The sequence below is a fragment of the Cucumis sativus genome, chromosome 7 (assembly GCF_000004075.3).
Source record: "Cucumis sativus cultivar 9930 chromosome 7, Cucumber_9930_V3, whole genome shotgun sequence".
Classification (NCBI taxonomy): Eukaryota; Viridiplantae; Streptophyta; class Magnoliopsida; order Cucurbitales; family Cucurbitaceae; genus Cucumis; species Cucumis sativus.
In genome coordinates, this window is record NC_026661.2 from 2368478 (window position 1) to 2438831 (window position 70354).

At 31.6% G+C, this 70354-nt stretch overlaps 9 protein-coding genes across 15 annotated transcripts in view; 2 read left to right on the top strand and 7 right to left on the bottom strand.

The window, feature by feature from the left end:
• Positions 1-5876: 5876 nt before the first annotated feature.
• On the bottom strand, positions 5877-9687 carry LOC101213147 (trans-resveratrol di-O-methyltransferase). Of its 3 annotated transcripts, XM_031888371.1 has the most exons (3): positions 8748-9687; positions 7702-7777; positions 5877-6251 (listed from the first exon to the last, which is right to left on the bottom strand). In XM_031888371.1, the coding sequence occupies exons 1-3, from the start codon at positions 9519-9521 to the stop codon at positions 6133-6135; spliced, it is 969 nt and encodes a 322-aa protein (XP_031744231.1). In that variant the 5' UTR covers positions 9522-9687; the 3' UTR covers positions 5877-6132. The 3 variants fall into 3 exon arrangements, with proteins under 3 accessions (XP_031744231.1, XP_011658687.1, XP_031744232.1); XM_011660385.2 differs by lacking the exon at positions 7702-7777 and having other exon boundaries at positions 8748-9681; XM_031888372.1 differs by lacking the exons at positions 5877-6251; positions 7702-7777 and adding an exon at positions 6258-6672 and having other exon boundaries at positions 8748-9684.
• Positions 9688-23291: 13604 nt separating this feature from the next.
• Positions 23292-24968, bottom strand: LOC101216522 (probable O-methyltransferase 3). Its single transcript, XM_004151687.3, has 2 exons — positions 24148-24968; positions 23292-23836 (listed from the first exon to the last, which is right to left on the bottom strand). Exons 1-2 carry the CDS (start codon positions 24913-24915, stop codon positions 23531-23533), a joined length of 1074 nt encoding a protein of 357 aa, XP_004151735.2. The 5' UTR covers positions 24916-24968; the 3' UTR covers positions 23292-23530.
• Positions 24969-33688: 8720 nt separating this feature from the next.
• LOC101205978 (OPA3-like protein) lies at positions 33689-35989 on the top strand. The gene is made up of 4 exons (XM_004144469.3): positions 33689-34084; positions 34528-34662; positions 35075-35161; positions 35442-35989. The coding sequence occupies exons 1-4, from the start codon at positions 33956-33958 to the stop codon at positions 35598-35600; spliced, it is 510 nt and encodes a 169-aa protein (XP_004144517.1). The 5' UTR covers positions 33689-33955; the 3' UTR covers positions 35601-35989.
• Positions 35990-36731: 742 nt separating this feature from the next.
• Positions 36732-38939, bottom strand: LOC101207255 (cyanidin 3-O-galactoside 2''-O-xylosyltransferase FGGT1). Of its 2 annotated transcripts, none has more exons than XM_004144554.3 (2): positions 38636-38939; positions 36732-38260 (listed from the first exon to the last, which is right to left on the bottom strand). In XM_004144554.3, the coding sequence occupies exon 2, from the start codon at positions 38233-38235 to the stop codon at positions 36853-36855; it is 1383 nt and encodes a 460-aa protein (XP_004144602.1). In that variant the 5' UTR covers positions 38236-38260; positions 38636-38939; the 3' UTR covers positions 36732-36852. The 2 variants fall into 2 exon arrangements, with proteins under 2 accessions (XP_004144602.1, XP_011658688.1); XM_011660386.2 differs by having other exon boundaries at positions 36732-38264.
• A 1324-nt stretch (positions 38940-40263) lies between these two features.
• On the bottom strand, positions 40264-41628 carry LOC101205747 (pentatricopeptide repeat-containing protein At3g46790, chloroplastic). The gene has a single exon (XM_004144468.3). The coding sequence runs from the start codon at positions 41508-41510 to the stop codon at positions 40584-40586; it is 927 nt and encodes a 308-aa protein (XP_004144516.1). The 5' UTR covers positions 41511-41628; the 3' UTR covers positions 40264-40583.
• Positions 41629-46135: 4507 nt separating this feature from the next.
• On the bottom strand, positions 46136-48609 carry LOC101207016 (cyanidin 3-O-galactoside 2''-O-xylosyltransferase FGGT1). 2 transcript variants are annotated; one of them, XM_004144553.3, is made up of 3 exons: positions 48456-48609; positions 46419-47963; positions 46136-46301 (listed from the first exon to the last, which is right to left on the bottom strand). In XM_004144553.3, the coding sequence occupies exon 2, from the start codon at positions 47868-47870 to the stop codon at positions 46449-46451; it is 1422 nt and encodes a 473-aa protein (XP_004144601.2). In that variant the 5' UTR covers positions 47871-47963; positions 48456-48609; the 3' UTR covers positions 46136-46301; positions 46419-46448. The 2 variants fall into 2 exon arrangements, with proteins under 2 accessions (XP_004144601.2, XP_011658689.1); XM_011660387.2 differs by having other exon boundaries at positions 48451-48609.
• A 2019-nt stretch (positions 48610-50628) lies between these two features.
• LOC101206779 (cyanidin 3-O-galactoside 2''-O-xylosyltransferase FGGT1) lies at positions 50629-52777 on the bottom strand. 2 transcript variants are annotated; one of them, XM_031889378.1, is made up of 3 exons: positions 52658-52777; positions 52532-52570; positions 50629-52416 (listed from the first exon to the last, which is right to left on the bottom strand). In XM_031889378.1, exon 3 carries the CDS (start codon positions 52316-52318, stop codon positions 50933-50935), a length of 1386 nt encoding a protein of 461 aa, XP_031745238.1. In that variant the 5' UTR covers positions 52319-52416; positions 52532-52570; positions 52658-52777; the 3' UTR covers positions 50629-50932. The 2 variants fall into 2 exon arrangements, with proteins under 2 accessions (XP_031745238.1, XP_004144600.1); XM_004144552.3 differs by having other exon boundaries at positions 52532-52670.
• A 6537-nt stretch (positions 52778-59314) lies between these two features.
• LOC101206534 (GTP-binding protein TypA/BipA homolog) lies at positions 59315-67083 on the bottom strand. Its single transcript, XM_011660388.2, has 19 exons — positions 66627-67083; positions 66389-66463; positions 65835-65985; positions 65438-65506; positions 64847-65019; positions 64620-64757; positions 64247-64372; positions 64061-64159; positions 63634-63754; positions 63291-63354; positions 63081-63135; positions 62883-63007; positions 62351-62424; positions 61440-61489; positions 60721-60807; positions 60545-60595; positions 60372-60455; positions 60145-60195; positions 59315-59792 (listed from the first exon to the last, which is right to left on the bottom strand). The coding sequence occupies exons 1-19, from the start codon at positions 66978-66980 to the stop codon at positions 59709-59711; spliced, it is 2031 nt and encodes a 676-aa protein (XP_011658690.1). The 5' UTR covers positions 66981-67083; the 3' UTR covers positions 59315-59708.
• Positions 67084-68391: 1308 nt separating this feature from the next.
• LOC101205514 (glucosidase 2 subunit beta) overlaps positions 68392-70354 on the top strand; it is a 3032-nt gene continuing 1069 nt past the window's right edge. The window contains exons 1-3 of one of the 2 annotated variants that reach the window (XM_031888397.1): positions 68392-68656; positions 68866-68979; positions 69953-70048. In XM_031888397.1, coding sequence (XP_031744257.1) covers positions 68548-68656; positions 68866-68979; positions 69953-70048 — 319 coding nt within the window. In that variant the 5' untranslated portion in view covers positions 68392-68547. The remainder of the gene's footprint in view (positions 68657-68865; positions 68980-69952; positions 70049-70354) is intronic. The other variant, XM_004144467.3, reaches the window with a different exon arrangement.

Below are 70354 nucleotides of genomic sequence, written 5' to 3' on the forward strand. Positions count from 1 at the left end.
AATATCTATCAGAATCACTGCTACTTTTCTTCCATTGAAGATGATGATCTTATTATTATTATTTTATAATAAGATCTCTCCACTAAAATTTTGAATTAATAATCTGTAATAATGTATATGTAACTGAATACTACTAAATATATAAATTAATAAAAGTAATATTGAAGCATGAAAGCTATGTAGAAGTAAATGAAACATGAAAACTAAAAATACATACCCTTTGCCAAAGTAAATTAATCTCAAATTGCTTGGCAACTATTTGATGTGAGATATGAAAAATTAACGTATATGAATTAAAAGAAGTTTGTGTTAGATTCAAAATAGGAAAATTATATCGAATGATAAAAACATTTAGAAAAAAAATAGCTTATGACATATATGTTTTTTTTTGCATATTGTGAATATGTCAAAATTAGTGATTTCAGATGACTATCAGACAGCAATCATAGGCTTATCAGCTTTTAAATTTGCTACTTTTGCAACTTAGAAAATGTAATGACACGAGTCATGTTATCATAGTTTTTTTTCTATGTTTGCAAGATATCCTTCAAAACATATACTAGTTGCTACATAAGTGGTGGAAAACAAGTATTTTCACATAATTAATAAAGGTGTGTGGATTTTCTATTATGACATGCATGTTTGAATCATGGATATTGTTTAACTGGGTATGAATATTAAATATAGGTTAATTTTCACAAATATAAAAAAACACTAAAATATTTATGGTTCGTTTAACAAAATCAAATTAAAGTCGATGATATTTTCATAAATTCCAAGTTTGTCATTGAATAATGCATATGATTTTTCTCTTTCTCTCTTTTTTTTTTTTCTTTTTCTTTCTTCTTTGCAATTCATTCATCTCATCTTCACATTATTACTTATTCAATTTACAATATTATGATTATTTATGTAAATATTTACCAATTTATTCATGTCCTCTTCAAGAATTTTTTCCTTCTTCAATTCTCATCTTCTTTTTTCTTCTTGGTACAAGATCGAGTTAAATGATATTGGTACATGATCTAAACGATCGTGTACCAATATATCTAAACGATCAGTTGTCTATCCCAGATAAACAAAGATAGACCACACGTTTGTTTAGATTTGATATAAGGTTGTTTAGATTGGGTGGGAGATCATTTATACTAGGTTGAGTAGAAGATCGTTTAGACTTGATATGAGATAGTTTAAACTTGTTACGAGATCGTTTAGATTGAATACAAGATTCTTTAGATTAGATACAATGATACAAGATTGTTTAGACTAGCTACGAGTTCGAGATCATTTAGACTAAGTACAAAACCATTTTTTCATGCATGTGTGATCGATTAATTGCGGGGTAGTTTTGTTATTTCACGTTGTGGATTTGTGAGCTTTTTCCCTTTTTTAAAATTGTTCCTATACGATGTAAATATTTTTGCGATTTGTTGACTATATGAAATAATTAATGTTTGTGATTGGAAATGTAAAATAATTAATATTTACAAGTTAAATATTTATGTTTTTTTTTTGTATATATATAGAAACCAAAACTACATAAATGTTTAATTATATTAAAGAAAATTGTTCTAAATTACAAATATGGTGAAAATGTTTACAAATATAACAAAAAAAAGTTTATAGTTATCAGTTATAGACAATGATAGATGCTTATAGACATTGATCTATCAGTGTTTGTCAGCATATATCGATGATAGATGATAGGGTAATCTATCAATGTCTATTAACTCTAGCTAGCAACGTTATTTTTATATGTTTATAGAATTAAATAATTTATTCATTTTGCTATATTTAAATTTTCTTTTAAGTAAATGTTAATGTCACTGAGTGATTTTTTAAGTATTATGGATTGAAGATGTATGGACAAAATGGTCCTAGTCATATATTTAAGGTTGCCAACTAGTATAACAGGAGGAGGGATGTCCTACCACTTTGTATCAACCAAAATTTATAAGTGTGTCTCATAGTACTAGTCTCTTTCTTGAACTGATCTCATTCTCCAAATTTCCTTGCACCTCAAAAATTTCATTCCAACATGTAGCTAGGTGTGTGGGTACAGTACCAATAAATGTCTACCCTCACAATTTTTTTTTTTAAAGAAAAACCATGAAGGTAGGAGCATCACCCATACTAACTTGTATGAAATAGTTTGTGTGGCTGATTGCTTCTATACACGTTAACACACATCCTCCTTAAATATAGGGGCCCTACTCTTTCATGTTTCACTACTACAAAAACAGGCTCTCTTGACGTTTGCAGTTTGCCTTTCTTGACGTTTTTTCGAAAAACGTCAAGAAAGATTTCATTTTTAATAAAAAACGTCAAGAATTTTTCTGAAACATCATTCTTGATGTTTATTAAACGTCAAGTAAAATAAATTTTTCCTTGACGTTTTTAAAACATCAAGAAATATCTATTAATTTTTTGACGTTCTTAAAACGTCAAGAAGCGTATGAATTCGACATGCTTGAATTTAAAATTTTACTCGACGTTTTAAAAACGTCAAGAAATTTATAAAAAAATCCTTGACGTTTTTAAAAACATCAAGAATATTTTTAAAATTTCTTGACGTTTTTCAAAAACGTCAAGAATTTAATCGTAAAACGACGTCGTTTCATTTAAGTACATTTTCTCTTCTGTAAAACCTAATTTATTGCGCGTGCGAAGGGAAGCTTCTCCCCTTTTGCATTCGTCGTTCGTCATTCTCCCCTTTCACCGTTCTCAAGCTTTCACCATTCTCAAGCTTCCACCGTTCATCGTTCATTCACCGTTCAGTTCATCGTTCACCGTTCACCGTTCACCATTCGAAACTCGTACAGAAGTGTGAGCCATCGATGATAATGCCTTTGCCAAAGACTTAGGAATAGACACAGAGGAGAGAGACCCTTTCTTTCTATTAGAGAGATCATTCACGAGATAAAGCCTACGGTCCCTGTTCATCGTTCTTGCACGGCTCCCTCTATTCACCTTCTTTGTTCGAAAACGCGCAACACATTCACCTCTGTTCTACCGGAAAACCTCCATTTGTCTCCAATTTCTGTGTAAAAGGGAAGCTCCTGTTATTGCTTACACTGAGAAGGTATTGAATTTTAATTTTCGGCTCTAACATTTTTCCTAATCTACTTCTTTCTTCTTCTTTTCAATTTTACTTACTTGTAATCAAACTGTGTTACAGATAATCGAAGAATGGAGTTTTCAATTGAGAAAGTACGAATCTTATCTTTACCCTCTCAGATCTAGTTTCACACACATTTTATACCTTGCTGTCTTATGTGTTTCTTTTGCTTTCAATTTGATTATCACTTGTTTTTCTATCTTACCTGTTGAAGGAAATTGAAGTCTGGGGCGTTACCCTTGTGTACATTCTTTAGATGTTAACGAATATTGGTTTAGTAACTGTTTATTTATAATGCAAATTGCTCTAATATTCAATTAATGGTACTGGAGGAAATCGTAATGAAACCATCCCGGCTTAGTTGGTTTAATAACTGTTTATTTATAATGCAAGTTTGAGCCTTCAATTTATGGAGAGGAACCTCCCTGCCTATCTTCTGAGCTAATAGGATCAGTCTTTATCTTCTGAGCTAATAGGACATGGTAGCTGTTCGAAGCCAAATATCTTAGAAGAGAGTGACTCGATGAAAATAATCAAAGGGAAGAGTAAGTTGATGGATACAATCGAAGGGAAAGAGGTGGAGGAGATAAATGTAAATGACGACAAAGTAGAGTTGGACATCTTTAAGGTATGCATCGATCCTCTAATAAACTCAAATTCTTAATATTCATATCGTATTGAAAGTGAATGTTTTTCTTGAATTAGGAGAGAGCCTTAATAAAAATGCTAAGGAAAGAGAGGTTGTCTGTGAATCGACGTCAGTTTTGCCAATGGGAATGAAGTTGATTCTCAGATACGCTGAGAAGATAATGGAGAAAGATTTAGTATCACTATTCCACTACCTGTTGGCATTTTTGGTATTAGTCGAAAGACTTCTGTTCTCCGAGAGGACATCATTGATCTTTGTAACATGAATGAGGTCAAAACATTTACATTGGTGGCCTATATGACGTAAGTCAATTTCATTTCTTTAGATCTAAATTTATGTATCTCGTTTACAAGTTTATAATATTTTGTAGGTACTTGTATTCATCTGTTCTTGGTTCGAAGGAAAATATACAGTACGTCTTTGTAGATCCATCCCTCACCTCTGTCGGACACTCGCAAGAATCTCGAGTTCGAACTTATGCAGTAGATTGATGGTCTCAAAGATTAACGAAATAGTTCTTGCTCCTTTTAATCCTGGTAAGTCAAGTTATTTTATTACTTGCATTGCAAAAAACTAGTACTAATATTTTGTATAATTAGGGGTCATTGGGCACTGCTGGCCATAAATGCGTATGATGATACATATATTTTACCTCGACTCACTAAGGACAACATCGAAGTCAACTATAAGATACGTCACTGACACGTAAGTTAATCTAGTATTTCATTTAGTGTTGATTCTTATATGCATGTACACAATATTTAAATTATTTGTTCAATCTTATCTTGTCAAAACAGAGCAATAGAGATGTTTCAGTCACAAAAGAACATTAAAAAAAGTAGAAAACAAACTTTATGGCGAACAGTAAAGGCAAGTATCAAATTTTTAAGTCATTATATTTTTGTAGACTACTAGCAATTAGGATTACTTTGTTAGTCAATTTTGTTGCTTTTATATAGTGTCCACTGCAAGTCGGGAGTACTGAGTGTGGATACTACGTGATGAGGTATTTGAGAGAAATTGTGATTAGGGAAGCATTGTCATATCCGATGCGGTATGTTATATATCAAACTATTGGTTTTGTGAGTTAATTGGTTTATTTGTATAGTCAGTTAATTCATTTAATTTATTTTGCATGTTTATAGATTGATACACGAAGATCATACTCACAGGCAGAACTAGACGAGGTGCAAGTTGAGTTAGCTGACTTTTTGGGTTCTTAATATGATTATGACCAATATTTTGTGATTCTGAAGTAGGAAATTTTTTGTTGTGGCTTCTTTATGCCTTAAACTTTATGTATAGAATCTTTAGCCGATAATTCTTTTGAATTGTTCATATGGAGAAGGGGGGGGGGGTTCATTTGTATATTCTTTTGATTATTGTTATAGCTAGCATGTTTTGTGACTTTGTAAGTTGATTTATTCATGGCAATGTAATGCCATATGAAATCTAATGTAAAGCCTATTTCATTATGCATATGTAAAAGTCTTGGAATTGAATATATATGGTGAATGGTTTTATTTATATATGTTTGAGATTTGAAACTATATTTGATGAATATCAAATATCTATGAAACTGTTGCTGGACAATTACAGGACAATCATCTTTCCATTACAGCATAATTCAATTACAATTTCTTTTTTAAAAAACAAAATTAAAAAATGCTTGACGGTTTTAAAATGTCATGAACAATTGCAAGCTTGACGGTTTTAAACTATCATGAACAATTGCATTTTTGACGGTTGACAAATGTCAAGAACAATTACATTCTTGACAGTTTTAAAATGTCATGAATATTAAAATTCTTGACGGGTTTAAAATGTCATAAATCAGTTCATCCTTGACGGTTTTAAAATGTCATAAACAATACCAGTCTTGACGGTTCTAAAACGTCATGAACATAAGTATATTTGACGTTTTAAATAACGTCAACTTTATTCTTGACGTTTAATACATCAAGAACTTTGCCTTTTGACGCTGGGTTCAACGACATTTTTAAAACCGTCAAGAGAGCATGTTTTTGTAGTAGTGTTTTGTTCTTTTTTTCTTTCTTTTTCTTTTTCTTTTTTTGTTTTATTTGTATCCATGGTAATGGAGGATATGCATTTATATATAAGTGGAAGAAATCCATATCACAATTGGCTGGACACACACCACCAACAGAAAATCTAGAAAGTGGAGGGTTTTGAATGTCTTTTTTCTAACTAAATTATTTAGATATAATGCATTTCCTTTTATATTGGAAAACGTAGAGTAGATGAGAGAAACAAATGTATGACAACTAAACTAAAAATGAAATAAGTAAACTATTTAATAACATTTTTCAAATTAAACTGTTTAATAACAGTTTTATGGGTTTTCTTAGTGAGTAGCCTTAATATCCCCCTCAAGCCAAAGTCTGCAGCATGTGTAACACCTAGTTTCACTCGAAGTGGAATGAAAGAATGTGCAGATAGTGGCTTGGTCAGTATATTTGCAACCTGAGGTGTTGATGGAAGATGCAAGGAGTTATGAAGTATGAAGAGTTACAAATTTTTAATATAGTATTAAAGTAATAAGCTCTTATGTTTAGATCTCTAACGGTTAAATATATTTTTTAATATTAAATTGCACCTTATAAAGTATAATATTCTTTTTGCAACATGTGAATACATATATGTGTGTGTGAGAGGTCAGGGTGGTTGACATGCATGCATAACGAAAGTGAATATTACATGATTGGAGTGACAAAGTATGTTAGAAGATTCTAAAGAACTGAAAGAACCAACTACGGTACAAACAATATTGGAAAGAATTCCAATAGAAAAAGTGAATGGTAATTGTTATGGTGGTTGGGGAAGGGCAAATCAAGAGAGATAATGACTCTGTTCAAACTCAATTGTTGTTGAGTTGACTGATGCCCTGAAATTAATAATCCAAAATAAAAGAAGAGTTCAAATTGAGTTCAAAGTCTGATAAAATAGCTTTTCCAAAATCATTTTGTATAAAACTATATGGGAGCGTTTAGCGCGGAGGTTTGAAATCAAATGCCTGAGAATTAAATGACTGTGGGCTTGTTTGATGGGGTTATGATGCCTAGAAATTACAGATGTCTGTGTTTGGGTACAAAAATTGTGTGCAAGAACTGATAATTATAATTTCTAATGTTTGTGTTTCGGGTGTTGGTTTTGAATTCCTAGGTTTAGTTAATTTTTTTTTTCAATTGATTTTTTAAATATTTTGTACATATAATTCAATTTTTTGATTTATTGATTTTCATGACAATAATATAAAAACAAAAAAGTTTAACATTCAATAACAATAATTTTGAGCATTAATATGAATGGTCTAGTTAGGAATATTACAAACTATTCACAAAATAATTTCGCTGTGTTGCAAATGCAACCATTGAACTTGTATGGTTAGCCTCACTCTTCAAAGAACTGAAGATCTTTCTATGAAAACCACCAATACTAGTGGTATGACAATCTTGGAGTTGTTCACCTAAGGGCAAATCCAATACTTCACTCGAAAACAAAACATATAGAGCTAGACATCTATTTTGTGATAGACCTTGTTCTACAACGAAAGATTAATTTTCATGAGGTGATGCATCCATTCATGAAGAGATGCAAAACAATTACCATTTTTTTCAATAACTATTTATTCCAATAATTTTAATCTCAACCACACCCAATATAATATATCTTTAATTTTTTTACTCTTAAGAATCCACAAACACACTTAAATATTAACACAAATACTTTATTCAAACACAATAAAATTAAAATGTTTAAGTTCAACTCATGTGTGTTGTTGTATGGGAACTTATTAAAAAAGAGGAGAGTTGGTTATGTCATGGGTAAATTTCTATAAGAGACCTTAAGATTTCTATAAGATTTTTGGTATTGAATAACACCAAATCAATTACCATCACTTTTCCTTTCTTACCATTGCTTCCGATTGCTTCTTTGCACTTCTTCAAAATCTTTACACATTCTTCATCACTCCAATCATGTAATATCCACTATTTTGTTACCACCCACCAAATTAAATATCATACTATACATAAATATTACATTTTATATATAAAAAAGAAAGAAAAAAGAAAGTCCTTTTAGGAAGATTTAAAAAAGTATCAATGTGAATCATGATATTAGAGTTGCGTTAATAATGGGAGAATTTTTGTAAGCTATATTTCTGCAACTTTTTTCTTTTTATTAGAACCCTTTTCTAAAGATATTTAGCCACACCTTGCAAAAAAAAAAAAACAGTTAAAATATCATTTTGTTGTGTTTAAATATTTTAGAGTTTGTTCAATTTTAGTCTATCTACTTTCAAATGTTCAATTTTAGTTCTTGAACTTTCAATAAATGTTCAATTTTAGTTCTTGAACTTTCAATAAATCTTAAATTAAATTTAGTCTCTATTGCTACTTCATTTTAGTTTTCATCGCTTTTTATTAACATTTTCACTGTAATTTTTTTTCCTAAGTGAGTATTTGATCAATTTGAATAAAAATTAACGTTTGAGTGACTTGTTAAACTTAGGAGGCATTTGGAGGAAGAGTGATTTATAGAGTTAGTGTTATGATAATTCTAGTATTATAATAGTCTTAGTGTTGTGATGACATGCGTTTGAAGAAACGGTTATAATAGATAGTGTTATGATAGTATGTATCTGGAAGAAGGATTATGATAGATAGTATTATGATAGTAAGCGTTTTTGGGGCGATTATGATAGAAAGAGTTATGATAGTATGCATTTGGAGAAATGATTACATAGTAGTGTTATGATAATATGTGTTTAGAGGAAGAGTGAGAATAGTAAAAAAGAGAGAATGGAAGGATTATGTTTTGTGGAGTGGGTTCACTCCCCCATAGTCGTAAAGCTTAATGCCTCCTAAAACTATAAGAATTAAAATTGAACAAATTTGAAAAGGGCACGGACTGAAATAGTATTTTAATGGAAGAAATATATTATAGAGTAGATTTTACCTTCAATAGAAGGGCATCAGCCGGAGGAATAGCATCAAACATATCCCCTTCAACGTATTTAAAATTTGGTATATCCGGTTTCAATTCAGCCACAACTTGGGGAAGATCAAGCACAGTGCATTCAATTTGTGGAAAAGCCTTTGCAATGGCTTTGGCCATAGTTCCAGTCCCACCACCAACATCAACCAACGATTCAACTCCTTCAAAGACACTGGTATGTTTTCCCATTAACACACTCATCACCAACCTCGCATCACTAGCCATTCCTGCATTAAAAGTATCACCATCTTTCCGCTTATTCCCCACGAACTCCCAGAACGATTTCCCGTGAGCAGTCTCAAATGGTGTCTGGTCGTCAGTTCGGAACCAGGCTGAGAGAAAGTGCGATGGCTCTACAAAGACGGGTTGGAGCATGGAAAGTAGGAAAGGCGATAGGGTGCAAGAATTGTCTTTAAGAAGAAGGTGAGATGAAGTGGTCAGAACATATCCTTCTTCTTGTAGAACAAAGAAGCCAGAGTGAGTCAATAAACGCATCAAACGATATATGAATTGGGTTTTATTAGGATGAAGTTGGAGAGATGAAACAAGACGAGAGAGGGGCAAAGGGCTGGGGCCATGGCTATGGATGGCGTCTGGAATTCCAAGTTGAATTGCACATTTGAGAGACATGGAATTTATGAAGTTGAAGATGTGTTTACATATTTGACCATGAGCTTCCATCAACTCATCCCCTTCCATTTCCACCATATTTCCACCCTCCAACTCCATATTCATAACAACAGAGAAAATTTCCAAAACACTTAATATATGTGGTGTGTCCAAACTGTGATTTGGTTCCTTTCATTTATAATATTTTCATGAAAATATATATAGTTGCACTGTATCAATCCAACCCAACCAATTTGCAAATATTAAATATAAACGACTCTTGGTGAATACACGAACATCCAATTAGCTTCAATTTTTCGTAGTGATTTCGAAACATATAATAAATAAAATTAGAAGTTAGATAGTTTGAGAATTTTTATTTTAATGTTTTCATATAATCATTTTTAAAAATTCTTATATCTAGTTTAAAGAAATAAAATTTGTTCTACTAATTACATTATTAAATTTAATTACGTTGATATTCCAATATTTAAACTTGAGATGGTGCTTCGTATTAATTATTACTTTTTCTTTTTCTTTTTATGTTTTCTCTAAATTTTGGATCTCACTCAATTGCTTTGTTTTTATTATTGACAAATCATATATCATATATCACCAATAAAAGTTGCACATCTCAAAGTGATTTTTTTTATTAATTTCAGATATACCATGATCATTCTAAAAAGAATTAATCAATCTTAAATTTAAAAAATTGTCAAAATTAAAAAATATTTACAATTTTGTGTGCTTGTTTACGAAAAAAACGTTGTGGGACAGAAAAAATTAGAAAAAAAAGGTTAATTTTGTCACGAAAAATTATTTTAAAAACATTATATATTTACTTTTGTCACAATTGTACAAAAAGTCATCAAACCGTGAGAGTGAATAATAAAATTCTATTTGTCCATTTTCATTTTACTTATCAATTAACGTTCTAAATTTTACTTTTTAAATTATCCTCGAAATTAACAATTTGATAACATGAATACATATCATCATGTTTTTTTCGTACTTTTTTAAAAAATTAAACAACATATGTTATAGAAAAATTAAAAGCCATTTATTAAACTAAATTTGGCTAAAAAGATAGGGATAGAAAAATTTTCAAGAATAGCCAAACAATTTAGTAATAAATTTTAATGAATTATAGAGAATTTGATAGTTTTTTTTTCTAAGAATAACAAACTTTTATGGATGTTTAACTTTTTTTTGGAATACAAAAAATTGAAATAACAACTTAAAAAAGAAATAGAATTAATAATGTTGAAGGATGTAAGATCACTTTTAACTATATGATAAATCTTAATTTCATCTTTCCATTATTGTCATTGAAGTGAGAAATCACACGACGTTTTTCTTTTATTTTTGTTTGTATAAGCTCGGAGTCAAGTTGGTACATTCTAACAATGAATTTTAAATTGATTGTGAAAAAAATGGGTGAAGAAATTATTTCCATTTGATATATAAAATTATGACTAATGGTAGAAGATGAAAAATCATAGATTTTAGTAAGAAATTTATTTGTTTTTTCTTCGAATAGTAACTGAAAATTACATTTCTTTCTGCCTCACTCATAATGTCAATAAAAAATGGCATAAAATTTTAACCTATAAAAATTTATAAGAAATATAATTAAAGTTAATGGTTTTTAAAAAGAAACAAAAAAATGTCATTATAGAAATAATATATTAAAGAATTATACATTTGACTTTTGAAGATAGTTTTTTAAAATCATTAATTGATCTTTATAAATTTTGTAGATTTTATATTAGTCCTGTTGAATGGATGCAATATATATATAAGGGAAATTGGAATGGGTAACCATTTCAACAATAATAATTAATGATATAGCAAAATTTTAAAAAAATTACAAATATAGCAAAACTATCAATGATAGACTTGTATCGCTGATACACTTCGTATAGTTTATCAATGATAGACTAATATTTGCAACATGATCTATCATTGATAGAATTTGACAAATTTTGCTATATTTGCAAATTTTTTAAAATGTTGTTATATACTTAATTATTTTGAATTCAATTGCTAAATTTACGACTACTCCTATATATAATTGGTTTAAAAACGAAAGGTAAATGTGTCTAAATATAATATATGTAAATGTTTTAAAAACATAGGGCAAATGTGTCCAAATATATATTTAATTGTTTTAGAAAACGAAATAGATCATATGTTCAAAAATGATTTTTTCTACACTATGGCATTCTATATATTATAGATTATAGATAAATATAAGTATTTATTTTGTTAACCTTTTACACACTCATCTCTCATATTTTTTTTTTGGAAGAATTAATGCATTTATGTAACCATGTCTATTGCATCCTATTTTGAAGAGTGGTCTCATTAACATTAAATGCATTAATTAAGTTATCTAAAACTACTTAATAAGAAATTTTATATGAAAATGAAGTCATCTAAAACTTTACTTAATAAGAAATTTTATATGAAAATGTAGAGAAAAAAGAGGTATGACAAATTTTAGATTAAGTTGTCAAATCTATATATAAATAATAAATCATATGTAACTAGTTAAAGATTATCACTAATAAATTTTGTTATTAATAAATGTTGATATATAACTTCAATAATCTCCAATTTAGTAAAGAAAAGAAATTGATGTCCAATTGAAATTGCTCCAAATATATTAGACATCAGATGTCATCTGATATTTTGTAAATTAATGATATATAAAATCTGGGAAAAATGCTCCTTTATTTTTTGGAATTTAACTTTGATTTTTAAAAGATTAAGGTCTTTTAAATGTTACCAAAAAGTTTTGTTTTAGTGTTAGGTTAGGCCAGTAAATGTAGCACGTTTAAGTGTTGGTTCTAAAACTGTAATTTGACTTAATTGTATAATAGAGTTCATTTGTCAAAAGCCACATTTATTGAAGTTACACAATTGAAGTCACATTTACGAAGGCTACCTGGTTATTTTTTTAACTTTTAAGTTTATAGTTAATGATTTTATATTTGTAACCATTTATTCACTCTAACTTTATTTCTATCTATAATATTAGTACTATTTTTTTTGAAAAAGAAATGATGCATCAAATGTACCAAAACATCTCCACTAGGTAGACACTCCTTAATATCACAATTGCAACCTTTCAAATTCGGGATGAGCGATTGCGGCAATTGTTCGACTCGGTCAACAAGTCAGTCGATCGAAATTCGAAAACTGCGGACAAACTCGTGGTATGAATCAACCTTCCATCACGTTCTTGAGAAAATGTTTTAAAAAACGTGAGAGAGAAATAAATTCATTGAAATCATCGTTACAATATATATACAATGAAGATTGTCAATTGCAAGTGAAAAATATTTGCTTGCAAGACAATACTTAGACGAGAATTAACTACTATGTCTTTTTCCTAAACTACACTTTGGACTTTCAGTTTCTGATACGCTTGCATATGAAAAAGCTAAAATGTCACGTTATAGATTTATTAGATAAAAAGAAAAGCAACTCGTTAAATTAAACATGCTCCTCGTATTAAACTCAATCTTACAACTAAGAGTGTATATTTAGACAATGAAATGTGTCCGATTAGATGCCTGATGTGGAGGTATACATAATAGTATATTGATCATAAAGGAGAAGGAGAAGTAGATGAGATTAAATTCACTTTTATCTTGTATTTAATTATCTTCTTTTATATCTTTGATGACTTTTGGCCTATTTAATTTTGCCAGGTCCAAATTCACCCACAACCCTACAAATTAACAGAAAAAATTGCAAACTCGTGCGACAATAAAATTAAGTGGACCAATGCCAAGAGACGTTTTAAACAACGTTTTGTTTCCCTATTTTATTTATTTTACAATAAAATTAAAATTAATAATTCAATTTTTATGTGGATTGTCAAACCACCCATAAACATTTAAAAAAATATTAATAAAAATATAGAAACATATCAACTAAAATTTAATAACTTATATTAGAGAGTGATCAAATTGGAGTGCATCTTAATTATTTGTAAATAAAGATAATTTTGTGATACTAATTAATTGATAGAGTTAAGAATGTAGCCAAAGAGTTCCAAGGTTTTCCTGAAATTTCATTGAATAACTTTCCATACACATAAAAATCCTCTTGTTATTGTTTCAAGTCAATTTGTAACTTTAAATGTTCTATTATTTGAGATAATCCAGCTTTAAAAAGATTTAAAGAAAGAGACATTGTATTGGATGACAATTCTAGTTTAGGAATTTGTAAATGAAGGTCACACATTATCCCATGACAAATTTTCATCTCCAATTCCTTCTTAGCCTTTTTCTCTCACACAAATTGGGTTTGTGTTGGGTAGTAATCGAAATGAGAATGGAGTAAGTGGAGTTTCCACACTTTCCTCTTTGGGAATTATCTTATATAATTTGATCTCAATAACCTAAAATTTAAAACGTTATATAACTAAGCAAATCAAATGTTTTAACTTTTCACGTAAAGAACCATACAAACAAAGTCGGTAGGAGTCTTTGTTGAATAAAAAAGAGAAAAGTTTGACCCATGCTGCCATGCATAGAATTCATTTTTGCTAGTTATAGTTGTCATCCTCCACTAGAACGAGACTAGCTTCTTGTCATTAATTAGTAGTTGGTTTGGGATTGTCACTTACGGATAAGAACATATACTACACTTGATCCTAGTCAGAAGATCGAGAAAGGTATTGGAATTGTCGACTTTCACTTTCTTCCTTTTTAGACTCTTTTTCTATTTTTATTTTTGATGCAATGGGATTCGACTCTAATTTGGTATGGGACAATGAGCCCACTTCCTCACTTTCAAACTATTTACTTTTTCACTTACCTGGTTTTTGGGTTGTTCTCCTCTCTTCTCCTCGTTGTTTTTTTTTTTTTTTGTAAAAAAAAAGATACTATAGGTTAGTAAATGCACCAGAACATCTTTGCAAGATGGACATTTTCTTAGCACCAGAACATCTCTGCAAGATGAACATTTTCTTAGCACCCTCTTCTCTTCCTTTCCTCTCTTCTCCTCATTTTCTTTTTTTTTTTAAAAAAGATACTATAGGTTAGTAAATGCACCAAAACATCTCCGCAAGATGGACATTTTCTTAGCACCCTCATCTCTTCCTTGTTGAGTAATGTTTTGTATTTTTTTTATCATTTTGTGTTGGATATGTTGGCTTTTTGGCCCTTAATCTCAAATTAATTTATTTTAATTATTCAATTAATTTATGTTTTGATGATAACAAATCTGATTTTTTTATTGACAATTTTATTAATTTGAATAGACCATATCGTAGAGCTTGGAAAAATGATTCTAACGCCTCTTGAATCACCCAAATCGAAGTTCAAATGAAGAAAATATTGCTAAAAGAAGCTTAACGAAAAAATACCCGAGATGGTGACGTGGCGACCAAGCATTCAATTTGAACCAATTAGAGAAAGCCACTTGGAGCAATGAAGGAGTAACAAATGTGGCTTTTTGTTATGTTTTATTGGCTTTTATAAAGAAAATGAATTTAAAAGAAAATGATTTTAATATTATTATTTTTCTTGTGTCTAACGGCTAGTTTTTTTAAAAGAGGGTGAAGTTGCTTTATTGATTTCTTTTTAAACAAAATATTTTGAAAAGACATATTATTATATTATTATTTGTATTGTGTCTAACGGCTAATTAAGTTTAAATCTCAACCATTCATTTTTCTTTTACTTATATCTAATGACCCAAATGATTTTGAATTTATCTTTCCTCTCTTTTTAAATACTTCACATTTACACAAGATCACAACACTTTACAATCCTCAAGCAAAAAGCCAACATTGTTATTCTCTCTAAAGCTTCCAATTTTTATTCTTTTCATCTTATTCTTGAGAGCTTCTTATTGTATTGTGAGGATTAAATTTGTGAGCTTCAAATTGTATACTCACTCTTTTAGAGAGTTTTCTTTTGTGTGATTTAAAAATTTCAACATATTGTAACGGTTGGATCCTAACCCGTGGAAAGGATCGGGTTTGCTCTTGAACCCGAAAAAGGAGCAAGAATCGGTTCGGCTCAAATCCGTGGAAAGAGTCCAAAGAAGATTTTCAATCAAAATCCCAAGGGTGCTTGGGAAAGTGGATGTAGGTTGAGTTTAACCGAACCACTATAAAATTACGGTGTCTTCTTCTCTAACTCTTTTCTAATTATTTTTTAATTTAATTTTAGTTACATATTCTTATTGGTTGAGTTTGATTGCATACTTCCATTCATATCTTTTTATCAATCTTGTTATTTAACAAAGTTTACAAAGTTCTTTATTTAAATTTTAGAAAATATCTAATTAGTTGATTTTACTTTTTATTTGTCAAAAAGTTTATTTAAACCCTATTCACCCCCTCTAGGGTTGCCATACCGATCCAACAATTGGTATCAGAGCAAGGTTGCTCATCTTGAAATTTTAATTTCTTGATAAACTTTATTGTTAGAGCATTATGGCAAACCTATTGGCAAATGGTATTGTTGAAGGTCAATCTACTTCTAGACCTCCTTATTTTGATGGTTCAAATTATGCATATTGGAAAGCTAGAATGAAAATTTATTTGCAATCTATTGACTATAATTTGTGGTTAATTGTTGCTAAAGGTCCTTATGTACCCATGAAAAATGTTGATAATGTTGATACGCCTAAATTAGAAGAAGAGTATGATGAAAATGAAATGAAAAAGTGTTCATTTAATGCTAAGGCTATTAACTGTTTGTATTGTGCCTTGAGTAAAGATGAATTTAATAGAATATCCATGTGTTCTTCCGCTCAAGAAATTTGGAATACTCTTGAAATTACTCATGAAGGAACAAATCAAGTTAAAGAGTCTAAAATTAGCATGTTTGTTCATAATTATGAATTGTTTAAGATGGATGCTAATGAGACTATCACCGATATGTTTACTAGATTTACTAACATCATAAATGCTTTGAAGGGTCTTGGTAAAGTTTATACAACTTCCGAAAATGTTAGAAAAATTCTAAGGTCTCTACCTAAGACTTGGGAAGCTAAGGTAACGGCGATTCAAGAAGCAAAGGATCTCACCAAACTTCCACTAGAGGAGCTTATTGGCTCACTCATGACTCATGAGATCATCATGAAGGAGCACTTGGAGGATGAGTCCAAAAAGAAGAAGAGCATTGCATTAAAGACTATCTCCTTGGAAGTTGATCCCGAAGATGAGGATGGCCTTGATGAAGATGACATTGCTTATTTCTCACGTAAGTACAAAAATTTCATAAAAAGAAAGAAATATTTCAAGAAACACCTATCAACCCAAAAAGAGTCAAAAGGTGAGAAAAGCAAAAAGGATGAGGTGATTTGTTATGAATGCAAAAGATCGGGTCATATAAGAACGGATTGTCCTCTCCTCAAATCATCTAAGAAATCCAAGAAGAAGGCAATGAAGGCTACATGGGATGATAGTAGTGAAAGTGAAAGTGAAGTTGAAGAAATGGCAAATCTTGGTCTCATGGCTCATAGTGACAAAGATGATGAACATGATGATAAGGTAACTCTAGAACCTCTTTCTATTGATGAATTATTTGAAAATTTTGAAAGCATGCAAAATGACCTAGAAAAACTTAGTTCTAAGTATGTTGTGCTTAAGAAGAAATACAATGTTTTAATTAGTGAAAATAAGTCTTTACTTGATACAATTGCTTGCTTTAAAGAGAATGAAAATTTTGAGCAAATTGAAGAATTGAATGTCTCTAGTGATAAGCATGTTTGTATTGAGAAAGATGCTTTGCTTGATAAAGTTAGATTTCTTGAGCATGATAGTTGTGAAAAAGATAACTTGATTAAAGTGCTTAAAGAAAATGAACTAAGTGTTTTACAAGAACTTGATAAAGCTAAAGAAACTATTAAAAAGTTGACAATAGGTGCTCAAAGATTGGACAAAATTATTGAAGTAGGAAAATCTTATGGTGATAAGAGAGGTTTAGGCTATATTGATGAATCATCTACTCCTTCAAGTTCTAAAACTACATTCGTTAAAGCATCACCTATTGTGCCTAAGTTTAACATGTCTAATCATGTGTCTAATCATGTTAAATCTAGTTTTGTACCCATATGTCATAATTGTGGTGTTGAAGGTCACATTAGACCTAAATGCTTTAAATTGAAGTATGCTCAAAATACTTATTCAAGAAGAAATTTTTCGCAAAGAGCAAAGTTTTACATTGCTCCAAGGAAGAATTTCTCCAATAAAAGTAGAGTACATAAATTTGTTATGAAAAATAAATCTTTGCATAATGTTGTTTGTTTTTCTTGTGGCAAGTATGGACATAAAGCTTATTCTTGTTACCTATCTAGATCTAGTGCTTGTAATGTCTATGAAAAAATGAAATGGATCCCTAAATATGTAAATGCTAACATTCTAGGACCCAAACAAGTATGGGTACCAAAGGATCAAACTTGAAATTAGTTGTTTTTAGGTTTGTTTGAAAGCCTCCAAGAAAAACAAATGGTACTTGGATAGTGGTTGCTCAAGACACATGACGGGAGACCGATCCAAGCTTATCTCTTTCTCCAAAAAGAATGGAGGCATGGTAACCTTTGGTGACAACAAGAAAGGTAAAATAATTGGTAAGGGTAATATAGGAAATGATTCATCTACTTTGATTGAAAATGTTCATTTGGTTGATGGTTTAAAGCATGATTTGCTTAGTATTAGTCAATTGTGTGATAAAGGATTTAGAGTAATATTTGATAAAAAAAATTGCATAATTGAAAATGTTAGTGATAGAAAAGTTTTGTTTGTTGGAAATAGGGATGAAAATGTGTACACTCTTGATTTGAATGATTATCCTATTATTGATAAATGTCTTTCGGTTTTGCATAATGATTCTTGGTTATGGCATAGAAGACTAGGACATGCTAGCATGCACTTAATTTCAAATATTTCTAAAAATTGTTTGGTTAGAGGTCTTCCTAGTTTTAAATTTGAAAAAGACAAAGTTTGTGATGCTTGTCAAATGGGTAAGCAAACTAAGTCCTCTTTCAAATCTAAAAATGTGATCTCTACTACTAGACCCTTACAACTATTACACATGGACTTATTTGGCCCTTCTAGAATTGCTAGCTATGGAGGAAATTATTATGCTTTTGTGATAGTTGATGATTTTTCTAGATTTACTTGGGTTTTGATGATAAAACATAAGGATGATGCTTTGAAAAGTTTTATTAGTTTTGCAAAAAGAGTACAAAATGAAAAAGGATTTTTTATTTCCAAAATTAGGAGTGATCACGGAGGAGAATTTGATAATGATGCTTTTAAAGCTTTTTGTGAAGAAAATGGTTTTTCCCATAATTTTTCCTCTCCAAGAACTCCTCAACAAAATGGTGTAGTTGAAAGGAAAAATCGTACTTTGCAAGAATTTGCTAGATCAATGTTGAATGAGTATGGTTTACCTAAATATTTTTGGGCGGAAGCCGTTAACACCGCTCTTGCTATGTTTCAAATAGAGTTTTAGTTAGACCATCTTTAGATAAAACTCCTTATGAACTTTGGCATGGAAAAATTCCAAATATTGGGTATTTCAAAGTTTTCGGTTGTAAATGTTTTATTTTGAATAACAAAGAAAAACTTGGAAAATTTGATTCTAAGACGGATGTTGGTATTTTTCTAGGATATTCCTCTACTAGTAAAGCTTATAGAGTTTTCAATAAGAAAACTTTAGTTATTGAGGAATCTATTCATGTTGTATTTGATGAATCTTGGAATAATGTTTCTAATGAGTCTATTTGTAGTGATGATTTAGAAAAAGATTTTGGAGATTTACTTGTTAATGACAAAGGCAAAGAAATTGTTCCAAGTATGCAAGATGTGAACATCATAGAGAAGAAAGAAGAGGGTTCTTCATCCTTGCCTAAAGAGTGGAGATATGCTCTATCCCATCCCAAGGATCTAATTCTTGGCAATCCCGAACAAGGTGTCAAAACTCGTTCTTCTCTTAATTTATTTAGTAATCTTGCTTTTGTGTCTCAAATTGAACCTAGAAGTTTTAAAGATGCCGAATGTGATGAGTTTTGGATTTTAGCTATGCAAGAAGAATTAAATCAATTTGAAAGAAACAAAGTTTGGAAATTAGTCCCTAGGCCTTCTAATGCATCTATAATCGGAACTAAATGGGTTTTTAGAAATAAGATGGATGAAAATGGAAATATCATTAGAAATAAAGCTAGACTTGTAGCTCAAGGTTATTGTCAAGAAGAAGGTATAGATTATGAAGAAACTTTTGCACCGGTTGCTAGATTAGAAGCTATTAGAATGTTGCTTGCTTTTGCTTCTTATAAAAATTTCATTTTGTATCAAATGGATGTAAAAAGTGCTTTTTTAAACGGTTATATTGTGGAGGAAGTTTACGTAGAACAACCTCCGGGCTTTGAAAGTTTTGATTTACCTAATCATGTTTATAAGTTGAAAAAGGCTCTTTATGGCTTAAAACAAGCTCCAAGAGCTTGGTATGATAGACTTAGCAAGTTTTTACTTGAGAATGACTTTAAGATGGGAAAAATTGATAATACTCTATTTATTAAAGTTAAAAATAATGACATGCTTATAGTACAAATTTATGTGGATGATATTATATTTGGTTCTACTAATTCATCTTTGTGTGAAGAATTTTCCAAGTGTATGCATAATGAGTTTGAGATGAGTATGATGGGAGAACTTAGTTTCTTCCTTGGTCTTCAAATCAAACAACTCAAGGATGGCATCTTCATAAGTCAAGAAAAATACACAAGGGATTTGCTCAAGAAATTCAAATTAAATGAAGGTAAAGTTGCAAAAACTCCTATGAGCACTACCACTAAGCTTGACAAAGATGAAAAAGGTAAGTGTGTGGATATAAAGACTTATCGAGGTATGATTGGATCTTTACTTTATTTGACCGCTAGTAGACCCGATATCATGTTTAGTGTATGTCTTTGTGCTAGATTTCAATCTTGTCCTAAAGAATCACATTTCCATGCTGTTAAAAGGATACTTAAATATTTGCTTGGAACTATTGATGTTGGATTATGGTATCCTCGAAATGTTGAGTTTAATTTGGTAGGATATTCCGATGCGGACTTTTGCCGGTAGTTTACTTGACCGTAAAAGTACTAGTGGGACTTGTCAATTTCTTGGTAGTTCCTTAGTATCTTGGTTTAGTAAAAAGCAAAATTCGGTTGCCTTATCCACTACCGAAGCGGAATATATTGCGGTTGCTAGTTGTTGTGCACAAATTCTTTGGATGAAACAAACTCTTTGTGATTTTGGATTAAAATTTGATAATGTGCCTATATTTTGTGATAATACTAGTGCCATAAATTTGACTAAGAATCCTATTCATCATTCTAGAACTAAGCATATAGATATTAGGCATCACTTTATTAGAGAGCATGTACAAAATGGTCATATTACTCTTGAGTTTGTAAGTTCCAATAATCAATTAGCGGATATATTTACCAAACCTTTGAGTGAAGAAAGCTTTTGTAAAAATAGGCTTGAGCTTGGAATTATTCGTTGTGATGCATCTTGATTTTATATCTTACTTGATATTGTTACCGTAATGCATATTGATAGGGGGAGAATTAGACATTTTGTATGTGTTCATATTTTTTTTGGGAGAGCTAACTTCATTGGTATTGTTTTTGATGATTCCAAAGGGGGAGAAGTATAAGAAAAATATGTTTTTATCAATAATTGTTTCTATTGAATAATGCATATTTTTTTTAGAGAAAAAATTAATTAAGGACAAAGAAGGTTTCTTATCAATTGTTTTCAAGTATGTTCTTTGTGGTGAAATATTTACATGAGCTTTATGGTTATACATCTTGATAATAGAATTACTTGTTGATCATATGTGTTTCAAGTTATTTTTCTTCAATGATTTGTCATCATCAAAAAGGGGGAGATTGTTGGCTTTTTGGCCCTTAATCTCAAATTAATTTATTTTAATTATTCAATTAATTTATGTTTTGATGATAACAAATCTGATTTTTTTTATTGACAATTTTATTAATTTGAATAGACCATATCGTAGAGCTTGGAAAAATGATTCTAACGCCTCTTGAATCACCCAAATCGAAGTTCAAATGAAGAAAATTGCTAAAAGAAGCTTAACGAAAAAATACCCGAGATGGTGACGTGGCGACCAAGCATTCAATTTGAACCAATTAGAGAAAGCCACTTGGAGCAATGAAGGAGTAACAAATGTGGCTTTTTGTTATGTTTTATTGGCTTTTATAAAGAAAATGAATTTAAAAGAAAAATGATTTTAATATTATTATTATTTCTTGTGTCTAACGGCTAGTTTTTTTAAAAGAGGGTGAAGTTGCTTTATTGATTTCTTTTTAAACAAAATATTTTGAAAAGACATATTATTATATTATTATTTGTATTGTGTCTAACGGCTAATTAAGTTTAAATCTCAACCATTCATTTTTCTTTTACTATATCTAATGACCCAAATGATTTTGAATTTATCTTTCCTCTCTTTTTAAATACTTCACATTTACACAAGATCACAACATTTTTTACAATCCTCAAGCAAAAAGCCAACATTGTTATTCTCTCTAAAGCTTCCAATTTTTATTCTTTTCATCTTATTCTTGAGAGCTTCTTATTGTATTGTGAGGATTAAATTTGTGAGCTTCAAATTGTATACTCACTCTTTTAGAGAGTTTTCTTTTGTGTGATTTAAAAATTTCATCATATTGTAACGGTTGGATCCTAACCCGTGGAAAGGATCGGGTTTGCTCTTGAACCCGAAAAAGGAGCAAGAATCGGTTCGGCTCAAATCCGTGGAAAGAGTCCAAAGAAGATTTTCAATCAAAATCCCAAGGGTGCTTGGGAAAGTGGATGTAGGTTGAGTTTAACCGAACCACTATAAAATTACGGTGTCTTCTTCTCTAACTCTTTTCTAATTATTTTTTAATTTAATTTTAGTTACATATTCTTATTGGTTGAGTTTGATTGCATACTTCCATTCATATCTTTTTATCAATCTTGTTATTTAACAAAGTTTACAAAGTTCTTTATTTAAATTTTAGAAAATATCTAATTAGTTGATTTTACTTTTTATTTGTCAAAAAGTTTATTTAAACCCTATTCACCCCCCTCTAGGGTTGCCATACCGATCCAACAGGATAATAATAGACTTGAGTAATATTATTGAGAAGTGAGTGATTTTGAATTAAATTGCTCGCTCGATTTAGTAGTTCGTGAATTCTCATTTAAAATGTGAGTAAGATCAACTTATTCGGGGACCTTCGATATATTGGGTATTGAAGTGTTTTTTATATTTGCTATGTATTTTTTTAGGGTAAGGATGGAGAATGCCCCTTCACCCCGACTCGACACTGTTGCCAATCCTATGGAGCATAATTATTATAACATGTTGCCAATCTTAACTTAGGACAAGACAAGAATTAAAATGAATACAATTTCTAAAAATAATGACAAAAATGATATAAGTTTCAATTTTATAGAAATATGAATGCAAATCCGAATAGAATTAGATATTAATAGATATTTATGAAATTATTAAAAAATAAAAAAAATATATTAGCAAAATTAATAGATATACTTTATACCTAGCTAAGATATATTATATGAAAAGTTGCATCAAATAACTAAAATATTTAAAATAAAAACAGCTCATGACACATATGGCAAAATAAGTGATATCATATGGTAATCATAACATATCATCTATCCATAATAATTTTTTTTGTTATTTTTGCAAAAGCCCCTTAAATATCACACGATTTTGTACGCTTTTTATGTTTCATGTATTTATTTTTAAAATGTTTTTTTTTATTAATTATCCGAATCATTAACCCGTAGAATATCAATATATCAAAAATGTAAATATCTCAAATAAGACTAGAACATAAAATAGTAAATATGAAATGATCTTATTTTATTTGTAAATCAAAGATACTAATTTCTAATACATGATATGGAAGCAAATTTGTTTTATTCCAAACTTCAATGGCAACATTGTTTCACTAAATCCAAAATAGATAACTTCTACCATAACAATCCAGACTTAATTAAGATTGACCTAAATACTTTATTCAGTAATCAAATTCATCTCCCTTGTATGAAGTTGTTAGAAAAGGAAGTGATGTCATGGATAAATCTCTATCAGAGACCTTAAGTCTAAAATAGGGAAGATCTTGTAGGCCCTAAATCCAGCTTCTTTAATCAATTTAGCCCATTCCTTTTCCTCTCTTTCTTTTCCTCCAGGTACAATCATCATCAACATGTCGTACAATAGTTGTGTCTCAATTGAATCTGCATCATTTTTCGTATTAAATAACACCAAATCAATTACCATCACTTTCCCTTTCTTACTACCACTGCCTGTGATTGCTTCTTTGCACTTCTTCAAAATCTCCACACATTCTTCATCGCTCCAGTCGTGTAATATCCACTATTTTAGTCACCACAAACGATTATTGGATTTTATAATATAAGCATATACAGCAAGAATCGTTTAGGAAGATTAAAAGAAACTAGTGGATATGCTTTATTGGTGAATTTTAAATAAATGTCTTCTTCAGTTGCACACAACAATTTTATTTCGATTTCTGATTATATTTTGTAAAGAAAAAATTAATTTCAAACGTAACTATATTTGTAGTTCTTCAAAAACAAAAAACGACGGTGGCAAGGAAACAAAAAGATGTTATCTAATGGAGCCATATGTGTATAAAAAGAAAAACAAAAGAAATTAGGTTCTACCTTCAACAGAATAGTATCAGCCGGAGGAATAAGGGTAAACATATCTCCTTCAACATATTTGAAGTTTGGTTGATCTCCCTTCAAATGAGCCACTACTTGGGGAAGATCCAACACAGTGCATTCCATTTGTGGAAAAGCTTGGGAAATGGCTTTGGCCACAGTTCCTGTGCCACCACCAACATCAACCAACGACTCAACTCCTTCAAAAACACTTCTATGTTTTTCCAATAACACATTAATCACCAACCTCGCATCACTCGCCATGCCTGCATTAAAAACCTCCCCTTCTTTTGGCTTATTCCTCATGTACTTCCAGAAGGGCACTCCGTGTGCTGTCTCGAATGGCGTTTGGTCGTCAGTCTGGAACCAGATTGAGAGGAACTGCCATGGATCTGTGAGGGCTGGCTGGAGCATGGAAAGTAGGAAAGGAGATACAGCACAAGGATTGTCTTTAAGGAGAAGGCGAGATGAATTGGTAAGAATATATCCTTCTTCTTGTTGAACAAAGAAACCAGAGTGAGTTAGTAAACGCATCAAACGGTATATGAATTGGGTTTTATTAGGATGAAGTTGGAGAGATGAAACAAGAATAGAGAGAGGCACAGGGTTGGGTCCATGGCTATGGATGGCGTCTGGAATTCCAAGTTGGATTGCACATTTGAGAGACATTGAGTTTATGAAGTTGAAGATGTGATTCCATACGTGAGATTGAGCTTCTAACAACTCATCCCCTCCCATTGCCAACATCTTTCCACCCTCCATATTCATATTCAGAACAGAAAGAGAGAAATAATTTTCAAAACACACTTTGTTGATGTGTCCAATTGTGATTGCATTTCGTCCATTTATATACAAATCCTTAGGCATTTTCAAGAAGAAACAAAATGATATTAAATTGAAACTTTGGGGTGAAAGATCATCTTTTGTGTTTGAACTACTTTTTAATATAATTTGGAATAGCACATGCATGGTCGATTTTAATTATTTAATCTTTATACCTAACTTTATAATATATTGGTAACACAATTTAGTAGTCTCCTAGTTTTAAATTTATTCTATAATATATTAACCTTAAAAAAACGTGAAATTATTAAACTGATATCATCTTTCACTGTTATGTGTGTAATCTCCATGATCTTTTTTCTATTATTATTCTTTTATTTAGTCAGTAGCATTGGGATGGGATAGACATCAAATCTAAGATAAGGAGCAAACCAATGGCTCTATTATATAATCAACATCTAAAGTTTAAAATAAACCTTAAATTATTAGATTGGGATAGACATCAAAGATTAAGCTATATGATTGCAACTAATTAATATTTACTTTCTTATCAACTAGTTGGATATATTTTATAAGCAAAAAGAAAGCACCGTGTGAAAAGACTAATAACATGTACCAACCTCCATAGTTGATAATAAATAATAAAAGCACTTTTAAAAACATCAAATAAATTAAAATATTTATAAGTTATTGTAGATACCGTATTTTGTCCTGTATTTTTATTTTTTTTATTAATTTATTTATTATTTTTTAAAAGAATTTGAATTTGAATTTAAATTTAAATTCTAAAATTTAAATCTTAATTTTTAAATTTATGTTATAAAACAAAAACAAAAATAAAAACATATTTAAAATTAAATTTAAAAGTAAAGATTTTTTTTTTCTCCCTATTTTTCTCAATCATCCCCTGTTTGTTTTCGTGAGTCACAACTCTCCCACTTTCTCTCAATCTCTCACGTTCTCCCACTCTTCCACCTTCTTCTCCAATCTCTCACGTTCTCCCACTCTTCCACTTTCTTCCCCAATCTCTCACGTTCTCCCACTCTTCCACATTTCTCTGTACTCATTTCACTATCTAAACCTACTTCACTTCTATCTAAAAAAGGAGACATTTCCCTATAAAAAGAGAATGAGAAAATTCAATTGGGGGGAGAAATTTTCTTTTTTTTTTTTTTTTTTTGCTGGAGAATTATTTGATAGAGAAGAGAGACACGTAAAAGAAATATTTTGGAAAAATGTGAAGATGATCAACTCAGAACATTTTGCATTTAACGCAGACCTTGTAAGTTCTTTTTTTTTATTATTATTCAAGTTGATGATACTGGCTTAATTATTTGACACACATTTGGGTGCTGTCTTAATTATTCATTTAAATCACTCATTAATTAGAGGTTGAGTTAATCATTTGACACTCATTTCACATCTTTTAATTATTTGCATCATTTGGCTCCCATTTGACTCTTTGATTGTTGCCTTAATTAATTAGTGTTTGTTTTGCATTTGATTACACTTATTTATGCACATCTATTTGGCCATTTGACTATTCTGATGGTTGAGTTCTGCATCTGTTTAATTATTTGACACCCATTTGAATGTTGTGAGTTAATTATCTGATTTGACTGCTATTAATTATTTCATTTGGTTAATTAATTATGTTAATTATTTGATCTGTGTTAATTTTCTACATCATCATTAATTATTTGACATCCATTTGACCATTGGACTATTTTGATTGCTGTGTTCTGCATCTAGTTAATTAATTTGACACCCATTGGCTGATTAATTAGTTTTTTTTGCATCTGTTTAATTATTTGGCATCCATTTGGCTACTACCTTAATTAATCCGTGGGTTCTTGATTAATTATTTGAATTATTTGACATCCATTTGCGCTATGTTAATTATTTCATTTAGTTAATTAATTAAATGATTTGTTAATTATTTGATTGATGTCTTAATTATTTAACACTAATTTGACATACTGATTTAATTCTTTGCTATCTTTTTAATTATCTAGGCATCCATTTTACATTCTGTGTTAATTGTGTGTATCCATTTGGTATCTTGCTTTAATAATTATCAATTTGGCATATATGTTAATTATGCATTTGAAAATAACTATTCATTTGACATACTCTCTTAATTATGCATTGTTAATTAATTAGCACAATGTATTTGACGGTTTTAATTTTTGGCCTCCTCCATTGTGAGCAAATTATTTGCATATTGTTAACTTATTTTGGCACTCATTTGGCATCTTATGTCAATTACGCATTCAAATTATTTGTATTCTGTATTAATTAATTAATCATTAAAACTATTTGACATCCATTGGGTACTGTGATTATTTATTGGCATCTTGCATTAAACCTACTTTGACATCTGCAGTTAATTATTATTTCACCCATTTGACATCCTCGAGTAATTATTTATTGCTCTAGTCTGGCATAATTAATTATTTTGCATATTTCTGAATTAATTAATTAATTTGCCTATTTCTGCATTAATTAATTATTTTGCATCCTTTTGAATTAATTAATTATTTTACATGTTTTGAATTAATTAATTATTTTGCATCATTATGCATTAATTAATTATCTTGCATGTGTTGTATTAATTAATCATCTTGTACATTTTGCGTATTGCTTACATTATCCTGTATTTGTTTTATGCATTTATTTTATCTCAGCATATTACCCTTTAAGTATTTTTCAAATTTCATAATGTTTTATCATTGTTATTATTCATTTTTCAATTTAAATATAAAAATGTAAATTGGAGAAAAAGTATTATTTTTTATGGATTTTATAATTTATAATCCATGAATACATGAAATTTTTCTGTTTGAAATTTAATTAATAGATTGATTTTAAATAAACACATTTCATATTTTAAATGAGACTGAGTAGTGTTTTCATTCTAGATACATGAAATTTCTCATTTCATATTTTAAATTTCTCATGAAATTTCTCATTAATCTCATTCTAGATACATGATAGAGATTAAAATATAAGTTTTGGTATCTTAATATTCTTAAGGTGAATAAAAATCTTTTAAAACAAAAATAAACTTAATTTTTCTAATGGCTCCTATGCCACCCATAATCATCAATTCATGCTTAGGTTTTACTTTCTTCGATATGAATTGATAAACATGAGACATTTAAACAAAACCTAAATAAAAACTTTGTTTTGTGAACCTCTCTAATTTAATTTAAAAGATAAAATTGGATAACCATTTTTTAGGTGTTGTAGGGTGCTAACACCTTCCCTACACACAACTGACTCGCGAACTTAAATATCTGAATGTACGCAGACCATTTTTTTTTCTTTTTTGGGTGACCAATCACACCCTAATATGGTTGGTGGCGACTCCAAAACTATTTATTAAAATTAAATAAACGGGGAGGTCGGCCGCTCCGCGTAGTGATTACGTCGCGACGGTTATAACAATATTTCATCAACGTTTCTATTATCAATATCTATTATTGATAAATAATTTTATTAAGTAAAATTTTTTATTATTATCTATTATTTATGAAATTTAAAAATTTTGCTATACGTTAATAAATATTTTATCAAATTTACTATTTTTGACAAGAGACTCTTACAAAAACAGTACGACAATTCATCTCATTACATTTTCTAAATTGTAAAAATAGTAAATTTAAAAATTGATAATCCTGTAATCCTATAATTATCATTTGATAATTGTCTAATTGTCTGATACCACTGATTTTGTACAATATAAAAAAATAATAAATGTGATGTGTTGTTTTTTTAGAATATTTTTGTGATTGGATGTAATTTTGTTTTTGACAATTATCTTAAATAATTTTATTAATTAAGAAAATTTTATAGATAGTACACAAAATAAATATATTTAGAAAAGCCTTTTAAATGAATTAAAAAAAGAAAAAGTTAATCGTGTTTTGCTAACTTTTTTTAATTAGGTTTAATTATTTAATTAAAATTTAAGCAATGGCCAGCTATACACAACTAACAAGTAGGATATAATATATACTCCTACTGTTCGTTTTTCGGCTCAGATCTTGAGGTATAGTGATACAAAATATATTAATTAGGTGCTAGTTGCAAATTATTTGATTTTTTTATTTCGGGTTGTGAAAATTAAGCCTTATTTTTAATTCTTTTTTAAAAAGTAAGGCTTATTTCTTTTTCTTTTTTTTTCCTTTTGTGATCTACCTTTTAAGGATATTTCAAAAATCAAGCTCATAATGAAACTATCGAAGAATGATGAGGAGACCAATTTTCTATTTGCATCCACACTGATAGAAGCTCTCTGAAAAGAACTTCATCTACCCACTTTAATTTGTGTTCCTTCTTCCACAGTTTTAATGGTTTATTTGTTCGTATGGTTTTCAAGACAATGGACGTTAAAGAAATAATTCAAATAATTTGAGCCAAAAGCAAGAAATACTGACAACACATCATTTTGGATCAAACGAGAGGAGAAAGGGACAAATTGCGAAATTGAAGAAGAGACACAAAACTACAAACTCTTGCCCCTAACAGGATCCAAGGGCACCGTCGCAACGCTGACACCACCAACGAATATCATGCGGGCGCCCTACAGCATCGGCACACTAAGCAGTATACAAAACATATTTCATTCAAAACCCCACTGACTTAAGAATTAAATCAAATTGAAACTAAACAAAAACATAACTGAAACTAAATTCATATAGTTAGATTCGGTTTATTATAACTTGAAACTGAGTTTATGTGATTTCGTTCCGTTTAAAACTAAATAAGTATTAAAACAAAACCAAATTGCTTTATAATTTAAATATATATATATTTTACATAGAGAAATTGTAAAAAATAACAAATTTTCCAATTTTGATATGCTTCTCACCAATTCAACTATTTATTGAAAACAAGATAGAGTAGATTTAATAGATTTTTAGAATACATCCTCAGAAACTAGCAAATTCACCAATAATTTTGAGCAAAAAATTATTTACAAGATTGGTTCAATCAGAATTGATCATTAAACATGACATGAAAAAAAAAGTTTTAGAAGAGTTATTTAAGGCATGGAAAAGGATTTCTACATTTGTTTTTTAATTTGGCCTTTAATTAATTAGTATGCAAATTTTGTAGTTTTTAGGTTTTGCTTTCTTCTTCTTTTTAAAAAGGTTTTTGTATTTAGATGGTGAATATCAATATTAAAAAGCTTGTGTTTATTCAAACGCTTATGGTGTTATCTTTTTTTATTTAAAAAAAAGCACATTTGATATTAAAAATTAATTTTGTGGTTAGTTGTCTTCAGATCTAAAAATGACCATAGTAGACTCTAGATTTGATATAAGTAACTTTTTTTGTCAGTGTTTACATTTAACGAACATATATTTTATAAATTAAAAGAAAATATAGTGAATCAATTAGGAGACTAATCAATGTAATATTTATTTTAAAAGCTTTTTGCAATAAATCCATTAATTCGTTTTTCTCATTTTAAATATTTGATTTCTTTAGAATATTCCTTCAAAGTTTTATGTTATAAATAAATTTGGTTTAACGTGTTATGTTATAATTAAATTTGGTGATATTTAGTCTTTTTGAAATACATGTTTCACTCACATGCTTTGTAAGAAAATTCTATATAGATCATTATTCCAAGCTAAAACTTCTTACGATTTAGCCATCCAAAAGAAAGGTACACCTTAGTAATTATGTTAAGCTAATTTTATGATAGATTGAAAGAGGTCAGTGACAATATTTCATTAGACTATTGCCTATGCACATTAGAATTAATGTACATCTTCAACACGAAAGTTGACAAATGAATTTAGAAATGAAAATGGAGAAAAATAGGTGGAGTTTAAGCACAACATTCTATTATTACTTTAATTCAATCTTCTATGGAAATGATAGAAAACAGCTGAAAATCTTGATATTGATGGAGATGTATTTTACCTATTATTGCAATATTTCATTGATATGTCAGTCAAATGACCTATGCCCAACTTGACCACTGATCAAGTCATATACCGATGAAACATTACTAATTTTTCAATAATACACACAAGTTTCCAAATGATTAAGTAATTGAATGAGAGAGAATATATGAAGGAAACTTGAGATCAGGATATCATTGACCTCCTTGAAAAAATTGCTGGTCTTTTGCTATGTTTATTGTCTGAGTTGTCTGCTATTAGTGTAATTTATGTTTGGTTCTTCCTCATGTAACATCTTTTTTCTAGTGTATCCTTATGATAAATCTATCAATTTTTTTTTTTTTTTTGGAGATTTAGAATGATTTTGACCACATGGTTATATTGGTACAATTTGTAGCTTATTGAAAATGGATTTGAAGGAGATGTTGATTCTGGCGGTGAAGAAGATGAAACGGAGGACACTGATGGTGTGAAAGTAGAACATCTACACATTTCAGATTATCAAGATTTTGCACTAATATCCGATTGATTTACTATAGTGATGAAGCTACCAAATAAGTGATTGATGTTTGATTCGTGACAAGACTTGTTGTAATTTAGTTATCTATGACAATACATTGCATTTAGTTTCTTTGTAAAAATATATTACCAAGGTTTAGTTTCTATTTTACTTGTATTTATCCATTTGGGAAAATTCAATAGATTTAGTGTACTTAGTTTTTTTTGGAAAAATGTTATCTGTGTTATTGTTATACATGAAAGTTCTTATTTATATGTGTACTAGTTTTGTGTTAAAATAGAATCATTGGATAATAGAAAAAAAAAATTGAATTATAATTTTTTTTTAAAAAAAAATTCATAACATACTTGACGGTTTTAAAATGTCATAAACAAGTGCATTCTTGACGGTTTTTCAATGTCATAAATAATCAATTTCTTGACGGTTATTAAATGTCATGAATACTTATACTCTTGATGGTTTTAAGTTGTCATAAACATTCACACTCTTCGATTTTTAACTATCATAAACATTTGGCTTCAAGGACGATTTTAAAACCGTCAAGAATAGTGATTATTGATAGTTTAAAAACGTCAAGAGAGTCTGTTTTTGTAGTAGTGTTTTTTAATCATATTTTTACGTCCTTTGAATCTATCTCATTTAGATACGACAATGGACAATCTTTAGAGAAAAAAAACTCTTTTATGAAAATAAATTTAAAATTTTTCTCATTAATATTAGTTTGACATAAAATATTTTTTAAAATATAAATACTAATATAAAAACCAATGAAGATATTCAATTAAATATTTTTATGGATAAAATGATAAAAGGACATTTTGTTTGCATCTAATCATTAACAAACATAGTGAGTGTTTATCAATTTTTATCAATGGGTGTTCGTTTCGATTGAATTTAAAATTTTGATATATATAGAAAATATTTTAATTGTCAAAATTTGGTTGTAGTTGGTAAATATTTTAATTTATTTTATTATTTAAAAAAATATGTGTTAGTACTACATGTATATGTATATTATTCATACACGTAGGTATATAATCTCAACTCACTCAACTCACATTCACGTCCCTCCACCGGTGATCGGCCACCGCTCCAACTCCTCTCACCTCATGGCTCCACCTCCAGCCGGCAGCCAGTACCCTCGTAAAATGATGCAACATGATAACTCTTGGTTTGGGCTTTGGGTTCTTGGTCAGATATCAATGTTCTGATTTTTTTTATTTGATGTTTTAGAAATTTTGTTAAACTAAGTGCGAGAGATCAATTGGTTTATCTGCGTTGTTTGATTTATGTTTCTTTGATTTTTAGTAATAAATGATTGGGTTTCTCTTTGTTGGAGTATTGGAGAAAGATTGGAGATGGCAGGAGTTGGGAGTGTTCCTATCAAATGGATTTGATCATAAGTGTTTGCGATATTTATCTGAATGGATGTTGAAAATAAATTCTAGTTTTTTTCTTTTCTTTTTCTCTGTATATGTTGTTAGCTTATTCATTTAGCCTAATGAATTAGAAGCATTGTTAAAGATCGGCAGTATATGTTTATTTCCATAAACCAATTTTCTTGAATTTATTTCCATGAACTAATTAGACTAGATAGTGAATCAATTGCTAGAATTAGTAAGCAAAATCATATCTCTAGCATTTGTCACAACTTGTAACATGATTAGAATCATAACCAAATCCGTTTCTATCCTCCAGTTGCGTTTAATATATTATTCTTTGAAGAAATTATTGTTGTTGATTGATTTCATTTCATTTCATTTTCGTTTGAATGCAAATTTATTTTCCTTGTACAAAATCACCAACAAAAACCCCCTTGTTTACTTTGGAATGTGTGATAATTTCTAGAAAACAAAGTAATAGGCTCCCTGTTACAAGACATGTTCACTAGCTACAAGTTCATTAGGGTGGTTTTAAAATTCATTTTTAAAAATTTAATTATGATAATTTTAATTATAATTATGATAATTTTAAAAATAATAATTGAGTAGAAAACAACATTTTTTAAAATTTGTAAATATAACAAAATCTATATGCAAGTATAGCAAAATCTAATATAAATCTATAGCTGATAGACTCTTATAACTATCATTAATGAATCAATATTTACAACATCATCTATATATTGACAGAGTTCAGTTTTAAAAAAATTTAAAATGTTTATAAAAAAATGTAACGGCTATATGAAAAAAAGAAAAAGAAAAAGTTTAATGTAATAAATCTAAGTTTTGGGCCTTTCAACATTGGATTAGAAGACTGAGTTTGGGTTCATAGGCCCATCGTCTTTTAACGTAGTTTGCTGAAATCAAATTCCAGATTGTAACGGCGAAACGCATTTCTTTCTCGATTGTTCGGCCTGCGATCCATCCACCCGTCGCTGTCAGCATTTGATTTCTTCCTCTCGATTCCAAATTTCTGTTTCTTCTTTTCTAATTCTCTTTCTTCTTCCTCACGCATTATGATTGCAGAATCGGATACCCGGTCAACACTGATTCACTTCAGCAGTCAACTTTTCTATTTCTTCCCCACCTCTTCAGTTTCCTTCACTTCTATGTTCTGAAGCTCGATTGGAGTTCCTCTAGAAATGATCCTCCCTGTTGTAAAGTTGGGGGCTCTTGCTCTTAAAACCATCTGCAAACCCATCGCCAATCGCCTCAAGAAGGAAGCTGGATTGCATCCGAAGTTTAGGCAGTGTATTATCAACTTCGCACAGGTTTCATTTCTTTTCATGTAATTACACGGTTTTCTTGCTTGTTGTTTACACTTGCAATTATGATCCATTTGGCACCAATGGGTTGGATTTTCTTGGAATAATGACATGCTTAAACTTATATGTTCCATGAGTAGTAGCTCTTAGGAGAAAGTTTAAATGTAAACTCTACTGCTATAAAATTCTGCAGTCTAAGACTCGGTAACTTGATGTGTATGTTAATATTTCGAAGTTTGTGGAATCAGTTGTTTCACATTTGATGCAACCCAATGATTTGTTTACTCTTCTCCTAGAGATATGTTCCGTCATATAAATAAGTTAGGTGTTCATGGAATGCTGATAGGTTTATTGCTCATTAACCTCATAGTTTGCTTTGTTAACATGAATTCTTCTTTGTGGAATGGATTATAAGATGTTGTCATATTGTACTTCTTATATGGAACCAGGCAAATCATCGGTTTTCGACAAATGTACAACGTAGAATATATGGTTATGCAACAGATGTTGCCATTCGTCCTCTGAATGAAGAGAAAGCTGTCCAAGCTGCGGCAGATCTTCTCGGGGAGCTCTTTGTATTCACGGTAAAATGATTTCATCTCTCTCTCTCTCCCCGTCCCTTTTTCTTTTAGAAGAATTGTCTCAGGGTTTGTTTTTACTGTGTCTTTATTCTGCTTTGTAAAGAAGGATTTTTGTTATTCTTCCTACTGGGATATTTTGATTAGTAAAATTATATCTCATTCACATCGAAATATACAGATAACAATTGATTTACAATGTTTACCAATTCTCATTTGGTTACAATGGGATGAAAACAAGTTTTTTGTTGAACATGTGAACTGGCCTTTTGGAGAAGTATATTACTTCCACCAAGTTATCCAATGTGCCAAAAGAAAAAACAACTTTAGACATTAGGGATCCGTATACTTATTATCATAATTCTTCACTAGAAGTGCGTATTTCCCAATTTTAATATCAGCTGTACTATCCCCATAGGTTGCTGGAACTGCTATTATTTTTGAGGTGCAAAGAAGTTCGAGGTCGGAAGCAAGAAAGGAGGAGCTCCGCAGGCAAGAATTGGAGGTATTTGGAGTTTCTATTCCTTTTTGTATCTGTTCCCTTCTTTTGTTTTCAGAATCAAAAGAATTATGTCTTCTTTAACAGTTGTGAATTTATTACAAAACAATAAAATTAGATATCAGTTATAGTTCGCATTCCCGAAATTATACAGAATTGTACCAATGACAATGCAATTTGTTCCACCAGAAACTTTTGTTTCACACACAAGTGCTTCATTGCTCTGACTTTAATTTAAAATAATGTATAAGCGTAAATATCTTTACATGTTTGTTCCTGCTTATAGGCGATGAAGCAAAGGGATGATGATATAGCCCGAGAAATAGAAATTCTTAAACAAAAGATCGAAAATCTAGAAGAGTTGTCCAAGGGAAGAGGTCTAACTGGCTTATTTCACTTCAGGCATCCGCATACTACGGAAGGTGAAAACGTGAAACACTCTTGATCATCATTAAGACAAAGTAAGCCATGGATTTTGTAACTGAGCATTTTATCATTGGTTGATTGAAATCCAACATTTCTGACGGAGGGTTGTTAATAAAGACTTTAATCATGTAAGAAATTGCAGCCTTGTAAATACATTGTCCAACTCTAGAATGTTCAAATGAAATTTGAAGTTCAGAATGAAAAATGACCAACCGATATTCCAAATACCTGCATCTCTCGATGATTGGCATGTATATGTTCAGAAATGTGGATCTTTTTACATCTTTATTAGAGGGCAATGTTTGTTTTGTATAAAAACTATATCAGGATGAAGAGAACTGTTTGAAAATGGGCTGTTGGGACCTTTCTCTAGTAAAATAAATGCTACTGTCCTTTAGTTGTAAACCCTATCAGTAGCATTAACGTGACCTGTCTGTATCTTTTTTTTCATACATCATCATACGTACAATTTCTTAGAATCGTAGGTGAGCTCTTGAATTTGATTTTGGACATCAATAAATAAGAAAAACTAGTGAATGTTCCAAACAGTTTCCTTGACATCAATAATATAAGGAATTTGCATTTGTAATTTAAGAAATTTATATTTTATCGTGCATTTATTTATTGTAGAAGATATATCCAATTCTTATGTAGGCAGTAATTTAATGCTATCTATAACTCTTCACTCTCCCTCCATTTATTTTGTACAAAGCACATAGATGAGTAACTCCCATTGGAGTTTAGTTTAAAGGTAAAGCAACAATCATCCTCTCAAATATCGATAGTTTGATTTCATTCCTACAATTATTGAACTAAAAAAAAAAAAAATTGTGGGCTTTTGGATGGTTTGACCTTCATGTGTCCTAATTCTACTTTTGATATTCTAGCTTTCGTGCTGGTGGGTTGATCCTTTTGGTGGTACTAACAAAAAGATTTGGTTGGCCTTACTGCATGCTTTCTTTTGAACGTTGTGAGGTGAAAGAAATTGAAGGCTTTCTTCGAGTCTTAATTTTCTTTTAATAGATTCATGGAGTTGGTTTTGTCTGACAAAACAAAGCACCACTTCAATAGTTATAGCTTATCTTGTTAGTCACTAATTGACTCTCTTTAGGTGTAATCGGTTTTAGGTGTTTGGGGTTTGGGGTTATGATTTCATATATCAATGAAAATGTTTCTTTTACTAACCGTTTATTTCAAAATTAACATACAATCCAACTCAGTTGTTTCAAACAAAAGCAAACAAAACAACCTCTTTTCCTTCTTGTTGTTTCTCATCCAACTAAAGATTGGAGATTGTGGATGAAATTGATGATATAAGACTCCTCCAAATCTTTGTCAAGCAATAGCTCTCTTAACTTTGCACGGGTTGCTCTGATCTCTTTCCCTCTTTCATTCCCTTCATCCATCAGTGTCTTCACTGCCTCACACACACTTTCTTTGGTAAAAAATCCATCATCTTCCCTTTTCTCAACCTCCACACCAACCTTCAAACAACTGCTCAATGTTCTTGCTCTAAAGAAATGGTCACCAACGTGAGGCAACAACACTAACTGACACTTCTTTACCAATGCCTCAGATAAAGACCCTGCCCCACAATGTGTAACAAAGCATCCAATTGATGGATGCTCCAAAATGTGCTGTTGTTGAACCCATCCTCCATACACCACCCCTCTCCCCTCAACTCTTTCTTCAAATCCGTCAGGCAAGGCAGCGGTCACTGTGTCGACTCCAACCGGCGGTTTGAGCACAGCCAAGAATGGTAAGTTTGTAAGCTCAAAGCCCAAGACCAATTCTTGGAATTGGTCTTTTGTTAAGGTACACTCACTTCCAAATGCACAGTATATGACTGAACCAGATTTGAACTTTGATAACCATTCTTGCCATCTATGTTCTAAAGTTGTTTTTGGCTCTTGTATGTCCCCATCAGGTCCTGAAAGCAGAACAGGCTTTTTGAATTCACTTATGAGAAAGTCTACAAAAGGACCTTCAATCTCCCCACATGCCTTGAATGCTATAGCATCAGCCTCACAAAGACCGGTGAAATGGCGATGAAAAAAGCGGACATCACTGCCAAATATCATATTGGACATAAATGTAACATTTTTGGCCTCGTGAGAATGAAGCTTGATTGCGGAAATTGCCAAGCCAAGAGGTGGCTGCATAAATTCATCCACAGTGAAATCAGGTCCACAGAGTTGCCTTGTTGGGGTGAAGACGTAACTGAATGTTGTTGCACTAATTACACTGTAATAGATAGATTTGATGCCCAATTGAGATGCCAATTTAGGGATCCAGAAAGTGAAATCAAAGAAGATGACATGGGGTTTTATGAGTTGGAGTAGGGTTTTGATTTGTGGTTGGGTGAGGTCCATCGCAGTCATGATGAGATTAAACTCGTGAAGATTAGAAACATCAGCAGTAATTTCAGCACCTTCAGGGAGACCATCAACATGAGGAACAATGATGGGGACAAAGGTAATGAGATTTGGAAAGTGGTTGAAAGGCTGCAATTTGACCTGAGTTTTTGATGGGATTAAGAAGGAAATTTTGTGACCTTTTTTGGCTAACTTGTTGGCAATTTGGAGATATGGAGCTAAGTGGCCAAAAGCAAACCAAGGGAACATTGCTATGTGCAAGCTGGAAGTGGCTGCCATTGTTGACACCCCTCTTTCCTCTGTCCTAGCTTCCAAGAGATGAAGAAAAAACAGAATAACATGACAATTTTTTTTAATGATAATCAAATGGGTGTTTAGTAACAGAATTATGATCTAGATCTAGATCCTATGGAAAAACATGACAAGTTAAAGGAAAACAGATGGTTTTGTTGAAGAGAAATGGAAACTTAGGGATGTGCTGCATGGACGAATTGATTGTTCCAAAATGTTAATAATGCATGTTTACAAAAGCACAACAAAGGAAGAAAATGTTCGCGTGGTATCAAATGTAAGCTAATAATTTTAGGAATAGTCTCTATGAACTTTTGTAATATTGTTTTTTTTTTAGAGAAGAAAGGAAGAAAATGGTTGAACAAAGAAATATAGCTAACAAGCATACCTGGAGCCTGGAAGTTTTAAGCAAGAAGCTGCAGCAAATAGTGAGATGAAGAAGTAAACTCCTAAGACAATGGGTTTTGTTTAAGAATTCTGATGGTGATGGCATTAGAACAAAGCTAAGGAGCTATGGTAATGAGTAATAAGAACTAGCAAAAAGAGTTATTTTTTTCTTTCTTCTTCTGGATTTCTTTTTCTGTTGTCCAAGTGGAGGAAAGAGATGTAGCAGGTGTCACAAGAGCAGGAACTTGATGTTGAAAGTCGTTTAACGTTGGAAGCCATATAAAAATAATGTAATATGAAAGTTCAAATCCAATTGGTTAGATATGTGTGTATATCTTCCATCAAACCTTCAACTTATGTCAGTCATTTATTGTTGCCCATCACCTACAATGTTGATTTAACATGAAATCATTTATATATTAACTACTAAACCACACATGAAAAAATTATAATTTTAACTTAATTTATAAAATTGGAATAATTATTTCAACATTTTCAAGTTTATGTCCTATTTTCATGTTTACCTCCTAACAAGTTTAAAATGAATAGTAGGTTAAGAAGTATCATAAATTTAATTGTAAATGTAAATATGAAATTAAATATTTCAACTATATAAACATGCACATTTACTATAAAAAAAAAAAATAAACCACTAACTAGTGGTTGAACAACTTAATTAAAATACTCAAAAGTTAATTATATTTGTCCATAATTAATTTAAATTCCAAGCAAGTATAGAATTTATTATATTTTTATTAATATATATATATATATATATATATACACACAAAGGGTTGAAACTACATTTTTTATTATTTTACATTTATAATGAGTTGTAGCATGAGACCATAAATAAATAATTATTTGCATGAGTATGTATTTTATGAATAATATTCATGGGTCATAAAAGTGCAATATTACATACATGTTTATATTTTTAAACATCAAAGCCCCTACATCTTACATTGATTTGTTCACATATTTTCTATCTTCACCATGCTACTACTATCCTTCTTACATTTTTCATGTTTTCGTTGTCCATAATCTTTGATTGACGACACTTACTTGTCACAACCATTGGACTGAGAAAAATATATTATGTCAGTCACTAACAACAATTATTGCTTTTGCAATAAAATTAAAAGTATTGTGATTTCTTGTTCATCCCTCATTGTTCTTTTATTAATATTTCTATCGCTACATTTTCTATTCACCTCTTTGCAATAGAAGGTGAATTGAATATACACTCACAAAGTGAAAATTAACAACCTAGTCTTTGTAAAATTAGATTAGAGATATACCATTATGTAATATCAAACTTTTAGAGGTAAAAATTAAATTCTCAAACTTATAAAATGTTATAATTAGATTCTCAAACTTGCGTGATCGTAGAAGTTGAAACAATTGTACAACTCAACTCTTTTTTATTTAGAAGGATACAATTTTAACAAATTTGAACTATTACCATGCTTGAAAGATTTGCAATTCTTTTGTAATCATAATACTTTATTATCTCACATTGAATTATATTTTTGAAGCAACAATTTAAATTGAAGGGATTTAATTGATAGGCACCTAGGTTTTATTCCCATATTGAATTGATGAAGGTGAAAATGTCTTGGAAAACCATTTTCATCTGCAAATCCATTAACTGCAAATCCATTAACTGCAAACCCCCCTTGTTCAAGGCATACAAATAGAAGGCTATATCATGTTTTCTTCTTTCAACAAAAAAAAATCCATCAGCGATTCTTTTCAATCTCCATTCATGAGAGGAATTACTAACACCACTTGATTACATACATAAAGTTGTACTAGAATGTAAATTCGTGCTGTTTCTTTGGACAAATGGACGTCGAAAATCTTTTTTTTTTTTTCTTTTTTAAATTGAATCAATGGAGACTTGTGAAACCATCCATCAAACATAACTAACACAATAGTTCGTATGCTCATTGTTGTTTGATAAACCGTTTTTGCACCCTATCAGCCACATCGACCTTCCCATGAATCCTACAAGCACTCAACATGGCACCCCACAAAGCCTCATCAGGCTCGATCTCCATCTCCATTATCAACTTCTCTGCTTCTTCCACTTGCCCCGATCTCCCAAGCAAATCCACCATGCAAGTATAATGCTGCAATCCAGGCCTCAAATGAAACTCCATTCTCATCATTCCAAAATACTCCTTCCCTTTCTCAATCAACCCTCCATGGCTACACGCGGTGAGAAGAGATGTAAAAGTGAGTTCATCCGGCTTTTGCCCTTCTTCCACCATCCTCTCAAACAACCTAAACACCTCCCCAAACATCCCATGAACACCATAACCCGCCATCAAAGCAGACCACGACACCTCATTCCTCTCAGGCATTCCATCAAACACCTTCCGTGCAACACCCAAATCCCCGCATTTGCCATACATGGTAATCAAAGCATTCAAACTAGGCAAATCTGCAGAGAAGCCATTAATCAGAAGAGCCCCATGAACCTGGCGGCCAAGGCGCAAGGAGGAGAGGCCGGTACATGACTTAAGCACAGGCGGGAGAGTATGGCGATCAATGGATTTTCCAGAAAGGAGCATGTGGCGGAAAATGGAGAGGGACTGCGAGAAGAGACGGAGAGAAGAGTGGGCTCTGATGAGAGTATTGAAGAGGTAGGTGGGGCGACGAGTGGCGAAGGAGAAGATGGTGGTGGCTTGTGGGAGTTGAGCGCAGGCAGCGTAGGTTGAAGCGAGCTTGGTTCGAATGAAATGGTGGTGAGAGATATGAAGTGTTATGGTAAGAGCGTGGATTTGCTTGAGAGTGTGGAGGTTGTTGGTGGAGGAGCAGGCGTCGAGGAGAGCAGCGTAAAAGGGGATTATTTCGTGTGGTTTGGGCATTTACCACATCAAACGAAGATGAAGGCTCCGATATCTAATCCTCGCCAACACCTAAAGTTATTGATATTCTACAAGTTTCTTCCTTCTTCAAACCATCTCTAAAATTGGTACATTCCCAACTTTGATGAATTTAAATAAGATTGTTTGGTATTTCAGATTAGGTCGGGTTAATGATAGTTTTTTTTTAATCAATCTCAATCTTTACCTTGAATCAACTCAACCCTCATATTTTTTTTAGTTTGATCTTTGCACAACAAAACAACCGAAAAATATGTACATTTTCCTTGAAAAAATTAACAAAATAGTCCATTACAAGTATGTTGTAAAATTTTGAATAATTGTAGGGTTGGTGTACATAAACAATCAAATATCTATTTCCTATTATTATTTAACGAGAGCAAATTCTCTTTAGTCATTTACGACTAAGCTTCCTACTAATCGAAAAAAATCATGTGAGGGTAGACCAACAAATGAGACAAGATATAGATATATAATTTCGGGTTGGGTCATTATCAATACTGTCAAATAATTATGAATTCAGAACCGACACAAAATTCAATTTCTTAAAAAAAAAATCAACCCAATTCATAATAGAATTTAACCCAAACCAAATATCCTTGGGTTGGATGGGCTGGATCGGTTGGGTTACCAAAGAAACTAATATAAATCCGCGAGAATCCATGAGTTAAAAAGTCATGAGCTTCCTTCGGGTTGGGATATGAAATCATAGAAAAATTGGATAGGAGATAGAGTGATGGGCGAGACAATTCTCCAACAATTATGCATGTAATTCTTGTCAACATGAGCTAAGCTCAACTGGAGTTTGTTTTCGAGGATAAAAGGATAAGAGGATGTTTCGGGTTCAAATCACCCGAATCCCAAGTCCTTTCAAGAAAAATAAATAAATGTGAGTTTGGACCTTGACTTGGATAGTCAGACGTTTTTCCTAGAATGTGAGTTTGGAGAAACCACGTTTTTTTGGCAGCCAAAATAAATGTGGGGAAGTCATGGATAGAAATTCTTTGGTACCATTGCGGTAGGGGTACTTGATGCCAACTCTGGACCAGAATTGAGAGAGCCATCAGAATTAATGTTCACTTTGTTTACTACCCAACTTTCAAATGAGCACAAGGAATATAGAACAGAATTAATGTACATAAACCTACCACGCTGCTTGGTCCTGGGCCGAACACTGCTCCCATTCTTTTCGGCTTCTAGCTTCGATTGCTATGCCATCAGCTTGTTGGGTTTGGTGAGTCTCCCTCTCCCATTAATGTTGGTTGGTTATCAGCTTTATTGTGAGATATTCTCGGGGATTTGATTAGCATTTCTCACTATTTGGATTTGGATATTTTTATCAGTTCATCCCTTTGTTGATTCTATGTTTAAATTATCTTACTCAAACCATTTTCATGTCAACGTCCGTAAGACTCCTACCGTGGGCTAAAAACAAGACTGTTAAACTGTTTGTATCCAATCGTCTTTCTTACTTCATATGAATTATGAGGGTGAAGCTGATGCACCAAATTCAGGAAACATTGAAACTTGTCTACCTGCCGTTGCCAACTTTATTGGAATTATTTTGAGGAATAACATTGAAACTTGTCAAGTTCCAAATGAGTACTAATTAATGAACCCACTTCCTTCATCTAGAAGACACTGCTCCTAGATTAATAATACTCTTTTGAGTATTTCTTAATTATTTATTAAAAAAAATCAGGCTTCCTTCAATTTTAGTTTGAATCCAAGATGGTCAGGCTCCCACTGTAATTGAACTTATCCAAAAATAAGTCTTCTTTTGAATCTCTTATCATCATAAACCTTGAATCTATCTTTGAAAATATAAAAAATCTTCATAAACTATCTAAGAAAGTAAGGACTTACCTTCATAAAGATTCTTAAAGGAACAGAAGCTTGAAAGCATCTTGAATGAATGCCGGGAAGAAGAATGGTCTTTGCTTTTATAGGAAGGAAAAGAACTTCAAATTAAAAGAAGAAAGAGATCATTTAAAGATTGTTTTTGTAAAATGATAGTTGACGAAGGAAACTCAAATATTTTTTACGAGAGGAGGTGTCAACTAATAGGGAACAATAAATATTTCTAAAACTAAAAAAAGAAAACAACTTCTAAAAAATATCATATTGCAAGAGAAAGTGTCGACTGAGCGAAAAATAAATATCTCTAAAAACTTGTAAGATATTTTTCCTTTTTTAAAAATAACAAAAAAAACTAAATATAATTTTTGTAAACGAGGTGACATCGTTAATAATAAATTGCTCTAATGTTTAGAGAGGAGCATTGTATATAAATTATTTAACTTAATATGATACATTCTCTATAATAGTTCTCACTCCTGCGTAAATGTAGTTAACACACTATTAGTGAACTATGTAAATCTTTGTCTCAAATTTTTATTGTTCACGGTTTCTCATTTTTTATTATTTAATAATTCAATACCATTCTTGGTCGATCAAGATGGATTGAGACAAAGTATTAAAACAATTAAGCGAGCAAGAAAGTGTTGTTTCCAGCAACTACATACGAATATTATTTCTAAAAAAATTTGGCAAACAAAAAAATAAATAAACATTTTATATTATAATTACATCATCGAAATTTTGTTGCTTATTTTTTCTTATGTGCATTCTCTTATGATATAATGAAAATGTTATTCACTAGTGTGTGACATGTTAATTGCCTAATGATTGGTATGTTGTACATGGTTAAAGAAAATTTGATAAAGAAATTAGTAGAAAAGAAAAGAGTACTATAGAGACTTCTTTCCTTTCATTGTTTCTTATGAAGTCAAACCATGGAGACTGTGAATGAAATTGTTGATATAAGTCTCTTCCAAATCTTTGTCAACCAATAACTCTTTTACTTTTCTTTATTTGCTCTGATCTCTTTCCCACTTTCATTCTCTTCATCCATCATTGTCTTCACTGCCTTACACACACTTTCTTTGTTAAAAAAACCCCATCTTCTTCCCTTCTCTCCACCTCCACACCAACCTTCAAGCAACTGCTCAATGCTCTTGCTCTAAAACAATAGTCACCAATATGAGGTAAAAACACCAACTGACACTTCTTCACCAATGTCTCAGATAGAGACCCTACCCCACAATGTGTAACAAAGCATCCAATTGATGGGTGCTCCAAAATGTGCTGTTGATGGTTAGATGAAAAACGTCGTGGCTAAACACATGCATGAGATCTAAAGGGTAGAGGGAGGAAGAAATCAAAGGGAGAGTGAAGGGCTGTGCACAGCAAGAGAAAGCATTAAGAAAATTTGTTTGAAAATAGTTAGAACTAGAACACTACGTCAAATTTGAAAATAATCAACAAAAATGAGAAAGTGTTACAATTTTAAACATTTGCATGTGCAAACACCAAATTATTCTTTGGTTAGTCCCTAAGATTATTGTGTTTTTTTCTTTTCAAGAAAATGGTTGACCAAAGAAAACATATATACCTGGAGATTGGAGGAGGATTTAAGTGGGGAAAATGAAGCAAAATCTGAAGGATTTATTGGATTTGAGATTTAGAGATTGAATTTTTGGATTATTTTAATAGGCAATAAATGGGGAGAGAGATCTTGAGCCAAAAGAAGTAAAAGAAAGCTAAAAAAAAAAAGAAGTTTTTTTTATGTTTTTTTTAAAGAAAAAGAAAAATTCCTTAAGGGCATTTTTTACTTTTCATACCTCATTTATCCTAAAATTCAAATTTAAAAATTAAAAAAAGAAACCTACCATCCCTTCAAAATTGATCTATTTTTCTTTTTGTAATTCCCCGTTATTATCATATCAATATTTACACCTTTTCACTCCCATATTTTGCTAAATATCTTTGTAAGATATATATTTCACAGTGAATGTTTATTAATTGATTCTAAATAATTCAAAAAGTAAACTCTTATAACTAATTAATAGTTATTAACGGGAAGACCCAAACTGAACATTATGTAAAAAAATGAGATAGTTGCAAATTTAGCAATTAAATTCAAAATAATTAAGTATATAGCAACATTTTAAAAAAATTGCAAATATAACAAAATTTGTCAAATTCTATCAATGATAGAGTTTATCACCGATAGACCATGTTGTAAAAATTGATCTATCACCGATAGATCATACGAGTCTATCAGTGATACAAGTCTATCAGTGATAATTTTGCTATATTCGCAATTTTTTTTAAATGTTGTTATATCCTTAATTATTATTCTTGAAATTGTCATCACATTACAATTATCCTAAAAGAATCTATGTTGACTTGATGTCCTAATTGTAACTTTAAAGTTTACAGGAATTAAGATTACATATTAACATAGTATATAGGGGTATAATTGTATTTTAATTTCTTAACTTTGATTGTGTCTCTTCGGATTTTTTGGGGTTATGTATATCATCGGGGCCTTTACAAAAATAACAAAAAAAAAGTATGATAATAGAGTCTATATCACTAGTATTTTCTAAATTTACAAAATAGCAAATTTAAAAGTGATGATCTTATAACTTTATGCTTATTGTCTAATATCACTAATTTTGTTATATTCGCGATATGAAGAAAAAAACAAATGTCATTAGCTGTTTTTTTTAAATGTTTTTATTATTTGGGTTGATCAAAAATAATAATCAATCTAGTCTTATCACCCCACTTATTTTTTTCAAGCGAACTGTTAAAGATTAAACACGTGAAAAAGTTAAATTAAATACACTTTTTATTTACCCATGAAATCTCACATTAAACTTGCTTTGACAACCCAAACGCTCTTTAGCTCTTCCTTCCTTCATGCTGTATTTTGTAATAGTAAGTAAAAGGTAAAAGAAAAAATTGTTAGAGAAATTTGGAGGAAGAGAGAGTAAATTTATAGAAAGATAATAACTATTAACTGCTAGTGCAAGAAATTACCAGAGACTTCTTTCTTTCTTTCCTTCTTACTTATACAATCAAACTACGGAGTTTGTGGATGAAGTTGTTGATGTAAGACTCTTCCAAATCCTTGTCAACCAATAACTCTCTTAACTTTGCTATATTTGCTCTCACCTCTTTTCCACTTTCATTCTCTTCATCCATCACTGTCTTCACTGCCTTACACACACTTTCTTTGCTAAAAAATCCATCTTCTTCTCTTTTCTCCACCTCCACACCAACCTTCAAATGGCTGCTCAATGTTCTTGCTCTAAAAAAATGGTCACTAACATGGGGCAACAACACTAACTGACACTTCCTCACCAATGCCTCATTTAAAGACCCTGCTCCACAATGTGTAACAAAGCAACCAATTGATGGGTGCTCCAAAATTTGCTGTTGTTGAACCCATCCTCCATACACTACCCCTCTCCCTTCAATTCTCTGTTCGAAACCTTCTGGTAAAGCGGCCTCGACTGTGTCGATGCCCTCAGGTGGTTTGAGTACAGCCAAAAATGGTAAGTTTGAAAGCTCAAGACCCAACAACAGTTCTTGGAATTGGATTTTGGTCAAAATACATTCACTTCCAAATGCACAATATATGACTGAGCCAGAGTGGAACTTTGCTAACCATTTTTCCCATCTTTCTTCTAAACTTGTGGTTAGTGGTTCTAAATCCACAGCTCCTGACAGTAACACATGCTTTTTCAATTCATTTTCTATGTAGCCTATGAAAGGTCCTTCAATCTCTCTACATGACTTCAATGCTAAAGCATTGCAATTGGTAAATGAAGTGGAAAATTGATCAAAGAGAGCGATACCATTGCTAAATCTCAAATGGCTAAGGGATGCAAAATTTTGAGCCTCATGAGCATGAAGCTTGATTGAGGAACTTGGGAAACCAGGAGGTGGCTGCATAAAATCGTCTTGAGTTAAAGTATCATGTCCAGACAATTCCCATATTTTTCCCTGAACATAACCAACTGTGACAGCAGAAACGACATTATAATAAATTGATGTGATGCCCATTTGATCAGCTAGTTTTGTCACCCAATACGCAAAATCGTAGAAGATGACGTTGGGTTTTATGTCTTGAAGACAAGAGGCGATTTCAGGTTCAGTGAGATCCATAGAAATCATGAGGAGAGGTAGTTGTGAAGGGTGAGAAATATCAGCAGTAGTTTGAGCTCCAGGAGGGAGACCATCAACATGAGGAACAGTGATAAGGACAAAGGTAATGAGATTTGGAAAGTGATTGAAATGTTGCAATTCGGGTAGAGTTTTTGATGGAATGAAGATGGAGATTCTGTGACCTTTATTGGCTAATTTGTTGGCAATTTGGAGAAATGGAATCATGTGGCCAAAAGCAAACCAAGGGTACATTGCTATGTGCAGGCTTGAAAGAGATTCTTCCACCATGGTTGTTTCTTTTTTCTCCTCCTTAGAAGTCATATTCTGTGTTCTGCTACTACTTTTCTCAAGTATGTTTGCAATGATTGAATCAACCGGATGATCTTAGAGATTAGTAGGGATGTAGAACAAGTTCTGCAGTTCAAATGAACAATAGAATCATTGAAAGCAAAGATGTATTAGAAAGTAGGTTCAACTTTACACACAGACAAAAACTCATTTTTGTTTGTTATGCAATTTGGGGAAGAAAAACTCCCTTTCAAAACAACTATTACCACTAAAACTTTTTATCGATGAAACATCAAAATCAGATCTTGACTTTTCAAATTACAAAAATAAATATTGATAATCCAACTCCATGCTTTTTTCTTGGAAAAAAAACAAAAACAGCAGATTTGCATACTTGTAAGAGACGAAGGAGAGAATATATTCCTGACAACTTATATTTAAATATTCAAAAGAATCTAAACATAGTTCAACAAATTTAAATAATACAAACAACTCAAATAGATACTTTTCTTTTAGAAACAAATTCAAATATATACCTAATGAATGTATAAAATTAGCATAAAAAGATTAGCAAATAATATGCAAATAAATAATAAGTTAAAGTTGGGTAAACCTCACAAGTAATAAGGATTATGAATCTATGTCCTCTACTTGGTTTTCATTTGCAAACGAAAGAATTGGATGGTTGGGGAAGAGAAAAACTAAGAGAGCAAGAAAGGGAAAGTTAGGCGAAGGAGGTGGGAGAATAATAATAAAAAAAAAAGAGTACACAATGTATGTGTGGTGCAAAAAAAATGAATGAATGCATTAAATAAATAGCCTAAATTATGAAAGAAAATGTCCTCACCTTCACATTTTGTGCCAAAATAACTCATAAAATATTTCAAAGTTTCATAAATATTTTTAGGATCATCTTTGCTAAAAAAAGTAAATAACTAATAAAGAAATTTGAAGGTTGAACTATGGTGTATATGCTTAATTTAAAAAAAAAATTGATAATTTAAAATAGAGTTCCTTATCAAATGAAACCAAATAATATTTTTTAAAATTGATTATTTTTTAACACAAGACAACTTTAAATAAATTTATCACTAAATTAACCTAAGAGATGTTTTTAATTTAAAGTTATTTTATAAACAAGATATTAATGGTTTTAGTTCTTATACCAATTGTGTGAGTAGTTCTCTTATCTTTTCTAAGTTCAAACTTATTTTAACTTTCAAATAAGTGAGGGATAACATTTAACCAAGAAAATTGTATGAAGTAGTATTTTGAGAATATGATATAGCAATTATAGTTTTTAGAATTTTATAAGTATGGCAAAATTTTCAATTCTTCGACTTAAATTTGTTATTATTTCTAAACTACCTTTGAATAACATATTTTTCTTCATCTTTTTAATGTCTTACTCACTATTTATTTATTCTCCCACTTTTTAAAGCTCTAATTATTTATTTATTTTTATACTAGAAAAATTATTTATTCTTTTTGTCTTAATCTTAATTTTAGAATACCAATAATACAATAATTGCAATATGAAATATAGTGGTTGTTGATCGGAGTAATTTAACTACATTTGTGATTTTTTTTTTTTTTTTTTACTTTCTTCGATGTGTATTTTGAGTTGAATTTGATTCCAAAATTTTTTTAAAAAAACTTTTACATTAATTTTGTTTTGGTTTTACTTTGTTTCAGTTTTGTATACTAGTGTTGTGATATATTTATATTATATATATTAGTTGGTTAATATACTTACTACGTGATTTTTGTTTTTTTAAATTTTATGCAGTTCACTAGAATATTTTTAAGTATATGAATGATGTAACTCAGTGTATCATTATCAAGTATATCAACAATATATTGTTACAACATATCAATAAAGTGAATCATTATCAAATATATGAATCAAGTTTACAAGTGTATATCAAGTGTATAAGTATGACTTCAAGCATATCAAATGCATTTAATCAATCAATTTTATAAGTGAAAAATACTAAATATATTTGTATAGTGCATCAGGTTTATCAAACATATCATGTACATCAAACGTGTCAAATTTGTTGAGTGTTCCAATGAAGCATAACAAAATTTATTAGCGGTGTATCAAACTTATAAGTGAAGTCTTTTAAGTGTATCAAACTATCAAGGCCTAAGGGGTATCAAGTGTATCAAGAAAAATCAAGTAAAACAAGAAGTATTATAATGTGTATCAAGATGTTTCAACTGTGTATCAAAGAGTATCAGGTGCATCAAGTGTATCAATCAAATGTATCGGGTGTATCAAGAAGTATCAAGTGTATCAAGAAATATCAGGTATCAAGAAGTATCAAGTGTATCAAGAAATATCATGTATCAAGAAGTACCAGGTGTAAATGTATCGGGTGCATCAAGTGTATCAAGAAATATCAGATGTATCAAGGGGTACTAGGTATATCATAAGGTGTATCAAACATATATTAATAATGGACATTTGTGATATTTTAACTTTTGATGTGTGGACTGAACTTCGTTTCTACTATTTTTACAAATAATAAAGTGTGTGCGCTAAAAACTTAATTATTATAACTTATTTTACCATTTGTTCAAGTTCCCTTTCAAACAAAATTTTAATGGTTTTGAAAGGAGAATGGTTTTTGTTTTGAACCCTTTATGAAAGTTTGAGGTTATCTTTAAAACTCATGAAATGTTGTGTTTCATCTTCTGTGAGTATTTAAACTCAAACAAAGAACTTGAAGGTGCTTTGATGCCTTGTAATAGAAAACAACAAAGGAAGAGAACAAAAGGCGAAAACCAGAGAAAAATGTTGCACTCAGTGTTCTTCATTCGTTGCATTGAAAACATATTACAAGTCGTTATGGGAAAAACAAAGGACCCACTAATACACTAACATTGAAAGTTTCCTCTAATGAATTCCACTAAGCCTTTAGCTCCTAAATAAAAGCCACTAACCTGAAGGAAAAGGCTACAACATTAATTTCGAAAGGAAAAAAACAACCAACTCACTTATTACTAACTTCTAAGATAGAAAGATCTAGTTTGTTTTAAGTAGAAGTGAAAGGAACAAAGAGACTCCCTTTCTTTTCCTTCCTTTTTACTTAAGCAATCAAACTACGGAGGCTGTGGATGAAATTGTTAATATAACTCTCTTCCAAATCTTTGTCAACCAATGACTCTCTTAACCTTTCTTTATTTGCTCTGATTTCTTTCCCACTTTCATTCTCTTCATCCATCACTGTCTTCACTGCCTTACACACACTTTCTTTGCTAAAAACCCCATCTTCCTCCCCTTTCTCAATTTCCACACCAACTTTCGAGAACTTGCTCATCAATCTTGCTCGAAACAATTGATCAGTAGTACGAGAGAACAACACTAACTGACACTTCTTCACCACTGCTTCTGATAAAGACCCTGCCCCACAATGTGTAATAAAGCATCCAATTGATGGGTGATCCAAAATTTGCTGTTGTTGAACCCATCCTCCATATACTATCCCTCTCCCCTCAACTCTCTGCTCGAAACCTTCCGGTAAGGCAGCCTCGACCGTGTCTATGCCATCAGGTGGTTTGAGCGCAACGAAAAATGGTAAGTTTGAAAGCTCAAGACCCAACAACAATTCTTGGAATTGGTTTTTGTTCAAAATACACTCGCTTCCAAATGCACAATATATGACTGAGCCAGAGTTGAACTTTGATAGCCATTTTGCCCACCTTTCTTCTAAACTTGTGGTTAGCGGTTCTAAATTCACAAATCCTGGCAGAAATATAGGCCTTTTGACTATGCTTTCAAGATATTCAATAAAAGGCCCTTCAATTTCTCTACATGATTTCAATGCCATAGCACTGCATTGGGATAATGCCCTGGAATTGCGCTCAAAGAAAGTGATATCACTGCCAAATTTCATTTGGCCAAAGGATGCCAAATATTGAGCCTCATGAGCAAGAAGCTTGATTGATGGACATGGGAAATCAGGAGGTGGGTGCAAAAGATCATCTTGAGTTAAATTATAATGTCCAGGAAATTTCCATAATTTGCACTGAATATAACCCATAGTGACAGGAGAAACAGCAGAAAAATAAACTGATTTAATCCCCAATGGATGTGCCAGTTTTGGCACCCAACACGCGAGATCATAGAAGATGGCTTCAGGTTTTATTTCTTGAAGACGAGAAGCGATTTCGGGTTCGGTGCGGTCCATGGAAGTCATGATGAGAGGGATCTGTGAAGGGTGAGAAACATCAGCAGTAGTTTCAGCTCCAAGAGGGAGACCATCAACATGAGGAACGGTGATGGGGACGAAAGTAATGAGATTTGGAAAGTGATTGAAAGGCTGCAATTTGGGTTGAGTTTTTGATGGAATGAAGAAGGAGATCCTGTGGCCTTTACTGGCTAACTTGTTGCCAATTTGGAGAAATGCAATCAAGTGGCCTAAAGCAAACCAAGGGTACATTGCTATGTGAAGGCTTGAAGGGGCTTCTTCCATTGTTATTGAGCCTTGATGAAACAATAAATCGAAGTTTGTTTGCAATGATTGAAATCAAGAGGATGAACTTAAAGGGTAGTAGAGATGTAGAACACGTTCTGCATTAATCCAAAACAACAATAAAACTGATAAGAAGAAACCATAATAAGATAAAAGTGGTGTAGAAATATAAAAGAGTTGAAGATAATCAAAGATTGTTTGAATGTTACTTACCTGAGCTTCAAAGACCACGTTGCAGATAGGGCTCACTTACTACACATTAAAGAAACCATAAAAACACATAATTTGAGTGAAGGGAAAAGAAAAATGCCAAAAGATTGTTTGTTGGGAATAACTCACCATACTATAAAGGAAGAAGAGTAGTATGGAATGGAGATCTGCGAAGAATATGTATGTAAGAAGTCTGATACGTGGCTGCTTCTACTTCACACATATCAACAACTTCTTTTTGGATCATTTGAGTCATTTTGGAGAAAAGCCTGAGAATGGCATTAATAACAAATTGGAAAATAGTCAGTTCCAACCAAATTTCATTTATACCAAAACCGCACAGAGTAGTCATTTTTCTTTTTTTTTTCATCTAACTATAGACGAAAATTCTTTCATCCCAAATACGAATTTGTATATAGAATATAAACCAAAATCATACATACACTGTAGTTGCAAATCAAATCAATCAGTTTTGTAAAAATATAAAATAAATATTTATCTTCGGATTAATCTAATTCGATAACATTCCTTAGATTGATGTCTTTCATTCATTCTAGATTTTCAGATTTATAGATTTATATAATTTATTTAACAATTTGTTTATATAATTCATAATTATATATACACACTAATAGCTATTTAATTCATATATTTTTTTTTGTATTCATATATAATTCAAAATTATATATATATATAGCCAATAAAATGATTGATAATATAATTTTCTTGATTGCTCCTTTGGTAAGGTTTGGTTAATATTTTGAAAGTTTAATGGAAAGATATCTAAAATTTGAATTTAGAATTGCATCTCCCCTGCAATCGTGCATTCGATGTGACAACTTCATATTAATAAACTTCATAATAATATTGTTATTTCCCCTATAATTTTGCATTTAACGATTCTTCCACAAAATTGTTCATTTAACATAATAATAAATTAAAATTAAATCATTCTATAAAATAATTAGGATGTTGATTATTTTAAGAAAGTTTGAATTTGAATTTTAAAGTGTAGTTGAAATATCTCCCAAATTTGATTTTATAATTATATCATTCCCTAAAATCGTGTCTTTGATATAATAACAACTTCATATTAAGATTGTATTTCCTCCTATAACTATGCATTTAACTATCCTTCCATAAAATGATTTTATTGTTATTTTCCCTGTAATTACGATGCATTTAACGACGAAAAGTTTTTCTTACGTAAAAAGAAATAGCGATTTTCTAATGACGGTCGAAAAGTTTTTCTTACATAAAAAGAAATAACGATTTTCTAATGACGGTCGTTTAACTAATCAAACTTTATAATAACTAATAGAATTAAGATTTTTCAAACATAGTATAGGTCAAAGTATGAATAATGTTATAAACAACAGATTTGGGACACGTAGAAGGTAAAAAAATTGGTAATAAATATATAGTGTCATTCGTCTTGATATATGATAATCTATATATTCTAAATATAGTGTATTTGAATAGCTCAAAAAATTAGACACGATATTGAAAATAGCACAAAAACATTGTATTTTGCAAACAACATTCAAATTTGATAAATTTTAACTAAATTTGTTATTTTGTTGCTACACAAGATTGCAACCTCCTCCCCCATAACAATGGCAAATATATATACAACATTTTCAAATTTGTTATATTTTAAACAATTTATTAATAAAAAATAATTAACAAACAAGATTTTGACGTCATAATTGATATATAATTTATGTTGTTCTTGCAAAATAAAAAATATTGTTTTTTATAATAGTCTTATTTTTATAGTTTTAATTTTGTATTCTCCAACTTTAGTTTATTTTAATCCGTTTACTTTTAAAAAAGTAGTTCTTCGTCTTATACATTAAACTTTTAAAAACTATCATTTATTTTTAAATGGTGAACTCGGACCATTTTTTTTAAGGGTATCCCAATTAAAATAAATGAAGTTAAAAGTTTAAGGTAAAAAAACCAATATTTTAAAAACACGATAATAAAAAATGAACAAAAATTATATATATAAAGAAGAAGAAAAAAAAGACATAGATTGAAGTAAGATTTAAATATGCAATTACATGTAAATATATTGAAAATCATTAGTGATTGCAGCATAGAGCTACAAACAAACTATCTCAATTGCCTACACACTACATTAAACATGAGAGTAATGCAATGCTAATTAATATAATATCATGGACTTATCCATCTTTATTCATTCAACTTTTCCTTTCTTTCTCATTTTTGGTTTCAATAACACATAATATGCGGTACATCCCAATATTTAACCTTATAATTGAATTGGTCATATAACCTTGCTTCTTAAAATATATATATATATATATATATATATATATTTTTTTTTTTTTTTTTATTTATGTAAAATTCAAAATACATTGAGAAAGTCCTAAGGTATTTAACAGATTTCCTAAACTTCAAGTATATAGGTAATTCAAATGTAGAAAACTTGTACTATATGTTTAATAAGTAGTAACTTTTAGTTTGTTTAATGGTGACCTTCATATTTAACAACTAATTATATATGTCATTGTGACCTGAATATTTAGTTATTCTTGAACCTGATAATGATAGAGGTAGTGATATAGATGTAGAGGTTGGTGAATTGTTTGATAATGAAGAAAATGTAAAGGAAGAGAACGAAATGGTCCCTTTTGAGATATTTACACAAATAGATTGGGACATTGCGAATTCTATTTGTGAACAAGAGTCTACATTGACAAATAGAAATGTATCAGTAGACACATCATGTTTAATTAAGAAGAGAATGTTATTTGATTGCAAGGAAGATCTGCAGTTGGCCGTTAAAAAGTATTGTGTGACACAACAGTACGAAATTATTGTGGTCGAATTGAACCAAAATATTTAGTATGTTCAATGCAAACAGTGGAGCAATGGTTGTAATTGAAGGTTACTTGGAAGTAAGCGTAAGAGCCACGAAATGTTTGATATCACTGTGCTCGAAGGAGAGCACTCTCGTTTGTACTCAGACTTAACACAAGATCACTCACAACTCGATTCTAATTTCATGAGTGTTGAAATTCAAAACATAGTGAGAGTTTATCCTAGTGTTACTGTGTCTATGCTCGTGGAAATTATAAAACAACAGTACCGTTACAATGTCAAGGACAGATGAGTGTGGGAAGTGAGAGAAAAGCTCTATTTGCTATTTTTTTGGTGATCAGGAGAAATCATACAACGAGCTTCCATACTGGTTGAGTGTCGTTGTACATTATAATCCAAAAACTCGAGTTGATTGGTTTTTTCTTTCATCTGATGTTCCAAGTATACGACCATTTTTGAAAGATTTTTCTGGTCATTTGGTTCTGCAAAAGAAGTGTTCAGATATATTGTAGGCCATTAATTTAGATCGACGGAACTCATTTGTATGAAAAGTATAAGGGTAAAATGTTAATTGCCTTATCTATCGATGCAAATGGTCATATATATTTCCTCTTGCATTTGATATTGTGGAAAGGGAAAACGCATCCAATTGGTCATGGTTCCTTTATGCACTGCACCAATACGTTACTGATAGAGATGGTATTTGTTTGATCTCGACAGGCATAGAGGTATTATTTCTGCCATTAACAATGAAGAGGTAGGTTGGAGTGAACCTCAGCATTCTATCGATATTGTCTTCGTCATGTTGCTAGCAACTTCAATCAGAAATACAAATCGAAGCAACTAAAAGATTTGGTGTTTAAGGCAGGTAATCAGCACCAAAGGTGCAAATTTATAAAGAGCATGAAAGAACTAAAGCATTTCATCGATTTTGACCAGGCTGGTACATATGCTTGGGGTATTGCATGTCTTACATGGTTGTATAGGAAATTGTGTCAATCGAGTAATATTCGGTCATCAGAAATTGTTGGCCCATTGATGTTGCTACAAGTATGGGTGTATGACAGATTTCCTATTGTGGCACCACATGTACCACTACAGGTGTCAGTTGGTCGACCTTACACAACATCCAAACAATAAAATTTGCAATATCTATAACTTATTAATAATTTCTTTCATACATTAGATGGAGTGGTGTTCTACCTTCATCAGAACACTCAACAAATATGTTACTAACCTACCGAATGATATTTGATTGGCCGATATACTCTCAGGTAATAAAATATTGTATGAATGTTGTGTAAGTATGTTTTTTGTTGCCTACTTCTGTTTGATTTTTTAAACAAATTAATTGGACATCATACACACTTGCCATTATGACATTGCTTCCTAATCGATGTCATAATGGTTAAGCGGTGTGGACTTACGTGGGTCCTATGATTTTCTTTCATCTCGTTGAGAAGCATCAATCAAACCGTGTATTGCGACAATTCGGTATGCTGCAAATGCCACCAAATTTTTGCTCCACGGATATGGCCCTACACCAAATTGATTTAAAAGGCAAACACGATCAAGATTGGCGTAAGATTCATGCGAAGCATATAGCAATGCGGCATTGCGATATAATTTTTGTGCAGAAACAGTAGCAACACACGAGCCGACAGTATCAGATAACTATTTTATCTGGTACTCTTCGATTACCAAACGCTTCATCGCATCTGAAGGCGCTCTCTGTTATCACATGGTAAGAATTTTAATATGATTTGCTTTATAAATTTAATACAAGCATGCACATGTTTTTAATTATATTATTTGCAATTGTTCAAAATAAATTTTGTTCAAGACGTACATTCTTTCTCTATGGAAAACAATTTACAAATTTTGAGCTTAATGCGTGATGAAGTCATGGAAGATATAGAACAGATTATTTAACAGACCCAATGACTAAATGTTGCTAACACAGGTCATAAACGTATTTAACGTAGACGAAGACAAGGCGATGTCGTCGTAGAGGGAGATGAAGAGAATCCTTAGTTTGTATAATTTAGGTGTTATTAATTTTTAAAATTTGGTAAATGTTTAATAAAGTTGTATATTAGTATTTAAATTATAAATTGGACTTTTTAAAATAAAACTAAATAAAATGGTGTGATTTAGATGTAAGAATGTTAAGAATATCAAAATATAATATTCTTTTAAAAAGTAGTGAAACAAGTATAAGAATCAGTTAAGAATCTCTAAATAAAACTATACAAAAATAAATTAATAATAGTACAATGTTTAAACCAAGAGTTGAACTATAAAATAAGATTGTGATAGTAAATAAAATAATATCAAAAATTATATTAAGATTCTTCCTAGAAGCCTATTAAGCAAAATCTTTAATATGTAAATCTAAAAAAAAAAATGAAAGGTGTAATATTAATAGTCAATTCATACACTCATCCTACCATCAGAAAATTTATCGATAACAAGCTACTAAAAGATATGATATTTGAACGACTTCCATTTAAAAATCACTCAATTTTTTAAAAATAGTTCAGCCATTCACTCTATTTTTGTCATTTTTCACAAACCACTGGAAAAAAAACTATCATGTTAATAAGATAATACCATTAACAAAAAACAACATAGAGACTAACTTCACCCACTCATCTTCAACTTATAATCATTTATGGAAAAAGCATTTAGAACCAATATTTGTGGAATGAATGATGCATAGTAGGCTTAATTGACTGAAAATTAATCACAAAAGAAAAGGTAGTAGTTCAAGTCTCTTGGTGGACATAGATTCCATTCTAAGTTTCAATATCATTTAAATTGGGCATATTTGGATTGACTTTTTTAATGTTTAAATAATGACAGATAGAAAACGATGTCTCAATCTTTCTTTCTAACTTACTGAGAGAGAAGGAAAAGTTAGCTCTTAGGCTTCTTCATGACGTGGATAAGAAGGAAAACTTAGCTCTTAGGCTTTCTTTTTCCCTTCTCTTTCCTCCCTTCTTATCCACGTTATGAGGGTGGGGTATATTTTCTCAGCTCCTCTACGGGAGCTTCGGTCTTGCTAGGAGTCAACCGAGTTTCAACTTAAGCCTTCGCGACTGAATGCGTGGAGGTTGTATAACGATTAAAGGAAAGGCAACTGAATGCGTGGAGGTTCACTTCACCTCGAATTCCTCTTTTAACGCTCCCAGTATTGCACGAAAGCCTAGGGGCTCGAGACAAGAAGGCGTTAATCGTAGTTATCCGAGTCTGGACATCCATACGTGGTTGCCATGGGGTAGGTACCCATGGGACCGGAACCTATGCGTACTATACACACAAAACTAATACCAACGGTGGCTCCCTCCGTCGAGATTCCTCTTCTTGCACCAGATAGTACTCATTCGTCAATATTCTTTGAACTTTCCGTCTCCTTCTCTCTTTATCACTTTCAAGTATGAGAATTGAGAAACAACCTTGGTTTCTAATGTTGCTCTACATACGAGCATGCAGTTCATTTCGATAAGGTTGAAGTTTTGGGGGTTTCAAACTTGAGCGACATGGCAATATATTGCTCCAATTGACTTCACATTTGGGCTTACAAGACTGAGTTTGGTTTGTAGTACCTATTATCAACAAAAGCAACAAATTCAAGGACAAAAGGTGATGAAACCTATGAAGAGACTGGGAAGATACAACGCTCAAAAGTTGTGTTTTGTGGTTGTATGTGAAGTGAAGATAGGCATTCTTCTGCAGTCATTCTTGGAAAGATGCAAAACAAAAATGGCCAAGAAAGATTAGAAGAATTGTACCATATAGATCAAACCACAAACCGATTCTTCAAGTAAAAGAAGAAATGTCCATCAATTACACTTTGTTTCTTTTCATCTTAACCATAGGGAACACAAGAAACTTAAGCCTACAGCTTTCTTTTTGCCAAAAAGATTTCACAAATGAAAGAAAATATGATTGAATTAGCTATTGTTATATTCTTGAGATGATGTAAATTCTTGAAACCAATTACTACTTGACACGGTATGTCTTATCTGTATACTTTATTTGTTGAAGTGCCCAACAAATAGATACAAGAGGGGAAATAATTGTTCTACTCTGCTTGATGTTTAACAGCTTCAGCTCTAAAAATCAGATAAAAACTTGTTTAAACTATGTTACAAGAGAATAATAATTTATTTTTTTCTTTCGTATTACTTTTTCTGCCCACCTAAACTTGGGTAGTTGAAAAGAATATAATATGATGGTGGATGCACGCTTGAATGACCAATTACTCATCGATCAGGCATTTTTAGTACACCCAACTCAAAACAGGTATTAAGGCTAGGAAGGTAGTTCATTCCTTGGGCTTCTTACTCATGGTCTTGCGCTTGTTGACCTCCAAATATTTCTTCCTTAAACGAATGGCCTTTGGTGTAACCTGCATCCAAGGAAGCAATTTTGATTACCATTAGTAGAGAAACTATTTTGAACTTGTGCCCAATGATCATTAAAAGACGTGCATATTATTGAATGCAACATCCAAGCGTTGTTAAGAAGGAAAGCATGCGTCATGTGTGTCGTAGCCTCATTAAATAATTGTTTTCCATCAGTAACCATACAACAACAACGCAAAAACATTATCTGACCCTAAATGTTAAAGTAAAAAATAACAAAATTTTAAAGTGTGTTGTAGTTTTTGCATCAGAATATTACGAGTTGGGTACATAGGCAACAATTTCCAAAGAACATAAAGATGGGAAAGACAATTTGAATGAATAAGCATAAACTACCTCAATAAGTTCATCAGATGCAACGTATCCTATCGCTTCTTCGAGACTCATCTGCATTTAAGTTTAGAATTAGATGTTAGTGTTAGTAATCTACTTAGAAAAAGATAATGAAGCTTTTCAGCCTATTCGTGTCCTGACTTTCTTGAACTGAATCCCACGTCTTGGATACTGGATTCACACTAACACAAAATTATATATGATTGAAACTCAATGTAGAAATAACATACAAGTCGGGGTGGAGACAGCTTCACGTTTTCATCCTTGCAAGCAGAACGGATATTGGTAAGTTCTTTAGTTCTTACAGGATTAACCTGGAAAAAAGAAAATTGAAGACCACGTAAATCAAGTAGAAACAAGTTTAATCCAAAGTCAAAGTCTAAACATAAAGTTCTCAACTTACATCAAGATCTGAGTCCCTAGAATGTTCTCCAATAATCATTCCATCATAAGCCTGCAACACAAATTATCAGGAAAACTAAACAGAACATTTCCGAGAACCCAGATATTATCTACAATGAAAAGATAAGTGGATCCTCGGTCTAATGGAAACAACATAGTTGCCATATTTGAACAAACCTCCATTCCAGGATTTACAAAAAGAGTTCCTCGAGCTTCTAAACTCATTAAAGCATGAGCTGTAACTGCTCCATATCCCATTGATATCTATTCAAGAGAGAGAGAGAGAGAGATGTGGGTCAACTCCCAAAAGAAAAAAGATGGATAATGAAATGCAATTCTGCGGACCAAAATATGAAAAAGGCAGAAAATAAGGATTCATGCAAACTCTAATTGCTAATTTTTGTTTGTGCGTGGACGGTTGGATGAAGACACTTCTTCCATTCTAATATCAATACACATTAACGTTATCATAATGCAAATATTTCAATTTTTTAATTTTCATGTGTTCAGGACAGCTTGTGTCAAACTCAATCCATTCACACAAGGCAACTGCTTACCCTTGCTACATTTAGTGGCCAAGGTAACTTATAAGATATTAAATAATAAATCCTAAATAAGAGGTCACTATGATTGAAGTCATTCCATTCGAGCTCTTTCTTATGTACCTAGCTATCACGACTTCATAATACCAAGTAAAAAGATAGTAGTTTATATTATGACTAGTCTGCCATTCTATAAAATGCCAGGTCTAGAGGTAGAAAATTTGTGATTCCATCTCCAGTGAATTAAGAGATAAGTACTAAAAACTACATTTTAAAAAAAAATCCTAAACAAAGAGAAGACCATAACATAAATAATGAAGTTGATTTAATTTAAATGAATTCTGCATAACATACCAGTACTCCTTTTCGAACATTGCCAAGAGGACCCCGATGTTTTTCATACTCTGGAAAAGAAAAATAAAGATTCAGACTACAAATATTAACATGTAGGAGCAAAAATGATAGAATCAAATTATTTCAGGGTTTTATTTTTTTTTTTTTGGGTAAGAAACATTTCTTCATTTATGTATGAAATTTACAAAAAGGGGCCAAAGCCCACGCCAAGGAGTTACAAAAGAAGTCTCCGATTGGTCAAGAGAGAAGAAAGCGTGGTGAATTAAAGCAAAATGTACATTTAGACCAACTCACAGCATGAAAGATAATAGGTCTATGAATCAAATGAATTCAGGGTATCAAAAAGAGCTCCTAAACAAACGTATATAATTGAATATATGTACAAACAAGCAGAAGGATAAGTTCTTGAAAGTTTGAAACTTTTTTTAGGGGAATATCAAGAGTTCTTGAAACTAAGATGCTAACATAACAAGTTGAAGACGGTACAGTCAAAGATCTAAGGATTTCAAAATTAGTATTTAGAATAGATATATAATTCAGTATATGCAAAAATGAAGTACAAAGTTATGGGTGTAACCAGGCACATGAGTCCTCCAACAGTTACTAACAGTAAAATGTGAAGTCACTAATTCTCATTTAACTTGGAAAATAGCAAAACGTGCAACTCTAATTTGCACAACTATCCATCCCAGAAAATAGCAACATTAAGATGCCAAGAATTCTCCAGTGATTAGACTCTTTAAACCTTTGCTCGCTCAGTCAAATTGAAAAGGTGCAAAAAAGATACAGAGATCGTAATGAAATACTTACGAATGCCAATGCATAAGAAAAAAATAAAGCAAATCAAAATGCTATTCTCAGCAGAAAACAATAACATGAGAATAAAAGAAATTCAAGCTCAAAATACATACTTAAGAATGCTCGATGCATAAAACCAGTTCCACGTGTATCACTGCTAAACACACTTCTGTAACCAACTAAGCCCCTGAGAAATAGCAGATAAAAAAAGTTCATCAGTGTGATGGAACGCAAAGATCATAACCATCAGGATGCATTTTTCACAAAAAGAGAAATTTGAAAACAAACAAATGTAATTTCAAATTTTTTTAAAAGATAACAGAGGTACCAACCAGGGATACACTTCAATTTTATACGTACATCATATTATAATAACCCACCACTACGAATAAATCCAATGAAACACCCATTTGTTGACAGTTAACCCTTTTCTTTTTTGCAATATGCATTAAGCCAAATTATATCAATCCTATTTGAAGATTCTCAAATCACCAGCATCGAACTCAATAAACTTTATCCAGAATCTACAATGTTCTTATGTTTCCTACCATTAAATCATGAATTAAGACATTCAGTTGCTAGGAACACTATTCTAAATTCTAGGGGAAGGGTAAAACCAAAATGGACAATATGCAGTCTTCTTACCTGGATGGGCATGTCAAACACAATCTAGTTCTGCCAATGTTTCCTGGGACTGGACCCATCTCTGTAACTTCACCACGCCTATGTGATAAGGCTTCCATAACTAAACCAACGTGTTCTTCATTAACCTGAATCGAACCACAATGCTTGAATTTTGCATACAGAAAATAACAGAAACAATTAGATATACAAAAATCTTACCTCTATGGTGACTTCTTCAATTGGCTCAAGCTTCGTTGAATTCTCAGTTTTATACCTGATGCAAAAATGTAGATCAACTCAATTATCTTATGTACTCTCCGTTCTTTTGAAATTTTCATGTAATGCATATACAAATAAATACATGAGACAACTGCAAGGAATGAGATTTACATGAATAACTACTCCATGCAGAAGCATCAGTAAACTCACATTACTTTAGGCGGTGAAATGGATAACTCAAATCCCTCACGTCTCATGTTCTCAATTAGGATACCTGATTAAATAAGCACACACGGCTTCAAAAGGATTAAAATACTGATAGAAAAATAAAATGCAACTGAAAAGACAATTAAGAAAGTATGAGTATTCAGAAAAGAATAACTATTCTAATTAGGCTTTTTTTATTTAACCAGAAAAACGCATATCGGCTATTGAAAAAACAAAGCTCAAACCGAACTTTCATCAATAACCATAATAAGAATAAAAGTGGTGTCATCTTGCTTAAGCCAAGCCTTGGGAATTTCATTAACTGGAGGGTTCCAAAAAAGGGCACCTAGTTGAAGTTCGCCTCGCCCCTGCACCTCATAAGATTCTGACAAGCCTGGAAGCACATTTATGGCAAGATTTGTTTCTGCTTCAGCCATTAACCGGTCACCAATTTTTCCACCAGTCAACTACAAATAAAGTTCTAGCAGTATGTGAGTAGTGCAAATCATTTCTAGTTGTGTTCAACGTTTAGATTCAAACAGACTAGAAATGGGGTGGGGGTTATGACTATAAATTACCAGCAAACCATAATGCTGATACACATCCATCCTCCCAATGTTGCAATAGCAAGAAAACTAAATGCAAGGATAGAGTAGTACTAAAAACCTAATGATGTAGAATCACTATAATGCAAGGATAAAGTATTACTAAAATACCTAATGATGTAGAATCACTATAATGCTGATAATTCCAAATTTCAACAGAGAACTCACATGTGTACCATCACGACCTGCCAGTGGAGAATCATTAACACCAAAAGTCATTGAAATAGTAGGAGGGTCCAATTCAAAAGTAGGCAAAGCAGCCAAAACCTGGAAGAAACAAGAGTAAAGGAAAACATCAGCGAAGCACAACATAAACTCTTTAGATAAAGGGAATGTAAATTGTAAACAACGTACTTCAACATTGGCCACAGTATGGCCTATGGAAGGATTTGCCAACCCAGCCATTGACACTATATCACCAGCCCCAGCACTATCAATTTGAACGACAGTTGTACCTTTCTTTTTCATTAATTTCACGACCTACAAAACATGATTAACATAGATCTCAAAGTTTGTACAATAAGAATTCACCATGAATGTCAAGAATAACTCTCTAAATAAGAACTGTAGATATAACTAATGTAAGATGACCCTGCCTTAGTCTTCAATCCTACAAGTGCCCATCCAAACCATAAACAGATTCAAATTTTCAGATAAATTGTTGTCCAACAAGCCCTAAAATCTGACCTTGATCTTTTTTAAGAATTTTATAAAATAAATCACAAACCTTTCCCTCTTCAATTTTTTCAACCCCAGAATCCTTGACTCGGAGTCCGTGAACTCTATCACCAGTTCGAACGACACCAGAAGCAATGCGTCCAGTCAATATTCGTCCAAGATAAAAGTCGCGCTCCATCATAGAAACCTAAAAGACACTATCAAATATGTTGTAAATTCTTTGTAAAAAAATATTTTATATTTCTAGAAGCTAGAAGATAACTGAAAAACACCTACCAGCATCTGAAACGGTTCGTCAAGTTTTGCTGCTGGAGGAGGAACATGTCTTATAATAGCATCAAGCAACTGCGACATATTTCTCAATTCGCCAGGAGGATCTTTAGTGTAAGTATTGGAAGCCCACCCTTCTTTAGCAGAAGCATAAAGAACAGGAAAGTCCAACTGCTCCTCTAAATAAAAGTTATAACGGAATTAGTTTGTTAGACTAAATTACTATTTTCTTTCCATGAAAATAACTTCCTTTCGAAAAAAATGAAAGAAAGCATTTTAAAGAAAAGTTAGTCAAACGTACTCAATGAATTTTTGTTACTAAAATAAAAAATAGAAAATAGAGAAACAAAACTGTTTGGAACCATTTCCAAACAACCCTAACCTGTTAGAAAATAAATTAAGACTACACCAGGTGAAGAAGTGTAGAAATTTCAACTTCATGCATTACATTTTGCATTTTTCTTTTTTTTTTGAAACGGAAACAAAATCTTCTTTATGAATATGAACTCAAGGTACAAGAGATTTATACAGCGAGAACAATAAAGAAGTAGTAATCAAGGGAGTCCTAGAGGGATCAACTTCATGCATTATAAGTACCTGTGGCGCCTAGATTTGCAAATAGATCAAATACCAAGCTCTCAACTTCACTACACCTTTCTTCAGATACTGCATTAAGAAATATTGGAGTAGTCACTACAATTGGTTCTAAACTTAATTATCAAAAGATGGCAAGCTGGAAACAAGTGAGGGAGTTAAAAAGAACTGTGATGAATGCCACACTATAATGCATCAAAGGACTAAATAAATAGAAGCACTTTTCTGCCAATAGTTCATCACGATAAGGAGCAAACACAACTAACTTAACCCATTAACCTGCTATTCTTCTGGTAAAGTGCTTCTTAATTATTGATTTAGTTTATTTAAAGCCTCTCTAGACAGGTCTTCTCGAGCATATGTTCAATTAAAAAAGTAAAGTGCTGTTTTTAGCAAATACCTGATGGTCGGTCTACTTTGTTTAGAAGAAGAATAGGTCGCAGCCCATACTTTAAGGCCTTTGCAAGAACGAATTTTGTTTGTGCCAATGGACCTTCACCAGCATCAACAACTAAAATTGCACCTTCAACCATTCCAACAACACGTTCAACCTACATTACATAGACCCAAGTCGTGTATGGTAGTAGTCAGATGCATTGCATTCCAAGAATCTCATAGACGGTTGGAGAAAGACTTTCTTTCTCTGATAATCAAGGATCAGAAGAAAAAATGGAAAATTAAATCTAGGAATTCCTATTTCGATGATAGGATAATCATGGTGACAAGTTGAGTAGATACGAAGAACCAAATTCAGTATTCACCACGTGGGTAATTGAACTAATTATAACTATGCCTAACACATTTATGATAGAGTTCTTCAATTTTCTTTCTTATAGTTTCTAAAAACAGAACGTCCTAATATGGTCCTTAAAAATGAAAACTTCACATTCTGAATCTATGTTCGATCAAAATGAACAAATCCAAGTTCCACAAGTTGGTGAAATTAAAACATACTTCTCCACCAAAATCTGCGTGACCGGGCGTATCAACCATGTTCAACTCATTTTCCTTCCATGAAACAGAAGTAACCTGCCAAAACAAAACAAACAAACAAAATTAATCCCATCCAGTGCAGATAAGAATCAGATAATCCCATTACAACAATTCCTAGATTCTTCATACATCTATCAATCGAATAACCCTCCTACAAGCTAACCAAAACAACAAATGTACAAAAATCAGCAGAAATTACCTTGGACGCTATGGTGATACCTCGTTCACGCTCAAGACTGATCGAATCCATAGCTCGCTCGTGTGGTATATCCGCGCCGCACTGCCGGAGCAAACGGTCCATGAGAGTTGTTTTTCCATGATCAACATGAGCAATCACTGCCACGTTCCTGAGTCGGCTCGGATCAAGGTCGCTGCTAGGTGCAACGGCAGCAGCCGCAGTGGCCGTGGCTGCTGAAAAAGCGCGCGCGAGGAGATTGGGGAAGACGGATGATGGCGAGATAATGTGAGATTGAAGATGGAAAGAGGAGAAAGAGGAGGAAGATATGGATCTATGAGATGATGACCAGAGACGACGGAGTAATGGACCCGCCATTTCCGCCGGAGACGGCTGAGCTTTTAAGAGGTTTTAGCTTCCGGCGATTGTGATAGGGTTTAACACTTCCTTTCTTCTTTCGTTCTTTCTTTTCCCATCCGTTTCTAAGTATTATATTTCTAAAAACATTTAAATAAAAATACAAAATAAAACATATAATAATTTATAAGATAAAGTTGTATTTCATTTTTTTTAGATTTTTAATTTTTTGAAATGGATACAAAACTTATTTATTAACAAGATCCCTAAGAAAAAGTAAAAAATAAATAATCGGAAAAGTCCTATAGAAATTAAGAAAGCATCCGTACATTTCAACTGGGTTAACAAATTTTTTAATGTCATATATGAAACTATATCAAACCACTTTACTAAAATTCAAATATATCAAGTTAGGTCAGAGCAAGTTACGCTAATTTGCATTAACTTTCATCTCATGAACGGAATATTTGAATTTTCAACCCCTAATTGTTGTACTAAAAAAATTATAATCTATATAAATTAACTTTTAACCTTACTCATACACCACATTTACTACATGTATTTTATATACTTTTGCATTTTAAATTTTAAAATGCAAATTTTAGATACAATAAAAATAAAAACATACAAACGTTGTTTTCAAAATTTGCATTTTTTTTATCACTACATTTAGAAAAACAATTTTAAAAAAATAAAACTCACGCTTCTATCAATATATATATCACTTCGTGAATGTGAAAAAGCATAAAACATATTCTGAACTTTTTACTCAACAATTCCTTACAGACTCATATTTTTACTTTTGGTGTGGTGATTTTATTTTATTTTTTCAAATATATTAAGTTGAGAATTGGATCCTATACGCACAAGATCACAAAAGAATAACAAAATGAGTTGAGACAATAACTAACTTACCACTCACCTAGAAGAATAAACACCCACGACTCAACAAAGAATGTCCCAATTTGATAAACGTGTATCCCGTATAAGTTCTCCAATAATAGAATATACAAGCCACATAAAACAACAAAAGAAACATCTCATAACCTTACTAACTACCTAAGGAAAGATATAAGGTAGTTCATGGACAAAAATTAAAGTCACACCAAATACGATAGGTAACAATATACCAAAGTACTCTTTAGACTTTAACCCTAAAACAATTACTCCACTTTAAACGTTATCGGATACTACGAGTTCATCCCCTCTACAAAAGCATATCCCACCTATAGTTCAAAGAATAATTAGTATTTGAGTTGACTCACACATGCAAATGGGATCAGCTAATTTTCCACATAAAAGAAGCTTTCACATTTGATAAGTAAGAATAAGTATATGTATGTGAAAAATTAAAACTATGGCATAGGTGAATTGGTTAAATCATTATTTAAAAAGATAAAACAATTTAATTGTTCATATTATATTCCAACGTTGGTAAAAAGGTAATAACCATTTTGATTAGCCCAAATGGGAACGTCCGAGCGGGGAAGACCGGCACTCGGCTAGTCAAATCTCCGGACTGACTTGCTATTGCGTTCACTCCTTCATCAATTTCACCTCCTCCAATTGCATTGAAGCTTAATCAGACATGGAACCCCGCTCTCCAAAGTCTACCTCCTTCGCTTCGCTGCTTTCCATATGTTTATTCTTCACGTCTGTTCGTTCTGCTCCATCATTCATCGGAGTTCACCCCCTCGGTACCTCTCTCTCTCTCTCTCTCTATCTCACTCTGTTCTTAATGATCCCCCTTGATCTGATTTTTCGAAGCTCAATTATTGAATTTTTATCCCCATTTCTCCCTCTCCAGCTAATTCCCCTTTTTGGGGTATACCCATGTTGTGAATTGATGCTAAATTCGTCTTTTTTTGGTGAATTTTCCTGAATTCAAACGTGTGTTCGATTGCAGATGAGAAGTATTATTCCTCCGAGGTCATAAAATGCAAGGATGGTTCTAGGTCTTTTACTATAGATCGTCTCAATGACAATTTCTGTGACTGCGTTGATGGAACCGATGAGCCTGGTGTGTTCTTACTTCTTACTAAAATCTAGTCATTAGAGTTACTGCTATTATAAGATGAACCTCAAGTTGAAATAGCTGTGAAAGTATGTATTGAACTAAACGCAACAATTACTAGTCATTGTATTATGTTTAACTATTGAAGAAGACTTGCCATGTTTAACCTAGAAAAGCTTGACTTGGTTTTTCTTTCTGAATTTTCATCAACTTGATACTGTATCTATTTTGTCCTGTATCATTAGAATGTAGGAATAGGATAAGGAAAATCGTTAGAAATACAAAATAGCACTTTTTGGCGAATTGTTCTAATGACACATCTTGGTGTGTCATGATCAAAACCGAGACTAATACAAAAACCAAAACTCAACTTTTTAAATGGCATATCCAAAGGAATGATTTTTTTGGGCTTTTTCTCGGTGGAAACTCGGCCAGAAGATCAAGACGAACTGCTTTTTTTCTGCATAAGCTCCCAAAATCTTATTCCCTCCTTATCATAGACACTTTCCGATAAGATCACATACATAATATTTGGAAATGTTTGCGAAAGATTTGGAGAATGCACGCATAAATTCAAAATAATAGTCAGTCCCAGTTTTATCAAGGAGTTCCACCCAAAAAAATTGATGGTCTGAATGTGCCACTAAAAGAAGCTAAATTTTTGTTTGGGTCTCCGTTTCAATTCTGTATGAAAGGTACCATGGTGAAATATGAAAACAATTGGCCAACAAGGGTGCTATTTGTGAATGGTGGAAAATTCAAAATTGAGTGCTATTTCTAAGTAATAAATTCAAATTCCAGCATGGGCAATTGGTCAAGTAAAAAAAAGGAAAACAAACCTTCCCAAATAGCCCAAGAACAGCCCACACTCAGGCACACACTCACTAACCCAGTGCAAGGATCAGACAAGTTTTTTTTCTGTGCTCTGCTGCTGCTGGCTCATGGATTTGACCTCTGATCTTTGTATTTATGTATGTAGGTACATCTGCCTGTGCAAGAGGGAAATTCTATTGTCGGAATATGGGAAGTACACCACGGTTTATTTTTTCTTCCCGTGTCAACGATCATATATGTGGTAACTATCTATCAGATCTTTTAATTTCCTTATTTTTTTATGCATATGACTCAGAAAAGCATGTCGATTGAAACACCATAAATTTATTGATTTGGATTTTAGAACAATCTTTCTATATGGTGTCTGTAATGCAATGAGACAGTCTTATGGCTCATTCGCTACTTTTCCTGATTATTTGTTCTTCCTGCTTTATGTTAAGACAATTTAAGGTCTACATTCAGGTTAAAATCTGCAATTAGTGGTTTAAACTTGACAATCAGCATTCCATTTCTCTAAAACTTTTCCACACAAACCATTTTGTGACAT

Excerpts from the sequence above, each read along its gene's own strand:
- LOC101213147 (XM_031888371.1), bottom strand. The coding sequence starts at position 9,521 with ATGAATATGGAGTTGGAGGGTGGAAATATGGTGGAAATGGAAGGGGAT. Across the intron at positions 7,778-8,747 it reads CTGATGCCCTTCTATTGAAG|TGGATATTACATGATTGGAG; the intron begins GTAAAATCTACT and ends GTAACAAAATAG. Across the intron at positions 6,252-7,701 it reads AGAAGCAATCGGAAGCAATG|GTTGCAAATATACTGACCAA; the intron begins GTAAGAAAGGAA and ends TCAACACCTCAG.
- LOC101216522 (XM_004151687.3), bottom strand. The coding sequence starts at position 24,915 with ATGAATATGGAGGGTGGAAAGATGTTGGCAATGGGAGGGGATGAGTTG. Across the intron at positions 23,837-24,147 it reads CTGATACTATTCTGTTGAAG|TGGATATTACACGACTGGAG; the intron begins GTAGAACCTAAT and ends TGACTAAAATAG.
- LOC101205978 (XM_004144469.3), top strand. The coding sequence starts at position 33,956 with ATGATCCTCCCTGTTGTAAAGTTGGGGGCTCTTGCTCTTAAAACCATC. Across the intron at positions 34,663-35,074 it reads GGGAGCTCTTTGTATTCACG|GTTGCTGGAACTGCTATTAT; the intron begins GTAAAATGATTT and ends CTATCCCCATAG. Across the intron at positions 35,162-35,441 it reads TCCGCAGGCAAGAATTGGAG|GCGATGAAGCAAAGGGATGA; the intron begins GTATTTGGAGTT and ends TCCTGCTTATAG.
- LOC101207255 (XM_004144554.3), bottom strand. The coding sequence starts at position 38,235 with ATGGCAGCCACTTCCAGCTTGCACATAGCAATGTTCCCTTGGTTTGCT.
- LOC101205747 (XM_004144468.3), bottom strand. The coding sequence starts at position 41,510 with ATGCCCAAACCACACGAAATAATCCCCTTTTACGCTGCTCTCCTCGAC.
- LOC101207016 (XM_004144553.3), bottom strand. The coding sequence starts at position 47,870 with ATGACTTCTAAGGAGGAGAAAAAAGAAACAACCATGGTGGAAGAATCT.
- LOC101206779 (XM_031889378.1), bottom strand. The coding sequence starts at position 52,318 with ATGGAAGAAGCCCCTTCAAGCCTTCACATAGCAATGTACCCTTGGTTT.
- LOC101206534 (XM_011660388.2), bottom strand. The coding sequence starts at position 66,980 with ATGGCGGGTCCATTACTCCGTCGTCTCTGGTCATCATCTCATAGATCC. Across the intron at positions 64,160-64,246 it reads ATACTGTGGCCAATGTTGAA|GTTTTGGCTGCTTTGCCTAC; the intron begins GTACGTTGTTTA and ends TGTTTCTTCCAG. Across the intron at positions 63,755-64,060 it reads CAGGTCGTGATGGTACACAT|TTGACTGGTGGAAAAATTGG; the intron begins GTGAGTTCTCTG and ends CTTTATTTGTAG.